General features: G+C 44.2%; 2 protein-coding genes across 2 annotated transcripts in view; both read right to left on the minus strand.

Moving 5' to 3' along the window:
• Positions 1 to 25,725: 25,725 nt before the first annotated feature.
• ppp4r2b (protein phosphatase 4, regulatory subunit 2b) lies at positions 25,726 to 48,514 on the minus strand. The gene is made up of 9 exons (XM_063215272.1): positions 48,376 to 48,514; positions 47,032 to 47,113; positions 46,562 to 46,732; positions 45,006 to 45,099; positions 43,776 to 43,813; positions 43,603 to 43,677; positions 42,893 to 43,033; positions 34,079 to 34,467; positions 25,726 to 28,654 (listed from the first exon to the last, which is right to left on the minus strand). The coding sequence occupies exons 1-9, from the start codon at positions 48,407 to 48,409 to the stop codon at positions 28,221 to 28,223; spliced, it is 1,458 nt and encodes a 485-aa protein (XP_063071342.1). The 5' UTR covers positions 48,410 to 48,514; the 3' UTR covers positions 25,726 to 28,220.
• A 12,356-nt stretch (positions 48,515 to 60,870) lies between these two features.
• Positions 60,871 to 72,089, minus strand: part of gxylt2 (glucoside xylosyltransferase 2) — a 21,205-nt gene continuing 9,986 nt past the window's right edge. Inside the window, exons 2-7 of the mRNA XM_063215273.1 lie at positions 71,763 to 71,988; positions 67,913 to 68,044; positions 66,906 to 67,157; positions 64,833 to 64,956; positions 63,367 to 63,539; positions 60,871 to 62,242 (exon numbers count right to left, since the gene is read on the minus strand). Of these exons, the coding sequence (XP_063071343.1) occupies positions 62,066 to 62,242; positions 63,367 to 63,539; positions 64,833 to 64,956; positions 66,906 to 67,157; positions 67,913 to 68,044; positions 71,763 to 71,988 (1,084 nt within the window). The 3' untranslated portion in view covers positions 60,871 to 62,065. The remainder of the gene's footprint in view (positions 62,243 to 63,366; positions 63,540 to 64,832; positions 64,957 to 66,905; positions 67,158 to 67,912; positions 68,045 to 71,762; positions 71,989 to 72,089) is intronic.

The following is a 72,089-nucleotide window of genomic DNA, read 5'->3' on the forward strand; positions in this document are numbered from 1 at the left end:
GTAAGTTTGGGTGAGTCATATTGTTCTCTAGAGTGTCGCATTAGAAGTTTAGAATCAGAATTTCAGAAACTCCAGTGGATTTGTTAAGAGCACTTAATCCCTTTATTGTGAGGGCACTCAGTATTTTCAGTTTTGGCTGCTGTGCGTCATCTTTCACGGTGCTACAAGTGTTATACAAGCTGTCCCTTATATTACCCTGCTTGAATGGTGACAAAATGATTCCAAGCAACAGCCATCCAATCTGTGTCAAAGGTAACCACACTTTTTGGGGATTTCAAACCACACCACCACTCCAAGCAAACCCTTTGAGGAGGAAAAACCCCAGACTGCTCATGTGGGTGTACTGATGTAACCGTGTAATTCAGCTGCATACAGGCTAATCCCAGAAGAATGTATTTCGAAAGCATGTCTATCCCTTCATACATTTACTCTGAATGAAAAAAGAGCACTGCCGCTAAAAAGGCATAAATGGCGGCTCAATCTTTTTCTGGTGGGTTGATTAAGGGGCATTGTGCCCACATGTCCCAGTTTTCCCTCAGCTTTTCTGAACTCCCTCGTACTTTGTAAACCTCGAGGTAGTGGTGCTGAACGCATCACACATTAGAGAGCAGCAAGGAAGCAGATTATCTCTGAGGACATTATGTAGAGCAGACACAGAAACAGCATTCACGTTTCCTCTACCATTGCCAGTCAATTGCTGGATCTCTAATGGTGCGATTGTGCACTTCAGTATTTGTGTTTCAGTGTGTATGGTGATTAATTACGCACTGAAACATAGTGCATGAAGTGCACCATCTGAGACACAGCGAATGACATCTTCCTTTCAGCTTCCAAGCAACCAAACAACCATTTAGACAGTTGTTGTTTTCATTTTGTCTCTAACCTTTGGGCCATCCACATTGTGCCCCGTTAAATTCAGTGGTGTAGTCTACGTAGAACGCGGGTATACGGAGTATACCCACTTCTAAATTTCAGGGATTTCAGTATACCCACTTAAAATTGATTGATCCATTGTTTTGAATAGCACAAATATATACAGTATACCCACTTCAAAAAATGCTCAAATATACAGTATACCCACCATAAAAAGTAGACTACACCACTGGTTAAATTCAACCCCCAACTGTTGAATTAACACCGCAAACCATACTGAATGGTGCAGTGGCAAGTCAATGCTTTGAGAGTCGAATTGAACTCTGCTCTAAACTGGTCCCTAAAAATCGATTAACTGCTAATTTTTCCTTGAAATTTAACAACCCCGGAAGTGGTTAAAGTTCATCTCTAAAACCAACAATGTTTCGTTTACACAGTAATATGGACCCCTAATTGTGACCTCTGATCTGCAGTTGGTTCATTGTCAGTGCCCAGAGAGAGCATTTAGAAGGACCTAAGGGCTGTTCCTGAGTTCATAAGCAATTAGGGTCGGAAAACGGCACCAGAGTTGCATGGACCCTGCAGGGCATAATATTTTCTTGTTTTCCGCTGCAATGTAGTTAGATTTCCTAACCGTGAGCAGGATTTGCATAATTGGCACAAACGCTGTTGGGGTTTGGGGGGGTGGTAATGCAAAATCTCTCAGAACCACAGTTTTTTAGAAGTGTGTGGTGTAAAGTCAAACTAGTCCTCGCCATGGCTGAAGGGGATGAACACGGAGAAGGCTTTACTTACTTTTTTTTGGTTCTCGCTACATCATTTTATGAATTAGATAACTAGATGCATGTGGAGGGTGAATAAGAACAAAATAGTGCTCATTTTAACTTCCTTTCCCTTTCATTCTGCCCAGTTTCTCCATTTCCTCATCTTTTGGCCCAAATTGGAAATGATTCCCATAGGGATGTGCACGAATATTCGAACCTTCGAATATTCGTTTTCCTTTCGAATTTAGAATAGTCCTGTCGAATAAAAAAAATCCATCCAGTAAAAAAAAATCTGTGTTTGCCTCCCTTGCAGTGTTAAGTGACAAATGAAAAGTACTGCAGGGTTACATTAAATTAACCTAGTAGCTCCCCTGTATTCTAATTTCTCTGGTAGGTCTAGATACGATGCTCATCTTTCATTTCCAACCATTGAGAGTAAATTCTATTTACTCTCAATGTTTCCAACACGCAAGGCGAGTGTGTCTGAAAGCGTCCCGCCCCCCCGCCGACACGACACACACAGCCAGGGAGAAGCCACGCATCTCGTGCATTTCAGGAATGGGCATTGCATTGGGCATTCATAAATACATCGCTGACACTGTAAATCTGCTATTGGTGATGTTTTTTTTAAACATGGACTGTCATCTGTAACTGTTCGGGAATAATGTCACATCAATTTGCGTCTGATTTGACCAGCATAAACTTCTGCAAGGTAAGCTACTTGTAGCTGTTAGCCAACGTCAGTGTCAACAATGGCAGGTTATCAATACAGGTATCTCTAAAACGCTAATAATGATAAGCTAACAAACGAAGTAAGCTAGCTGAGCACTCTTATCTGAGGCGATTTTATTTGGCTCACTACACTATAATCTGCAACTATTTGGGGGCCGTTTCATATGGCGTTGCTTCGGATTTGTGAAACAAACTTTGTAAAAGCCACCCCTGTAGCCGTGTTAATCGGGATACTGTCTGTCAACAATGTCAATTGCTAACTAATTGCTAACTAATGCAGCCCAACTAGCGAACAACTACTGTTCAGTGGGGTTTACTTTGCCGTGCCACGAGAATGGAAGGAGGGGAAGGGAATGATAAATATTTCTCGTCACGGACGCACAGACCTCTTCCAGTGAACGTGCTGCTGGACGTTCAGAGGTGTACAACACTCGACAGCATTTTCTAGCTATTGCTCCCCCCTGGTGCTGTAGATGGAAGGCCACTGTAAATAAGTATTGAACTCTTTATGATACGTCGGCGGAATTCAGGCTACATGTTTCAAGGGATGACGGCGGGAGTCCCTCACTCAGCAAACGCACTTTTTTTTTTTTTTTTTTTTTTTCGAATTTCGAATAACATTCGAATAGTGGCCATCGAATTTCGAATAGTGTTTTTGGCAGAAATGCACATCCCTAGATTCCCAACACTGATTTGGACCCATTCCTCCCCCGAACTTGGGCATCAATTTGAGAGAGATTGTGTGTGTGTGTGTGTGTGTGTGTGTGTGTGTGTGTGTGTGTGTGTGTGTGTGTGTGTGTGTGTGTGTGTGCATGTGTGTGTGCATGTGTATGTGCGTACGTGTGTGTCTGAAGCAAGTTGAGGTTGCTGAAGTGAGTGAGTGTGTGTGTGTGAGTCTGTCTGCGTGTATGGAGTGAGGGGGATGGGGGTGGTCACAGCTATCCACATACTCCACTAACCACTTGACCTATGAGGCCACCACTACCCGACCTCCGTAACTCTTCCACCACAAACCCCCACTGTCCCATCCCCACCCCCACCCCACCAAACGCACCCCGAATGCCAGGCATGACGGGGGTAGGTCAAAAAGGTCAGCTCTGAGCCCTTCCAGCCCAGTGGACTCTGTCTCATCAGCGAATGGCAGTTCGGCAGTGCAGCCCGTAGGAGCCAAACTCCAATCAACACGCCAGGCAGTACTGGTCTGATCTGGCATACAGGGCATTTTCCCGGTGGGCTAACAGTCTTCAGGGGCCAATGCTTTTGTTTGTTTGTTTGTTTGTTTAAAATTTTCTCTTAGAGACCGGCCCTCAATTTCGATGGTGCGGCCCTTGGTGCATCCTCAATATATAGTGGACTGAGCCCATTGCAGTATGGACGTAGGGGTGAGGGGCTGATATGCAGTATGTAGGGTATCGGTATTGGCACCCGATACTGCTCATTATACTCGTACTCGTCAAGCACTTGCCGATACCAGGAACGATACTGCTATTACACCAAACAATGCTAAATCTTGTCACGTTCTGTGGATTTGAAAGCAGCATGGGAAAAAAAGTGCATTCATACATTTACTAACATTTAAATCTACATGGAAATGGACAATGAAAAATATCATAGGTGGAAAAAAACAAGGCCATGTATTTATTTTCATCGTATTTTGGTGGTAAAAGGTATCGGTATCGGTACTCGGTATCGGCAAGTACACACATTAATGTACTCGTACTTGTATCGGTTTTCAAAAAAGTGGTATCGGTGCATCCCTAGCAGTATGCCAAACAAAATACCCAGGCTGGTTTGTGGTCCCTGCCCAGCCCTGAGTGCTGCCCAGGCCACCCCATCTGACACCAGCCACCTCGCACAGCCAGCCAGACGGCCAGTCAGGACAGGATAAGAGCCTTTTGATGTGCACCACTTAATTAGTGCTGGAGGGAAGAAGAGGAGAAAGAAGGAGGAAGAGGAGGAGGAGAAGAAGAAGAAGGAGGAGGGGGAGGAGGAGGAGTGGGAAGGGGAGAAGAGAAGAGAAAGACGAAGAAGAAGGAGTAGGAGTGGGAGGAGGAGGAGGAGTGGGAAGGGGAGAAGAGAAAGACAAAGAAGAAGGAGTAGGAGGAGGAGTGGGAAGAAGAAGGAGGAGGAGGAGTGGGAAGAGGAGGAGGAGTAGAGGGAAGCTTTTTGGTACATCGGAAAACACACGGTCTGGGCAAGGCAGAAATGAAACCTTTGGGCTCTGGCAAGAAACACCAATGGCACCAGCATGTCAGGCTTTTATAGAAGGTTGATACTGACAAGAGTTACTGCAGGAGGGAGGATGTTGGCTTGCCTTGCTGGCTTCATGGTTTTCTTGCTCCTTGCTGTGTGTTGTTAGCCTGATTATCATCGACTTTCAAATCTCTTCGAGACTTCGTCTGACCAAGAGAATAACAATTAGCATTTCCCAAACGGCATGGTTGACAAGCCTCCTTTGGTTTGCTAATGGTTGTTTGCTTCCCGACAAAATGGGAGGAGTTCCCGATTTTTCAGGAGCTCAGAAAGTACTTGCATTGCTCTTGACCTGACTAGTAGCAACGCTGAAGGCGTTGCGTCACTAGAAAGGCATGGCCTGGCTAGTGTGTTCTCTCTTCTATCCAGGCTAGTGTGCTGCCTTCCTCTTGGCCTCCCTCTGTGAATACAACTCTTTCCTTGCAGTTTTAATCAGCGGCACTTAGTGTGCTAATAATTATACCCCCTGTGGACGAGACGAGAGCACTCACTTTCACTTTCTTTGCCTCCGCCCCTCTCTCTCTCTGTTTTTTCTCTTCCCTTCCATCCTCCCTCTCGCTCCCTCCTCTCTCTCCCTTTGTCCTTTTTCTTTTTCTCTCTGTCTCTTCCTTTGCTTCGCACTCTGTCCATTAGTAGGTAATTGATTGCTTTTCACAGGCCTGTCCAAGCTCAAAGCGGCGTGATTTATGTCGGCAGTAAGCTACGTTTGCTACGCTCCCTCTCTGCAAGATAACGGCGTGCTGCCTGCCTGCAAGTCAAAGCAAGAGAAGAAGGCAGAAAAACCCAACATAAACCTCCAGCAGCAATCCATCCTGGGGTTGTCCCAGCTCAGCTCCTGATGCAAGCAGATTAGACTGATTGCAGAGCTGGCTCTGGTCTTACCCCCCTCCCCTCAGTCACCTCTCCTTCTATCGCTACTTTATTCCTGAATTGATTCTCTCCTCCTTCTCCTCTTCCTCTTCCACCCCTCTTCCCTCTCTCTCCTCAATTTGGCTTATCGTAGAAGTGAAACTGAAAACAAATGAAACAAAGGCTGGCTGGCTGGCTGTGCACCGTACTTATGGCCACTGACAGCTTTGACTGGTCCCAAAACAAAATCCAAAACTAAAAGGGCCCCTCTCTCAATGCATACGGTTATAATGGGGACCCAATTCTGGTTCCACTGTCTCCCTGGGCCCTGAACAACTTATCCGTTTGTCCCTATCTGTTGGCGGGTCTGGAGTGCTGTTATAAGCTAGTGGTCCGGGTACTCAAGGGGTCCGCAACACATTGCCACCGGAGCATCCATGAAAAAGTTTGTTGTAATTCAAAACATGAAAATTCTACAGCACCACTATGTTGCACAGGTCCCACTCTGTATTTGCATAAAAGTGACCATTTCAAAGTTGTCATAACTGTAATTTGAGGTGTATTAGAGGGTCAATGGAAGATTTTATGCTACATTATAGGACCCCGACCCAAAAAAGTTTAGGAACCAGGGGGTGAAGGAGTTGGTTAATCCAAAAAAAACGTCTGACCCGGGAGCAGGACAACAAACTGACAAGATAAGAATGAACAAACTTCGACTAGAATTTCTCCCACTTTTAAAGAAATGTATGTAGCGTTTCGGGTCAAAGCTGACTTTTTCATTCTTATCCATCCAGGGGGGGTGTGATGCTGGCCACGGAGGAGCAGGTCAGGAGCTGGCTAGCGTGGTGCTTAAGAGATGGATGCCCTGGCAGAGGGAAAGCATGCTGCTAGCGATAAAGCCTCCTGCCTGAGGCGTGCTACCAGAGAGACACGTTTGTCTGCTGAGGGGGGTTATTTTGTGCCGGGGCAGAAGCTGTTTACATCTTGGGGGGGTTGGGGTGGGGTTGCATCCTTGAAATAAATTCTGACATCATTTCTATTTATAGTTCTGTGAAATCCTTGAGGAACTGAATTAAGGATTTTCTTGTTTAAATCCCTTTGATGTGTAAATTGTAGTGACTCAACAACAAAATCGTCTTTCCTCACTGGCCCCAAGTTTGACCAAATTTCAACAGCACCTATAATAGCAATTTAAAACAAACATTCCTTATGAGTGTATCTAAGTTCATTTCCTCAAGGCAGCATGGAGAGAGTGGATATTGGGCGCGGTCCAGACACTATAGCAGACTGTAAGACATGATGAATAATGCTAATGACTAGGGGGGCAACCAAATATAGTAACTCCCCTTTACAGCAAGCTGCCAAATATCAAGGCCGGGAATTAAATGAGCCGTGACCGCAAACATCACTCCGCTAATGGAGAAATTAGCCCGATTGCTTTGCTGTAACAGCATTGAGTAATTGTGGACTTCAGTTCATTATTATGAGAGGAAACCTCACAGGGCAGGCGGGCGGGTCCCTCACATCACAGGAGACCTCTGAAGGCTGTGCACACACATAACTAACTCCCTTACATGGTCCATCACCAGCTCACAATATGATTCATGTGTGTTGTTCAAGTTGTGGGGGGGGGGTTCTGTTAATATAGAAGTATTCATTACTCTCTTTTTTGGTGGGCTTGTTTTACCTTTATTTGACAGGATAGTGAAGGTAGTGACAGGAAGTGAGTGGGCAGAAAGAGACGGGGAATGGTTGGCAAAGGACCTGGGCCGGGAGTCGAACCCGGGTTGGCCGCATAGCAAATGAGTGCCCAACCATTTGTGCCATGTTAGGGATAGTATTCATTACTCTCATAGTGTCTCACTGGCGTAAATGCACACAATCTACATTAAAATGGTACATTTCTTAATTCACCGATGCGTTTTGTGGAGTTCGCGATAAGCCCAGACATGCTATTATACATAGTTCATGCACTTTAACATGCTCCATGCAAATGTGAAAAATTGTTGTGTTAGTTTACAGCCTCAGACCTTGTGGCACTACCAGCTTCTCATTTGTTCCGCAAAACTCATTTTACTGTCAAATTAAATTCCTTGCTATGTGAGCGAAATTAAACTAATTGAGTTTTACACCTTCTACAGTCGCCTGAGGTAAACATGAGAAATAATAATAGTGATAACTAAATCATCAGCACAATTTTCTCCCATATAATTAATTTGTAGATGTTGAATGGTACTACGCGTGGTGACCTTTTATTTGTCATAAAAAAGAGATAAGCTATAAAATTCACTATACTGTAGGTGTTTCAACACACCTCCATGCCTGAAACCAGGTTGTATCTTCTGTGACCTCAAGGGTTGGGAAAAGGAATTTGTTTTTTCATGTATTTCTACAGACAATAACCACTTAGCATTGTTTTAAGGGTGCACTGTGTAATATTTTTAGCAGTTTCTTTCCAGAATTCATGCTGCCCATTCACAAGTGTTACCTTTTTCACAAACACTTACCTCCACCATCAAATTCTAAGTATTCATTATGACTGGGAATATTGCCCTTTTCATACATGAAAAGGGGTATCTTCTCCAGGTCTACCATTTTCAATTTCCAAAAGGCATCTTATGCTACAAAATTTTCTGTTCTTTGGTCATACCAGTAAATGTCAGTTTATTATTTGGTAAATATTCGTGAAAAGATGAAAAGTTTCAATGATAAGCATTGCAATACCTACTCTACCGCCATCATCCTAGTGCACCTTTAAAGAAAGTAATATGATGTTTGCGACTGGATAGAAGCCTAAAGGCGGAATGAATTTGTGAGCCGAGTCTGACTCCCCCAATCATTCCAACAGGCCTACATTTGCCAGTATGCTAAATCAGCGACTGCTTGTTTTTTCCTCATTTTGGAGAACGTGCAATCATGTAAAACAAACCAGTTCACCCATATCATGCATGGGAAATCAGCACTCACATTCGTCTCATTTCAGCCTCTAATTTCCCGGAGAGCCAGGTGATAGAGATAGGCTAGTTCTGGTGATAGTGAGAGCAATTCCAGCTGCCACCCCTGTGCAATCAAAAAGACAAACTACATCCAGGTCGTTTGCATATTCATAGTAAATCAGGATCCCTAAGCAAATGAACTGGAGCCTGATAAACAGTGGTGCAAAGCAGCGGAACATTTCTTCTCCATGCCGTTCTGCTTTTACCATAGGGCATGGTAATCCTAATCCTTCATTTTGCAGCCTTACAAATGACATGCAAGGCTTGCTTTTCAGTTTGGAAATTCAAGTTAAAAGACGCGGGCGCTGGATGATCCTCAGCAGTTTGTACGTTCAGTCTTCTTCAAAGCAAGTGTATAGAGTGGAGAAGATGAGTCAATCCTTCAGGCGTACGCAGAGGCGGACTTTCCATTAGGCAAACCTAGGCAATTGCCTCTAGGACCCCGACCAATTCTGTCCTCCATAGTTGCCTCAAGTGTCACACAAGTCACTGGAGACATGCAAAAAAGACAGGCTTGATCTTAATGTGTCACTTACGTGAAGTAGCCTAATCAAAGATCTACATGAGACAGAACACTTAAATAGCACCAAAAACGCAGAATAGTACAGTATGTCTATAATGACTTTTGAGGGCTCTGTTTATATTTCGCCTAGGGCCCCAAAATGGCTGGATCCGCCCTGGTCCTACGTCTCGGAGCCATGCATTCTTAAAACCTGTACTCCATTTTGTCGCCCCAGATTTCAAAAACATTCCCATCTGTCCTCTCGCTCTTCCCCATGCAGGCGATAAATGTTCGATGACAGGACGAGCTAATTGGTCCTTTTAAGGCCGTCGTCTTGCTAATTCAGGCTAACAGTAAATGTGATGTATGTGAATGCAGCGCCGTAAATCTGTCTCTGTGGGCATAGTCACACGCCTTCTCTCTAAATAACGTCAGCCAGCCGTCTCAAAGAAGACCGAAAACAGATGCAACTGCTAGTCTCCCTTCCCTCTCTCCTCTCTCCAATTCTACCCTCTGTTTCTCTCTCTCTTTCTCTCTTTCTCTCTTTCTCTCTCTCTCTCTCTCTCTCTCTCTCTCTCTCTCTCTCTCTCTCTCTCTCTCTCTCTCACTCACACACACACACGCGTGCACACACTCTTTCATGGGACTCCTCCATTTTAATATAGTTGTTACACATGAACAAATATTCAGCGGAGTGACAGCAGCCATCAAACATGATGGCCCCAAAGCTCTCCAACTTGATTAAACATCATGATTAAACAAAATGGCCTACAGAGGCGTATAGGGGAAGATCAAGTGGATAAGATGTAAGACGGTGTCATGTCATTCCCTTCATCACTTGTCTGTGTCGAGTCGACCCATCATTTCATTTCAAGGCCGTAAATAACGCTACAGAGTTGTTGGCATTTTCAATACGCTCAAATGATGTAGCTCATTATAACCTCAGACACTCAATGATGTTAAAAGTCGGCAGTGCTGCTGTGGAGAAAGAAACCAGGGTTGCCAGATGAGGCTGATGATTTCCAGCCCAAAAAATGATCAAACCCCGCCTGGAAGTACCAAATCCCAATTCTATTGATTTCTATGGCCAAAAATGTTTTTCTTCTAAATGCCATTTTTACCTGCAGACGGCCATCCTAAGCAACCCAACTGGGTGGGAAACCGCCCAATCTGGCAACACTAAAAGACACTAACCTGAGGGCTGGGTTGCTGCTGTCTTTCATCATAAATTGGAGTCAGCGTGCAGTTCACCAAATTTAGCAGGAAGAGTAAAATGAGAGCTGCAGGGCAGTATCAGCCCTAAAAGAGCCTTTTTTCACAATTAAAAGGTTCAGTGGTGCTGAGAGGGCTCTCTTGTTAGGGTTTTTGGTCTGTTTTTCCCCCTTTACTACTGTGCTCTCTGCTTGTTTGCAGATGGAGACTGAGGAGATATTCATTGTGATGGCCTGTTATGGCATCTCGTCACACTTCTCAATGGTGGGTATGGTGCCCCTAGCCACTTTGTAATACCAGGCATGCACAACTCCATCAATTGTGCTTACACTCCGGAGGCCAAGGCTGCAATTTATAGATGCATAATTAAATGAAGAAAAACAAAGAAGGGAAAATTGGATTTGCATTGTATGTCAGAACTTTAGACTTCAGAGCACTGGACAGACTTGACAGCCATGCCGATGGCTGTTGTTATGTGTTATGTGGCTATTTTCATGAATGGACATTAACGTAAATGGAGTGTCGTGTAGGCTAAATACATGCAGAGTAAGAGCAATAGCAAAATGTGAAAAATACCTACATACATACAAGGCCAACATTCTGCTCATCCATCACAAAACTGTGCTTGGCATGTAATAGCCATAAGAACAGTCATAAGAACATTAGTGGACAATAGCCTATATATTGTTGTAATTCAACATAAAATAGGCCTACATTTTTCAACCTTTGTTTCATAAGCGCTGCCCTGTCTTTTCTTTACAAAGTACATATGGCTACAGTACACTGACTACATTTAACCTTTGAGTTGAACTTAACATCAAAACACAAAAGCGGTAACTAACTAGCCATCTCAGATAGTCAGCATCTGTCTGTGTATGTCCTCCGAGACTGCATTAAACTGTATTAGCGTTAGCAAAGGATGACAGGAGGTCCGAGACTGCATTAAACTGTATTAGCGTTAGCAAGGGATGACAGGAGGGAGGAGCGCAGTCACGAGTGACTAACGCCGCATGATAAATACCATCATTAACCAGAGAGGTGAACCGTAGTTCAAGCCTACATTAAATTAATGAAGAATAAACATCAGCCTCTGTAGGTCTGCCAACGGAAGCAGTATTGCCTTTGAGAGTAACAGAGAGTCATCAGATTGTTGAGAGACGGCCTCTTTGAATCACAGGAAGAAACAACAAACACACAGGAGTGGAGGTTTATTCTAAACGAGGTTAACGTTGAAATGGATTTATTATGTTGTGAATACTTAAATCATATTCCTTCCTTAGCCATAATACATTCTCTGCCATATTGGACTTAATATGCCTGCCTGCACATTATGTGCAAGAATACACTTCCCAATATGTCTGAGAGAGCTACGTATAGCTACTATTATCAAAATCATTTCTAGTGTTACAAAAATCTCACCAATGGCTTGTCTACATGTCATGGCACTTGTTGGCTACTGTGTCCTCCATTGCAGTAGCTCCACACACAAGTGGAAGAGCCTTTTGCATGAAGACCACTAGGCCTACCCATTGGAATGTTATTCAATTACATCGACGCATCAGTCGCCACAGATAAAACATGCAAGTAATACCCTTAAATTAGTGACTGAATGGCCTAAAGAAGCGGTCCACCCCAAAGTGGCCCCCCGGAGATTCATAGCCCTATTCCAACGATCTGACCCTTGAACTTCACATGGACTTGTTAAGTCCGGAGGCCTGTAGAGCCGGCATACTTTACGGCCGGCGAGGGTTGTAACTCACGGAGGGCGGGCGAGTCCCCTGTCCTGGGGTCCTACCGCAGGAATTCTCCTGTTCCCACCACGGAGGTCCCAGTCAGAGAGCAAGAGCCCACTCTCTCGCTTAGAAAAACTAGCCCACCTATTCCCACCGCCGCCACCATGGCAGTCTGTCTGCCGGTCCTCTGCATTACATTGCATTACATTACATTACATTACATTACATTACATGACATTGCATTTGGCAGACGCTTTTTAACTAAAGTGACTTACAATATACAATATTGTCAATCAGTACCATACAATATTATACAATGTAATCATCGCCAACATCACTAGCAGATATGAAGTGTACAGGACATATACAGAACAAGTACAGATGCGAAGTGGGGTTAGTGTTTTATTAAAGAAAGCTTCTGTATGTTTTTTAGGTGATTTCCAGCTCTGTTTACTCTCCCTGAAAGGAAAAAAAACCAAATGACGGGATTGAATGTTGACAGAGCAGTGCTCTGCACTTTGTTGGAGCCTGTGTGCGGAGGACTGAATATTTACCTCAAAGCTTCTGAAACTTTTGGCCTACATACATTGCCTTACATACTGTGTGGTGTAAATTGGGCTGCCTAATACCTAATCATCAGTGATGCTGCTAACAATTATTAATCATAATATTCATCGGCTTCATCATTGCCATCATCACCATCATCATCACTACCACTCATTCTAATTGGTAACATACGGTGATGAATATGTTTTCCATCTGGCTAGATGTGTGGCCGCTGACATTCACCAAGGCACCAAATCCATCTGGCAGTGGACTATGTATGAGCAAACACAGAAACTGAGAGAGAGAGAGAGAGAGAGAGAGTGTGCTTTTCTCATCTGTGTTCAGCTCCTATCTCTATAGCGGAGCACCGTCATGTCGGCATGCTACACGGTGGTGGGAACAACATGGCACCTCCTTGGTTTTGTTGCCATTACGCCAATTGGATGGTTTCTCATTCAAGCATGCTCTCGAGGAATTCACACGCCTGAAAGGGAACAAGATGGGGTGGGTTTTTTATGTGCCTCCTCCTGAAGATACTATGTCGCTGCCATGTCAGGCTCTGAATGGTCCCGTTAACAATGCCACAATGGGACGATTTAACATCCTGTAAAATTTATTGCAACCCCTCTCTACCAGCTAAGGCCTCTGGGTTAAAGACATGTAGGTTCCCCTTTTGACAACGCCAAACGCAGAGGCCGGATTCACACGTTTATCTTCAAGAGTTCAACCAAAGGGTGCTCTTTCCTCCACAGGCCATGTTTATCGCTCACGCATTTTGCACATATTTTCTAGCCAAAGCGCTTCTTTTCTCCCCCTGTTTGTGTGACGTGGAATAAAGCGTGTTTCCACTTTCACAAAAAAGCACAAACGGAATCGGAGATCACAGTGAAACTTGGCGAGCACGGCTTTCGGTAAAAACACACCTCGGCCCGGGGCAGTGTAAATAAATGGCAGGAAATTGTCCTGCTCGGCTTTGCAAGAATCGTGGGGAGAATTTCACAACAGACAGTAATTGGCATGCATTTAACATGCATAAATCTTACCTTAAGATCCCATTGGGATACAGGTCAAATCCAGTGTGTGTGTGTGTGTGTGTGTGTGTGTGTGTGTGTGTGTGTGTGTGTGTGTGTGTGTGTGTGTGTGTGTGTGTGTGTGTGTGTGTGTGTGTGTGTGTGTGTGTGTGTGTGTGTGTGTGTGTGTGTGTGTGTGTGTGTGTGTGTGTGTGTGTGTGCGTGTGTGCGTGCATCCGTGTGCATCTGTGTGTGTCTGTACATGTGTGTGTGCGCATTTGTGTGTGTCTGTGTACATGTGTGTGTGTTTATATACATCATTCCAATCACCCTTTTACCTCACTTATATAAAGCAGTATTTCACCTCAAGTGGGGGCAATAAAACAGATTTGTGGTTCTCCTGCACCGGACCGGGGGTGTTTAGAGCCCGTCCAGCCAAACTTCTCATATCATACGCCCCACGGGAGAGGGAAGGATGCTGGGGTGTCAGGCAGAGAAGCCGCCGGGGAGGAGACAAAGAGGTCAGTTGTCCCAGGCCCTGGCTGGGGGTGATTGGATCCCCATTCCATTGAATGTATTTGATGGAGTACGGAGTGTGTGTGTGTGTGTGGGGGGGGGTCCAGAGAGGATGGGGAGGTGAGGGGTGGAGTGGTCCAGAGAGGATGGGGAGGTGTGGGGTGGTCCAGAGAGTGTGGGGAGGTGTGGGATGGTTCAGAGAGTGTGGGGAGGTGTGGGGTGGTCCAGAGAGTGTGGGGAGGTGTGGGGTGGTCCAGAGGGGATGGGGAGGTGTGGGGTGGTCCAGAGAGTGTGGGGAGGTGTGGGGTGGTCCAGAGGGGATGGGGAGGTGTGGGGTGGTCCAGAGGGGATGGGGAGGTGTGGGGTGGTCCAGAGAGTGTGGGGAGGTGTGGGTTGGGGTGGTCCAGAGGGGATGGGGAGGTGTGGGATGGAACAGAGAGGATGGGGAGGTGAGGGGTGGTCCAGAGGGGATGGGGAGGTGTGTGGAGGTGGTCCAGAGAGGATGGGGAATTGGACGCGCCCTGCCTGCCACGGTGGTGGTTAAAAAGTGCTGAGTAGGGAGTGGTAGACTAGAGAGAGATCTTTAAATCTGGCGGCGGCGGCTCTGTCATAATCCATCAGAGCCCATTCTATTTAGTCCTCATCGATTGACCATTTACCTCTCTTGTTCACACACATGCACGCGTGCACACACACACACACACACACACACACACACACACACACACACACACACACACACACACACACACACACACACACACACACACACACACACACGCACAAACATACACTTACACACTCAAAATCACAGACATACACAGGACAGGCACCCCCCCCCCTCCCCCCCCAACACACACACACACACACACGCATGCCTCTTTAGGAAATACGTCTATAGATATTACTAAGTGGCTACGTCTACGTCTACGTACGGCTCATACACACAAAAGTCCTCGTAATATAGGATAATGACCTACAGCATAAGATGACACACTGACTACACATATTATTTTCATAGAAAGTATATAACCTACGTTTTTTGTCAGCCATTGTCTGCTGCAGGGTCTGACAATGGAAATGGAAAAGACGAGGGTTGGCCGACGGACAGTGATTAAACCAGCCAATTTGAAATAACCAGGAATGTTTTCATTTATTGGAAATCTAATGAACGCAACTAAATTATGGTGGTCGTACTCTAGGCTCTTTCTCTTTGTGCTGAGCCCAGTGGGCAATAGCCTGTGGGTGCTATTAACCTTCCTCTCTGTGTGTGTGTGTGTGTGTGTGTGTGTGTGTGTGTGTGTGTGTGTGTGTGTGTGTGTGTGTGTGTGTGTGTGTGTGTGTGTGTGTGTGTGTGTGTGTGTGTGTGTGTGTGTTTATTGGTTGTTATTATTGCTATTTTCACCCAGCAGGATAGGCACACTTCTGATGTTTCCTGCTCTGTTTACACCTCTACTCCTCTTTTCACTGAAAGCCTTTTATTTCCAGCTCTGTCCTTTCTCTTTCTCGTTCTCTCTCTCTCTCTATCGCTCTCTCTCACTCTCTCTTACACACGCGCGCGCGCATGAACTCACGCAAGCACACACACGCGCACACACACTGCACGCACGTACAAACACAGACACACACACACACACGCACGCACACACACGCACACACGCACACACGCACACGCACACACACACACACACACACACACACACACACACACACACACACACACACACACACACACACACACACACACACACACACACACACACACACACACACACACACACACACACTAATCTCTGCTACACTTCACTCCCCTGTGTGCTGGAGGTTAAAGGGACAAAATGGGCCAAATTGTCTCTTCATTAGGGCCTCCATTTACACCTTTTACAGCCCCTGTCAGTCGCAAACAACCTCTCCGCCCACACCGCCAGCACCGCGCACCGCACCGCACCACCTGCACGCACAGCACCGCCAAAGTAGTCCCTAAAAGCCCTGGCACAGCAACAAAAGCACACTCCAGTCAGGCTCTCTCTCCAGCGCTATCTTTTTTTTCTGTTTCTTTGTCTGTTTCTCTCTCTGGTCTCCGTGTCTTTATTCCTCTGGTGCATCCCTCTTATTTCTGTCGTGGCTGCTTTTCTGTTTATTTGTCTATTTGTCTGTTTATTTTATTTTTTTATTGATGTTTGCACTCTTTTTCTTGTCCTTGTTCTTGTTTCTGTCGGTCTGTCGGTCTGTCTGTCTGTCTGTCTGTCTGTCTGTCTGTCTGTCTGTCTGTCTGTCTGTCTGTCTGTCTGTCTCTGTCTCTGTCTCTCTCTCTCTCTCTCTCTCTCTCTCTCTGTGCCATTAACCTGAGAGAGGCTGATGGAAAAGAGCATAAAGACCCCGAGTGCTGTAGTGTTTCCAGCGCGGTCAATTAAGGCCACTTCACCTCCACACCAAAGCATCCCTGCCCTGTGTGAGGACTGTGCACACCCCTATGCCACAACACGACAACCGTGCAGAGCAAACCCCCCAGAACTCCCTCTAATCAACAATACACACATCACTTTCCATTTTCTATCCACCGCCTGTGTTCCCTGTACCAGCCTCAGTGACAATTCTCATCAACAACATGACAGGTTCTCAAGTCGCTTAAACAGCATGTAGGCTACAGTTATTATGCAAGGAGCCTGAAATTATAATACTATAAAAGCGTTATTGCTCAGGAGTGTGTTTGTTTATTATTAACTAATGACTGGATGCAGAGATCTCAGAAGCGGTTTTGATTGATTCTCTGGTTGATTCTTTCCCTCTCAACTCCGTTCACATTCTGCAGCAGGCCTACTCGATGAATTAATTATTTTGCACACAGTGGGGGTATTCCTAATGAACTCCCTCCTGCTCAAAGCAGTCAACACAACTGCCAGACATGTTTTTCCTAACATGTCTTCTTTGATTATCCTCACTCTCCCTAGTAGGTGTGGAGCAGGAGCTCGGCCTGATAGCATCACAAAGTAAATCACGGCACTGTTTACCTTTTGATTTGACAGCCCCACTCCCTCCTGCAGCTACACAACCCACAATTACACCATCCCCGGGGGAGGGGGGTGAGGGGGTGGGTGTCTGCTCTAATGGGAATGCCGTCTCCTTACATCTTCCCGCGTTTTGAGAAACAGATGTGCTGCAGTGCAGACGAGACGAGAGACTAATAACTTCCAGTGAGCTCCCCACTTAAAAGAGCAAATAGCCCCGAAACAAGAAGCGCGCATGGTAGGAATGACAGGCAGCCAGCCAAATAAGGGATGGTTATAGGAATCCTTTAGGTGTGACTTAGCCTTTAGCGGTTATTGTTTTTGACCCTCCACTGCCCACAAAGTGAATGTGATATCTCATCACATTCAAACCCGATTTGATTCTCAAAGTTGTCAAGACATGAAAGAGACATATTTATGAATAACTAGTGAAGCACAGTCATTTGAATGTGCACCAGACCAAAGTATGTGCCAATAATGCAAAACCCCTTAAATCATGCGCTCATGCAGAGATGCATGCACCCATGCAGGCACGCATGTTTATCTGTCTGTATTTCTATTATTCCTACAGCACGCACCTGTGCATGCGCGTCACTGCCCACACATAGCCTGCTGGGCAATATTGTGCCTTTTTCACCGGTTTTAAGTCCCTTCATATTACCAAATTAAACAAACAAAAAAATGTCAAAAATGTTATGGCAGAACTAGGGTTTTATTATATGCAGACAAAAAAAATCCTAGCAATTTCCTCGTCAAATATCTCAGTAGAGCCTCAAAGATGGGGGTGTCACTGCACCTGCGATCCCCATGGCGATTCAGGAACACCCCTGAGCAAAGCTTCGTCTTGTGGTTATTATACTTCTGTTTTTGCCAACATCTATTATTCATCTCAGGAATGCTTCACCTACTTGGCACTGGTTCCTCTATGGAACGCATTGATGGGACTGTCTGCCATCACTGTAGGCACTAGTCTTCGCACCCTGGCATGCATTGCACTGTAAAAACTTCCGACATCTCGCAATGTCTGGAGACATTTGCCATCCCTCAGCCTAAGGCATGGTGCATCCCCCATTGTGAAATCAAAGGTGTGTGTGTGTGTGTGTGTGTGTGTGTGTGTGTGTGTGTGTGTGTGTGTGTGTGTGTGTGTGTGTGTGTGTGTGTGTGTGTGTGTGTGTGTGTGTGTGTGTGTGTGTGTGTGTGTGTGTGTGTGTGTGTGTGTGTGTGTGTGTGTGTCTGTGTGTGTGCGTGTGCGTGTGCGTGTGTGCGTGTGTGTGTGTGCGTGCATGCGTGCGTGCGTGCGTGCGTGCGTGCGTGCGTGTGTATGTGTGTGTATGTGTGTGTAAGGAATTGGGCCAATGAACCAGAGTTCCCTGGCAGTGTCCCAGCATGCGCTTGACATAGTCTTATAGCTCAGCACCAGACAGATAGGAACAGGTGTCATCTACGCAAACGGGATACAAACACTATAATTTCCCCATCGCTCAGTGCAGACACACCAAAACCATTTTGTTGTACTGTCTGTATACGTAAAAGCGTTTCAAGGAGAAGGGGAGCTCCCTTGACAGATTTATAGTGTGAACAGCCTCCCTGACGACTGTGTCGTTTTTACGCACCCCATCTCATGTGTGTGATAGACAGGGGTGCCGACATGGGGGGACAAAGCGGAGAGATGGGGCCCAGAATTAGTTCCTCATTACATTGCATCTTTTGGGCAGGGGGCCCTTTGAGATGACTTTGTCCCCGGGCCCGGCCAAAGCTGTCAGCGGCCCTGGTGATAGACACTGGTCATGGGCTTTCTCAGGTCTCCTCTCATTGGATGCCAGTCTGACAGGTAAGTGGCAGTTTAAACAACAGCTACCTGAGAATGGCGTTTTCTCCCTGGGCTCTGACTTGCGTAGGTCTAGCCTTGCCAAAGCCCCCCGCCCCCCTACACACTAAAACATGTCCACATTTACATTCACCTTCGTGAATTCTGTGTACAGCATAACCTACTATCTCAATTTCTGTGTTGTGGTTAAATAACAAATGTCTGCTAATTGCTCTCTGCTGTAGTCTTCAAAGAGCCCTTTCTGTTGCATTGAACAAAAACTGTTTGTCCTGATCTGTGGTTTCCCTGCTGTCTCGTTCCAGAGCAGGGCTGGACTGGCCATCTGGCATAGCGGATACTTCCCGGTGGGCCCTGCACCCTAGTGGGCCCCTGTTTTTAGAAATGTAAAAAAAATGTTTTTATATAGTGTTTTTATAAATAGGGGCCCGCGAGGGTGAAGGGACCACCGGTGAGTCAGTGCTGCGCTCCTTATTATAGGGGGGGGGCTTTGAGCCAAAAGTGCCCAGGCTCTATTTCTCCCCCAGTCCAGCCCTGTTCCAGAGCCTTGCTACAGAACAAGCAGCTTGGTCTTGGTCCACCCACCGCGGACGGCTGCCATTTGTTAGCCTGGTGCTAAATGTTTGACCCCCGCCATTTGCCAGACAATGGAACTTGACATTGAACCACAAACACATCAACACTTCACTTCAGTTTCAGACAACTCACTCATGACTGACACACAAACACACGCACATTCACATGCTCACACACGCATGCACACTCTCACACACACACATGCACGCACGCAAGCACACACATGCACGCACACACATGCATTGCACACACACACACACACACATACACACATACACAAACAAGACACACACACACACACACACGTATACATGCATGCACAAACACACACACACACACACGCACACACGCACACACACACACAAACCAGACTGACTGTGGTTGTTTAGCCACATGATGTAAACCAGTGCTTCTGAACAGAATACTTCAGAACTCCGGCTGCTTGAAGGGTGAAGAAATGAAATGAAATCGTCAAACTAGTTCAAAGTAGTTACTCAACTTCACACTCATTCTAATGTATTCTGCACACACTCCTAATCTATCAGGAAATGGAAATGAAAATGGTGCCAGGCAGAGAGAGGGAGCAGGGGAGTTCATTTAGAGGGCCACATTTGACATGCAGCTAAAGACTGGCAAAGAGAACCTGACATCACCCCTGGGGCAAGGAACGCTGGGGCGGACCGGACGGTCCGTCCGTCAGTCAGTCAGTCAGTCTGTCTGTAGGCTACTGTGCAGCTCATATCACCAAGGCTCCAGGCAGCCAGTCTGTCCGCATCACCCTCTCTCCTCCGACACAGTACAGGGGCCATGCCATGCACCATAATCCTGTTAGGGCCTGACTGGGGAAACTAAACACTGCCCTCTGTTGGAGGATACCAACATTGCAGACTCACTGCCGAGTCTTGACAACCTTTTTTTAAATCTCTCTCTCTCTCTATCTCTATCTCTCTCTCTGTCTCTCTCTCTCTCTGTCTCTATCTCTCATGTTTCCTCTTTATCTTTCTCCTATCTTTCTCCATCTTTCTTTCTTTCTTGTCTTTCTTGTTTTCTCTTTCGTGTTTTCTCTCTCTTTCTCCTCGTATTGATGAACTCAGTAGATGCATTAGAGAAAGTCACTCACACTCATCATAATTGAATGTCCATGGGTCACATCCTGTTATATGGAAAGGTTGTTGGCAGGGCAACTATAAAACACATTCTACTGTGTCATTGTGAGAGTTTGATCACACTCTCTCTCTCTCTCTCTCTCTCTCTCTCTCTCTCTCTCTCTCTCTCTCTCTCTCTCTCTCTCTCTCTCTCTCTCTCTCTCTCTCTCTCTCTCTCTCTCTCCCCACCCTCTCTCTCTCCCTCCCTGGGTGTCCGTCTGCTGACCTTCCAATCCTGTACGGGGAGCAGAACCACATGCAAACTGAGGCCTCTCGAACCACGTTTGATGTCGCCCACGCTCTCTCTCTCGTCTTCCGTGAGGTCCATCACCCATGCCACACACTGTCTGTGACATCTCCCATCCGGAACTAATCAGCAATCTGCGCTCTGCTCATATGTGGCATCTTCACATGGCAGCGAGGACCTATATGATTAGTGGGTTGGTGCGGAGGCAGTCAGCGGAGCGGTGAAAGAAAGAAAAGCTTTGGTGTGCATCAAAGTGAGAGTGAAATTGCACCCAGCTGCACTTTGTTAGTGGCCAAGCAAAAGAAGTGCCAGAATGTCTTTTGCTGAAATGTAATATTTCAAAACGTCTTGCTGTAGCTCCTCAATAAATCATTACGTTTTTATAAAAGTAGCCTACAGCACCTGCCTGCTGCTGTGATTGATTTCAGTAAATTACCACTGGTGAAAAAAATTAAGATCAATTAAGATTTGCTCATCAACGGGTCATTCAGTGGTAATGGCCTATCGTCTGTAAAATGTTACAAGAAATTTTACATGGCAGTCCTTCATGGAGGAGCTTGTCGTAATTAAGTCGAGAGGGGAAAGTCAAAATGTAATTAGCTCGATTGGTTATGCACAGGGCTGGACTGGGGGAGAAATACGATCCGGGCACTTTTGGCTGAAAGGGGCCCCCTCATAATTGACTGACCCCAGAACTCACTCACCGGTGGGCCCCGCACCCTTGTAGGCCCCTATTTTCAGAAATTTTCAGATTTTTTTTTTAACATTTCTGAAAATAAGGGCCCACGAGGGTGCGGGGCCCACTGTGAAGTGCCCGGTATGCCAGATGGCCAGTCCAGCCCTGGTGTCAGGCTATAGACTGAAGGGCACACCGTGGAGGCCTTATCTGAGACGTGCACATTTGCTGATGTTAGCCTACATGGAAAAATATTCCTCTAGGAAAGAAGATGACATTTCCACTTCAAAAATGTCTGTGCAATACAGCCTGAGCACACCATCACTCACTCACTCACTCAAACATCATCAAAAACGGCCTGGCTGGCAAACATTTCTGGTTGGAAGCGGAGGGCTGCATATTCCGACCACCGTGTTAATCTTATGGGGTTATTATTCCCACACAGTCCAATTTAATCTCTGTTGACTTTATCTGCTGCGAGAGTTTTCCCTCTGTTGGAAAAAAAAAATCAGCTGTAATATGTCTGTGAAGGGGCAATTATTTTTGATTTCAAGGTCAATAATGGTTGGGGTCACGGCTGTGTGTTATTACACATGAAATTATGAACCTTTCTCTCAATCAGGAGGATATTGCATTACAGGGCAGATTAAAGGGTGATTTGTTTGTAAAGGTCACATGTTCATAACACAGACGGATGCGTGACGTCAGTTTATTTTTCTGTCTGGTTCAACCCGTGCTCAACCAGTGCAATAAAAACCTTGCATGACTACCAGAACAGACACAACAAGCACTGAGAGAGAGATAGAGCGAGAGAGAGAGAGAGAGAGAGAGAGAGAGAGAGAGAGAGAGAGACACACACACACACATAGACAGAGAGAGAGAGAGAGAGAGAGAGAGAGAGAGAGAGAGAGAGAGAGAGAGAGAGAGAGAGAGAGAGAGAGAGAGAGACCACTGCATACGGTCTACTCTCTATTGCCTCTTTTCCACTGCAGGTTTTCTGGTGGGCTTACAGCTCGACACAACGTGACTCGGCAGCCACTTTTCGCTTGTCCAATATTCATGACACAGCTCAATCGTAAAGCAAAGAGTGGCGGCCAAGTTAAGCTGTGGCCAGCTGTAGGGCTACCAGAAAACCGGTAGTGGAAAAGAGGCATAAGAGTTACTTTTATCACCAACCCAGTCTGGTGTGATAAAGCCTCTCGCAAGGTGCTGAATTTCAATCAGTACACCACAGACTATCTCTGGCCATGGCTCTGCTTGTCTCTGCTTTGCTTTGCTTGTGTGTTTGACAATGGCTTGACCTTCCTCCTTATGTGTCCTCCTCTCTCCCATAACGAGACCAGAGGCTCCAGACAGCAGGGCACACATGCAGGCACCGAGGCTGCACTGAGAGAAAAAAATCAGGCCGAGCATTTCCAGCCAAGACCGGTCCGCCTGGCATTGAGAGAGAGAGAGAGAGAGAGAGAGAGAGAGAGAGAGAGAGAGAGAGAGAGAGAGAGAGAGAGAGAGAGAGAGAGAGAGAGAGAGAGAGAGAGAGAGAGAGAGAGAGAGAGAGAGACAATGAAGCCTGTGACAACATTTTTAGTCTTCTATTACGAGCTATTTTGATCACAATGAATTTAATTGTGACTCGCAGGGGTCTGCTGTAGAGGCATGGGGACTGACACAGTTCCACTACATTGAGGGGAGGACCAGGCCAAAATCATCCACCTGGAAAGTGCCAAATCCAGCCATGGCAGGCACACACTGATAATGAGCAGTTACCATATGGCTTTAAGATATGAGGTGCGATGCCTGAAGTCAGAGGTTGGACTTTTAAACTTCCAAAATGGCCCTTTGTTATACAGTAGATCTGGTGTAGATGTTACCAGAGTGGCTGTGCAATGTTGTAGCTGTGTAGTGGGCCTACTGTGGTAGTAAAATCCTCAATGATTATTACTATCATTACTTTTTGATTATTATTTCTACTGCTATTATTTAAATTATTTAACAGTTACTGGTAGATGGACATAATCAGCAGGTGTAGTATTGCCTGTCTACAACATATTACCCCGTATTTGGGTTCTCTCATAGGCCCAATGTCTACTTAATTTACATTAGTTAAATGTGTTTATGTATATTCTGTAGCATTTGTTTGACTATTCTGGACTGACACAGAGAGGAGATGAAGGCTTGATCTGTTCTGTAGCTAGATAACCATATGCTCTGCTTTTAAAAACATTTAAAGGCGTTTTGCGTTTCTTTCAGACAGGACAGTGGAGGAGAGACAGGAAATGCGTGGGGAGAGAGAGACAGGGAAGGATCTGCAAATGACCCGAGCCAGAACCGAACCCGGGTCGCCGGCATAGTAACCCAGTGCCCTACCCTTAGGCCCCGGAGAGCCACCATATGCTTTTGTCTCGACACAGTAAATAAAATGTGTGTAATAAGGACCATGTCTCATACGAAGACCAGTCATCAATAGATATAATAATAATAATAATAATAATCAGGGCACAAAATTAACACTAGCCAACCAGCCAAATGCTGGTGAAAACTGGCTGGTAGCAAGACCGACTTACAAGCCACTTTGACCCATTAGTGAGTGTGTGTTTGGCTAGTATGATCAATATCCACTAGGCATTTAGGCTGGTGATGAAAAAAGTTAATTTAGAACCCTGATAATAATAAAGTAAGCCCTGTATCTCAAAAACAAAAATGTCAGCTGCCAGTGGTGCAGACAGCTCGTCACTGGAGTTTGCTTTTCTTTATAATAATAATAACCCTTCCTTATTTATAGTCCTGGATCATATTACGGCTCATTGGCATTAAAGCGTCTCCGTGCTCCCTGGACGGGCCAGTCTTTATTTCCCCCGAGACGGACGGCTTTCACAAAGACTACAGTGAAGAGTAAAGTGCTGCCGCCTGCTGTAGGATTAAGACAATCCCTTTCTTATTTCCTTGGAGAGGGCTGGGTAAATTTCAGACTCGCATGAGACACAGGACACACACACACACACACACACGTGTGACACCCCCAACCCTAACCCCAGCACCACACAGTATCTGGCCATTTAACTAGAATATCATGAGAAAGTTGATTTATTTCCATAATTCCATCAATAATTTTTAACTTGGATAGAAGATTTTGATTTTGAACTATTCCAATCATTAATTTGTTTATTTTTAAATAGTTTGGCCTTCCAGCCCCCCGAAAAACATGAATTCACATTAGAGTACTGTAATAAATTCACAATTTTCTTAAGAAAAAAAGGAAGAAATTTGAGTCACATCGAATCAGTTGAAGTTTGGTACTTTCTACGCAACATGACAATGTTCAACACTTGGTTAGGACCGTCTTTGTCTTAATCACTGCCATGATGCGTTTAAAATTAAAGTCAATGACAGCGGCATTGCATGGGAGTTATGGTTTTTGTTTGATCTGGTGACCCACACTTCACTCTTCAATATACACTGTAGATTTCCATGCCACGTTTTGGTACTTTGGTGGTATGGACTTTCTAACTCAACAGAAATGAAACCCCATTGAAAATGAATGAGGTTTTTATTTCAGGTGAACTAGAATGTCCATACCACCAAAGCACCAAAAGGTGGCATGGAAATCTATGGGGTATATCGAAGGCACTGGTGGGAATTACAGTATTGAATTTAAGGTTTTAAGAGCCTGTAAATTAGGCCAAATTATGTAACCGTCGTAACCCTCGAGGGTTGATAGCAAAATGCGCTCTCCTTCATTACATGGTACAAAACTCGCACTGTGTGTATTGATCTGTAACAGTGGTGTAATCTATTTTGAGGTGGGTATACTGTATATTTGAGGTGGGTATACTGTGCTAATATACAAAATACTGAAATCAATCAATTTTAGGTGGGTATACTGAAATCCCTGACATTTTCAGGTGGGTATACTGCCTTCTACGTAGACTACGCCACCAGAGATTATTTAAGTATAAAGAGATATGCCAATGTAATAGGTTGCTATGGGCACCTAACATGACCAGGTTCCGGTCTGCCTAAAAGGGCGTGTCATAATACTCCTACAATGAATAGAACAGTCCTTAGGTCTGCCTAAAGAGGGATCCCCCCCCCCCCTTTCGACAGTAGAACCCGGAAACAATGGACCATAGGAACCCCTCTCTCCCTACTCTCTCTGACGCCACTGATCTGTAATGTGTATGAGGAGAACATTTCAGACACCGCTACGATCTTTTGAAGAACTGCAAAGTAGTCCATATGGAGGAAAAGGACAAACACACCAAACATTAAAACCCGTAACATTTATTGCCTCAACTGTACTGAAAATCTTTTATTTATATTGTAAAGCACACGCATTCAGGTATACACAAAAAATGTACAATTTTGTATGGATTCACAGAGGCAGTGAACACATTTGTAAATCTACAAAAAACCTCTACGGGAATTTAAAAATTCTAAATATCAAAACCAGTATACGTCTGGGGGAGAGAACTGTGCCTTTTGGGAGCCAGTTATTGCTTCAGCGTACACAGAGTAAGTGGAAAACAAAGAAACAACAAATAAACAAAAACAATTGAGTTCAACGATGGGGCATAAGAAGTGCAGACACACTGTGTGTGCCTGGAGGCAGGAAAGCGCACACACACACACACACACACACACACACATACACACGCACAAATCCTTCAGCCACTCCCTAGTCTCAGCTGCACATGGCCAGTCATCAATAACTGGCTGCCAAAATTAAACAAAAATATGAAACACAAAAAAGACCATCGTTTTGCTTGTCCAAGAATATGTAGACCTATAGGTAAATCAAACTGAAATGTCTTCATAAATTAACACGGAAAGCTGTGATTAGGAGTTTAAACATCGGGGAGAACAGGAAGTTATCAAAAAAAAAAAAAAGTCCTCTTTGGGAACAGTCAGCGAGATATTGACGTGGTGCAAGAGATGGGATGAAGAGCATGAAGACGTGTGTGTGTGTGTGTGTGTGTGTGTGGTGGGGTATGTATAGAGTTTGATGTTCGACATCATTTTCTACCCAGGTTCCCTGGCATGGCACCCTCCCCTCCCCTTCTCTGCCCTCTCTGTCCTTCTGGCCTTAAAACTCACCGGGTGGACAACGGGCCAGACGCGGCCCAGCACCTACAGCAGCTCTGCCCACGAAAGGGTTAACAGCTTTCCTACCACGCCGGCCAATAGGCAGCCAGTTATACTACTACAGACGAGGAGAGGGGAGGTGAGGAAAGAGACGAGAGGATAGCAGAGGAGTAGGGAGGAGAGGAGTCACAAGGCTACAGTATTTATTCATCAACCCCCTGGCACGGCCCTCACCCTGCATCCAAGACACCTGGCATTTCCACAAGACCCACCACCCTCTCTTTCAAACATCCAAAACAGGAGAACGAGAATGAGGAACATGGAGTACGGCACACAACTGAACCGGAAAAGCAACAGAGATGGACAAAAAAAAGCTGGCAATCTGCAGACGTCACTTAAAATCTTAGTGGATCTTTGGCGCAGCTGCGTGAACTACCTACAGCGCTGGGTTGGGTTGGGTTGGGTAAGGTTGGGTTGCCTACTCTGGAGCCGACGAATGTATGAATATGAGCCTAACAGCAATCACAGGGCAAGACGTTTGCACAACACATCCTGTGGGTCTCTGCACTAAAACACACACACACACACACACACACACACACACACACACACACACAAACACACACACACACACACACACACACACACACACACACACGTCCCTACAGACACATACACACAGTCAGTATAAATTCAAAAGAAGAAGAACAAAAAAATAAAAAATCAAGTCATTGTCTGTTAAAAATGATAAGAACGAAAGAAACAAAAAAGATAAACAAACTCATCGCACCCTCAACCGATGCTCCCCCAGGAGACTTGGCCTGTGCCACGGGGGGAGGAGGAGAGGGGGAGAATGGAGCCAGCTCAGGAGGCTACCTCACAGAATTTCATAGCCAGTGGGAGGACAAGGAGGAGGAGACATGGGGGTGAGGGGAGGTATTACGGAATAAGAAAGAAAGATTTCACTACTATCCTTCTATTTTTAAATATTAAGTCTTTTTAAAAACCTGGAAGTAGAAAAGAAAAAAGACACACAGGCAGCCGCACACTCATATATTCATCCAACACACACACACACACACTTCAGGTGCTCACACACAGTGTGGAGGGAGCTCACAGCACAAGGGGGGAGAGAGAGAGAGAGAGAGAGAGAGAGAGAGAGAGAGAGAGAGAGAGAGAGAGAGAGAGAGAGAGAGAGAGAGAGAACAGACACAGAGAGAAGGGGGGGCCTTGGGCCTGGTGAGCTCTTCCTGAGCCAACAGTGGTGTGAACGTGTGTAAAAGACAAGAGAGAGAGAAGGACATTAAAGAGAGAGAGAGAGAGAGAGAGAGAGAGAGACGGCAGAGAGAGTTTAAAGAGCTAAGAGGGGGGGGGCACTCTGGTATAAACTCCAGTCAGTGGGCTCTGTAAAGTCTCCTGGCGAGAGCTTGGGTGTCCATCATCATCATCATCATCATCATCATCGGGCAGCCCTCCTCAGCCCTGAGGAAAGGATGGGTGGACACGCAGGGCAGGGCAGGGCAGAGCAGCCAGGGGTGAGGTGGGGGCCGGTTGGTAGGCTGGGATAATGTAAGAGGTGGTGGTGGTGATGGTGGTTCTGCTGCAGCTGCTGCTGGTGGTGGTGTTATTGTTGTGGTGCTGTTGACGGCTGATGATGCAGATGGCTCTCCACTCCAGTCTAGTCCACCTCCATGGGCTCTTCTGCTGTGGCCGAGTCCTGAGCCGCCGAGGAGGCAGACTCGGGGGTGCCCTCTGTGGGGGGCTCTGTGGTACTGTCAGAGGGGGTGGCAGCAGGGGCAGCGCTGGACTCTTCGCTCTCTTCACTGCAGCTGCTACTACTACTACTGCTACTGCTGCTGCTGCTGCTGACGTGTTCATTGCTCTCCTCTCCTGCCTCCCGGCTCTCGGGACTGGCCGCCGTGCCGGAGGGCGCGCTCTGTTCCGATTGGTCCATGTCGGTGGGCTCGCTGTTGGGGCTGTCGTTGGAGCCACTGGGCAGCTCACGCTCTTCCGAGTCGGCCTCCCTCTTCGCAGCGGCACCCTTCTTCTTTTCCTTTTTCTCTCCCGCTTTGCTCTCCTCTGAACTGGCCTCCGACTGGGTGCTTGAAGGCTCTGAGAGAGAGACAGAGAGAGAGAGAGAGAGAGAGAGAGAGAGAGAGAGAGAGAGAGAGAGAGAGAGAGAGAGAGAGAGAGAGAGAGAGAGAGAGAGAGAGAGAGAATTAATATGAGTGGCATTTTGTGCATATAATAATTAGCAATTACAGTATTACGAAGGTTAACTCTCTCCCTGTTAACTCTCCTAACATTATGTGTGCATTAAAACGTGTTAGTCAGCATGTACGATTCTAAATGCATGGATGTGGTGAAAAGGGGTGACCAAATATACCTGAGCTCCAGGGCAAACGCAAGCATGGACGTCTGCGTCGTACAGCTCAGTCTCCAGAGCCTTTCTCCAGCTAGCTCTCCTCCAGCATTCCCAGTTTGCGAGGAAAACCTCACGACGATAAATAAAACTCCACAGTGTCACCATATCTCCACATGGGCAAAGAAACTTCCTTGTCCATACATTTGCACACCAGTCTGAGCAGGGTAGCTCCGATGCTGGCCAAACCAGCTCCAGCATGCGAGCAGGTGCTCACCAGTTCACCAGCCAACCTCTCAGGTGTTCTCCCACTCCTCTTTCAAAATGGCTTCCACTGTTTTTAAAGGCACAGAGCCTCAAAAGGTAGCCGGTGCCCCCATGTGGTGTGGATGTGGTAGTGTGCTGACTAGTCTACATGCAACTACAATATCCCTCCGTAACAGTCCTTCCCCCCTCAAACCATGTTTTTTATTTAAAAAACATTTTTATCTTTTATACTTTTTTTTTTTAAACTCTACACATTTTCCTATTTTCTTTCATATTTACAAATTATATACACTGTTCTCTAAAACAGAACTAAAAACGACAAGAATAGTTCCCTTGGACATCCAACAGTAACGTATGGGAAACCTTGAGAAAACAGCAAAACCCATCAATCCATCCGTGTCCAATCATAACTATGCTCAGGTTATTGCTATGACCCACCAAAGCACTCCTGTGCCACCCCTAACTGGAGGTTTGGGTATAATTTGCCATGACTGCGAAACAGACCACATGCATTCATGAGAACCCACAGGCAGTGTCCAATAAACCTCATGATGATACACACGTAGCAATAGTTTAGGATCCTCCAGGAGATTAATTTTCAATCCATCAGATGCTAAGGTACATTGTGGCTCCTCTCCCACAGGCAGGTCAGAGCTCTCACAGTTCAGGATTTCATTGTACATCACACTGCCCTCAGCAGCTTCACAAGTATCCACATGGGCATCCCTGTCACAAACAGCATTCTCTTCAATCTTTTCGGCAGTAGGACGCAAAGGCAAACTAATAACATCAGACACTTCATTCTCAGAAACGGGGTCAGCTTCTTGTCCATTCTCACCCAAGCTATGCATTTCAAGACTTTGCACTACCACCTCACACATGTCAGTACTGCCCAGAGCTACAGCGTCATTCTCAGGTTCAAAGGCAACACCATCAACAGTCTCCTTGCACACAGACAAATCACGGGCATTTTCAGATGGTCCCTCACATGTGCTGACATCAATAGCATTAGCTTCACTACAGTAGAGTTCCTCCCAATCCACAAAGAATGTCTCAGTTAGGTCCACTGTTTCCTCCTCACTTCCAACATTCTCCTCCCCATCAGTGACCTCGTCATCACAAAGCTCATTCATTTCTTCAAACAACGTATCTGTTACCTCCACAATACCACTTTCAGTTTTCTCAATTCCCTCTTTCAAGCACGAGCAGGGCACCAGCTGTTCGAAAGAGCCTGCAGAAGACAGAGGGTATTTCTGAGGGAGTGTAACCCCGTCATTATCCCGTTGTTCAATCTCTCTCTGTATCATTTCAATTTCCTGTCTCATCTTCCCTATGTCTTCTCGCAGGACTGCCATTTCCTCTTCATGTAGTTTTAAAGCCTCTGCCTTTTCATCACTTGCCCCTAGCCACATTAACAGTACATCAATGAGTTCCGGTTTCCTTGCATCAGCCGATACCTTCGCCCCACAAAAGTCCACCACTGCGCGCACATCTTGCTTAGGAAGTCTCAGCAACCGAAGTCGCGTCACCTCCTCTGCCAAAAAGTCTTCCACCACAAAGACAGACATTTTCACAATTCACACAATCAAGCTACTCAATGCAAACCAGACAACACCAGGGAGGACACCAATTGCAACAAACTGTAATCACTGACTTCCATTTCAATTGACTCGAGCCCCCATTTACAGAAATAGCATAGACATTACCCCAAAGGCTTACCTGACTAGCTAGCAAACAAATCAAACGCACATAGGACCTTGGCACAATACATAGCAACCAAGTAAGCAGCTGATACCACACAGCTCTCACTCCAAATCCAAACTGTAAACATAGCAAAAACACAGTAAGCAGTTGATACCTCACAACCCTTACAACAAAGAAAAGAATGCAAAGCAAAAACAAAACAAAAGAAACCAAGTCCTATCACAAAGTCATTAGCCTAGCCACCTAGCTACCCAAACACATGGTTAGCTCCCATGCTACAAACATTTATGCTAATTCACAAACCCAAGCTCATTGTCTAATGTTCAATCCCGGACGAAGCCTCCACTTATTACGAAGGTTAACTCTCTCCCTGTTAACTCTCCTAACATTATGTGTGCATTAAAACGTGTTAGTCAGCATGTACGATTCTAAATGCATGGATGTGGTGAAAAGGGGTGACCAAATATACCTGAGCTCCAGGGCAAACGCAAGCATGGACGTCTGCGTCGTACAGCTCAGTCTCCAGAGCCTTTCTCCAGCTAGCTCTCCTCCAGCATTCCCAGTTTGCGAGGAAAACCTCACGACGATAAATAAAACTCCTCAGTGTCACCATATCTCCACATCGGCAAAGAACCCTCCTTGTCCATACATTTGTGCACCAGTCTGAGCAGGGTAGCTCCGATGCTGGCCAAACCAGCTCCAGCATGCGAGCAGGTGCTCACCAGTTCACCAGCCAACCTCTCAGGTGTTCTCCCACTCCTCTTTCAAAATGGCTTCCACTGTTTTTAAAGGCACAGAGCCTCAAAAGGTAGCCGGTGCCCCCATGTGGTGTGGATGTGGTAGTGTGCTGTCTAGTCTACATGCAACTACAATATCCCTCCGTAACAAGCTGCTTACATAACTAAACTGTCTGGAGCAGTAGATTATAAAGACTTTGACTGGATGACAGAGTCAGAGGTAGGCCTCAATGCTGTTGGCGATGTAGACCAGGAAATAGCTGCTGTAACATTCTGGGGCCAATCAGCTTTGAAGCAACTCCCCAATGTTTAGTTTCATTTTTGCTGATGAGGTCATTTACACTTCAAGTTCCTGGTTAAAGTCTACTACGCTACGAATGTGTTCTTCCTGTGCAACAAACTCTTTTACGTTCACTTATCTCTAGAATTGATCACGATGTATAACTCTCAAATGTGTCGAGATTATGTACATACACACAGAAAAACACACATCACAGTCTACAGTTTGTCCCGGCCCTTGGAGGAGTGTTCCCAAATGTGTAAAAATAGTAGGTGTTATTTACACGACACTACCCAGTAGTTACTCCCAGTACAAGCTGGGTGGTCATCACTCAGCACAGCGGGACATGCAAACATACATCTGTCTAAACTCTACCCAAATTTTGAAAAAAATCACTGTCTTTTCACGCGCTGCTTTGACATTGTCTGAACTTCTTAGTTTCTGGAAAGCGAAATGGGATAAAGTAAACAACATCTGTATTTAACAGGTTAACATTGCTTGAAAATGAAATGGAGGGGGGGGGGGGCTTCGTGCGACTGCAGATGGATGGATTAAGGGGGGTGAGCTTAAAAAAAAAAAAAAAGTATTCTGAAGTATTGATGATCTCTGGCAGCAGCTGGCTATCTGGGCTCCCCACAGCTGGACTGTAAATCACAAATCATCTCTAACTGTTAGGCCGGGGAGATATGCTTACTGCTGAATACGTATGCAGGGGCACTTTCCGTGCATGAGTGCATTGCCATGCGAATTTGACATTTTTGTGCACGGTAAGCACCGGTCAATACACGCTTACGCAGACACAGTACATGTTCAGTGCAGTATTGACAAAATCGTGAGAGGTGATCTTCAAAACGGACAATAGTGGACAACAATGAGAAGCCCGTACTGCCCCCCTAGATGATACCTTCAGTATCGTGGGAAGTGCTCCAATCGTCCTAAAGGAGGTATGTGCAATCGGATGCATGCGAAATGTAAGGCACACAGCATGCGTGCATCTCAACAGGCACCAGACTCTACTGCTGTACTTTAAAAAAAAAAGAAGCTCTCCCACTATGGGAATATGATTCCTACCGCTTCACACCAGCTATCTGCCAAAAGCGCTCACTTAACCACATGCCCACTGGGAATCCACAATCCATTTACAGCTCTAGATTCTTACTGGAGAGGGGGGATTTAAGTATGAATATTCTGAGCCACAGGAAAACACCAGTGTGATGTGAGCAGACCATAATTCTATGATCCAGTTTTTTTATTGTTAGTATGCCAATCCACTGTTAAGTATGTCCAATGTCAAATATCATCCGTAGAGACTCTACTGTCCCACGCTTGACTTCAGATACCATGTCATGGTGTGCCACTGGAATGACTAAGTACCGGTATGTAAAATATACTTTTTATAGCACATGTGCAAACCAAAAATGCTTCACAGTTACAGCATAAAGTAAAAAAGAAATAGAAAATAAAGCCCAAATCCAGCCCAAAAAGGGGCAGGCGTGGCCTAACGGTTAGGGAGGTGGCCTTGAGATCAGAGGGTTGCAGGATCAATATCCAATACTTGCCAGCAGAATGAATGTCTGTCCCAATACCTCCATCCATGGCTGCAGCGCCCTTGAGCAAGGCTCCTAACCCCACACATTGCCCCAGACTGTAACTAGTACCCTGAAATAACCGCATGTAACGCTGGGGTTATACTGGGTGCGCTACATTATGTTAAAGTGATCGTGATACTGTGCCATTTTTGGAAATAAGCTCACATTACCTCTCCCATTGTGATAAATGATTCAGTTGTACCTTTCTGCTGTACTTCCAGCCGTTGTCTGAGTGTTGCAGTGCAAATTTTACGTTACATTAACGTTGGGTCCTATGAGACCAGCTAGCCGCCAGCTGGTCTCATAGGATTCCATGTTCATTGCTAGCATGGAGGTAAAATTTGCACTGCCATACATGGAGAATGATTGAAAGTATACAAGAGAAAGGTAAAACTCATATCATTTAACTCAAGGAGAGGTGTACAATAGGCTTATTTCCAAAAATGGCACAGTATCACTTTGCTGCACCGCTGTGTCTGGTGCACCAGTTCCACTCAATATAGTGGGCTCTAATCATTACGGCAGTGTAGCTCCAGCATAAGTTGCTCTGGGGTAAAAGTGTTAGCTTAATGCAATGTAATGTAATCGAGACCATACCTTGGTCCTGGCAGGCGGCCGTGGAGCTGGCTGGCCCCGAGTCCTCCTCTTCCTCCTCCAGCTCTTCGTCCCTCTTGTCCGACGGCGAGCCAGAGGACTGGGCGAGGGCCTGCTTGGCGTCCGTGGAGCTCTCGGGAGCAAGCGCAGCAGGCCGGTGGCTCTCGGCCTCCGCCGGGGGTGCGGGGTCCACCTCGGCCTCCTCTTCCTCGTCCTCTTCCTCCTCATCGTCCTCCTCCTCTTCCTCTGCGCCTCCCTCCTCCCCGTCCTTCAGGAACTTGAGCCTCTTCACCTCCGGCTGCTCCTCCTCCAGGCTCTCCTCCTCCTCCTCGTCCTTCACCGAGTGCTTGCTCCTCGTCAGCACCCGGCTGGGGCCTGACGGAGACGCTTCGCTGCAGAGGCAAATAATAGAACAAAAATGTATCATGTGAACCAACATGAAGTGAAGTGCTCAGGGTACCTCAGTCATGGAGGAAGATGGGGGAGAGCACTGGTTAATTTCTTCCCCCCCACCAACCTGGCGGGTGAGGAGTCGAACTGGCAACCTTTCTGGCGCAATAACCACTAACCCATGACTACCCTAACCTGAATGCATTTATGAAGGAGTCAGTGAGTAAATGCACCCATGACTGACATGGTGTGTGAGCTGTCGGCTAGGGCCCCGACAAGAGACGCCGCGCTGCAGGGAGGCGAATGGAACACAATATAGGCTAGTGACAATGGCCTCAAAATTTTGAGACACCCCAACCGGAGGTAGAACAAAACCCAATAATGTTTTTCCTCATCTCTAAGGTGTCCCATACATGAAAATGATTCTTGGCCAAAGTGATTTTAATGCTAAGCCTAAACATTTTACACATTTCCATATGCACCTCCAAACAAAAAAAGCACCAAAAATATGACTTCTCCGTATGGGAGTAGATATATAAAAAATCATGCAGAAAATTACCAGAAGCTCTGAGAGCTTTGAGAATTGGTATGCTTGTGCCCAGGGGCTACCTGCATCTGATAGAAGTGGTTGAATTTGACCATCTTGATGTATGAGGGAGATATAGGCATTTAATCACACACCTAAAATAGGCGGAAAATGAAAAAAAGTGATATTTATACAGAATGTCATCATTTACATTGTAATTGCTTTGTCAGGGAATGTCCTATGCACACATATGACAGCTTGGTGGAAAGAGGAGATTGTGCTGAATCCAGCAATACCTCATATGTATATATTTACTGAATATTAAAGATGCCATATCGTTCAATGTATGAGGTGCCCAGAATGAAAAAAAATCGAAAAGGAGTTACAGGACCTATTTCAATGCACTTTAGTGGTGACAGGAATGCTCACAATTGTATTACAGTATATTACTTCAAATAAACTTATTATTAGTGTGTGGTGCTATAGATTATGCTTGAATGAAGAATCAGATTAGGGTGAAAATATATTCATCACTAGTGTGTATATATATATATCATTTCTTATACATTGTTAAGCTGGAAAATGCAGTGACTCCACCTACTTCCAATGCCTTGCAATTAGCTCATCAGAGTATTGCATCACTCCTTTCAGGTAGATATGATAGAGGAAGGTGAAATAGAGTGGATGTTATTCAGTTTGTTCAGAGATCTTTTATCTTCCACGAAGTGAAGCTCTCCAGTTCTCCCATGAAAGAGCCAGCTTTATATATAGGCCTATATAAATATACAGTGCCGCCAGTTACTATTGGCACCCTTGAAGTTTAAGTACATTATGGGACATATCTCCAGACAACAAATAATAAGGTCAACCATGATTTTTCTATAGATAGCTTGTGGTTGATACTAATGTAAAAATAATCAACAGCATTAAATATTTAACTATGAGAGGGAAAAAATTGAAGACGGCAAAGCTCCCTGGATCACTGGTATTGGCACCCTTTACTGGATACCATTGTGGAAACCTAATTTGACTCAATTATGGTAAATCGCAAATGGGAATCACCTTTGACTACTTGCTTTTGACCATAGAACATGAATTAGGCACAAAGTAGTGCCTTTTGGTTGGAGACCAAGGCAGACCACATTGCTTAATAAAAGTCATAACAGGGAACACCTGACGGCTGTATGAGAAAATACAGGCATAGCACAGCCCTTTTAATAATGTTTTAAGGTCAGATGAAGCAATAGCACAGTTTTTCAGTGACTTACACAAACAGCATGTTTGCATACTCTGCAAGAAAGTCTTTAAGGAAAAGGACACCCTACCAAAAATCAATCATGGTGTCCGATCCATAATATTATGCCACCCCATTGTTGCACCAGGTATTGGAGGCTTTGACCGTATCACAGGTATCATGACAGGCATCATGACATGACAGGTATCATCATTTACAGGAAAATGTGTAACCATGGCAAGAACACTTGGTTTGAGTTGAACATCATGTGCACTCCAGCAAGACAAAACCCCAAAGAACACATCCAAATGCACAGTGGATTGGTTGTAAAATGAAAGAACACAGTCATTGATGAAAACCAAAACCTTCGGAGGCTGCCATTGCTGTCTAATAACCCTTGAAGGAGGGGTGCCAATATTCCTGGACATGCCCTTTTTCGTGTTTTTGCTTGAAATTACAAAATGCATTTGGAAATAAATTCTTGGCAATTCTAAATATCTTATAATGTTCAATTAAAAGATCCTGATGTTAAAAGTTGTGTATATTTCAATGTATTTCTGGATATATTGCACACTTTGTAAATAAAATTAAAGGGTGCCAATACTAACTGGCGGCGCTGTATATATTGCATCTGTAGGCTATAATAAAGCTGGAAAAGGTGAGATTGTGCTGAATCTAACATTACCTCATATGTATATATATTCTCAACATTGATGATGGTACATCGTTCAATATATGATGTGTCCAAAAAAGAAAGAAAATGAACCAGTCCATTCCATAGATATAAAAGTTCAAAGGCTGGTTAATTATTAACCGTAGTGGTGCTCTGTAGCCTAGTATATATTTAAGTATAATATTATTAACCAATACAACACAGTGAGGGAACTATATGGTATAAGGATATTTGTTCTTAAAACTTCCTTACAATAATATAGCGTACCAGAGATACACTGCACCAACATACCATTAATGTGTGCAGGTATCGTAATGGCATTGATAAACCTAAATCAATAAAATCGATGAATCAATCAAAGTACATCATGATACAAAATTGTCATTCAATGTCCTAACGATTAGAGAAAGAGAAAAGAGAAGAAAGAATGCATTGTGTACTGTACTGTATCACTAAAGGCAGATGAGAATAAAGCTTTTCACATTTATTTTTAAAACAAGATAAGAAAGAAGAAAGAAAGAAAGCCCATTGGGAAACTCCAAGTCCCATTGTCATTGTGACACAGCACTCCACAGCACACAAGTGAACACTGCACACTGCACACAACGAAATTGCATTTATGCCTCACCCGTGCAAGGGGGCAGCCCTCAGTGGCGCCCCATGGGGAGCAGTGCGGTGGGACGGTACCATGCTCAGGGTACCTCAGTCATGGAGGAGGATGGGGGAGAGCACTGGTTGATTACTCCCCCCACCAACCTGGCGGGTCGGGAGTCGAACCGGCAACCTCTGGGATGCAAGTCTGACGCCCTAACCGCTCACCCATGACTGCCCGTAACTATCGGGACAGTTCTAATTTGGACAGGAAGCTGGTTCCAGCATTTTGCAGAATGACTAAATGCCATCTCACCCTGTCTAGATCTAGCCAGTAGCCTACAGGGAATTTAAGTTCATTACATTTCCCTGACTCTTTTATCCAATGGCTACATTCAGTGTGTGTGGAAAATACAGAGTGCAGGCTTATACTGTATATAGGGTTATAAGAGTTGAGCATGAAGATAAATACTCTTAGAAGATATGTGTATTCACAAGCTTCTTAAAAATTGAGGGGGATGACCAAACTCTTGTATCAGCTGGTAACTTGTCAGACCATTGGGATTACCTTGTCAGAGGCCAAGGCCAGACTGTTGGTGTTACAGTATTGCGAAGCAACATTACATTTTAGTGCAGCCTCAGATAAAATGAAACAGTTCCTTCCAGGAGAGAATTGCACTAGTCAAGGTACAGAACCTGAGTGGCATATTGGGTCAGGTACAGTCTGATTTCCTGTATATTGAACAGTGCAAAAGAGCATCAGTAATTTGGCAGTGTATTCAGAAAAGATGGGCAGTCATAAATAATACCACCCAGGTTTATGTAGCGTTTTCTGGGGTAACAGTGGTTGACCTCATGTCCTGCTTGATATAATGGCAGATGATGGTGGTGTTGCTTCATCCATGTGGCCAGGTCTGAGAGACAGGCAGATAGACACATAGACATTGCAAAAAGGTGGAACTAAGACAATGCATTAGAGCAGGGATGTCAAACTCAGGCCCAGGGGCCAAATTTGGCCAGCAGAGCCATTTTATTCAGCCCGCGAGATCATTTCAAATGTGTATTACAGTTGGCACATACACCATTAATGTATAGCGTAACACTACTTGAACATGAAATTTGTTGTATCACAGGATGTGCAGACACATTTGAAAAGACAAATATGATGGGAAAGAGTGTATGTGAAATTTAACTATGAGTATAAAGTGCATGTATGCACAATTTTAGTCCATTTTTCAAAATAATTGTTGAGTTCGGCCCGCGAACTTGGTTCCAGATTTTGATTTTGGCCCTCAGTCAATTTGAGTTTGACTCCCCTGCATTAGAGCATTAGAACACCCTAATTTTCCCAGTTATTTATTGTTATTCAAGTTGTAGACATTGAATGCATAGCTTGAGATGGTACAACGGTAATTAGACATCTAGAGGTGAAAGAGACGTTCTGAAACGTTTGATCAGTAGTGTACACGCAGAAACTATGGAGTATTTCGCTGGACAGACAGGTGTTTATCATCAACATAGCAGGGAGCAGGGTGAGTGGACAACATTGCCCAGTGAGATGAGATAAAGATGGCAAAGAGAGGGGGGCCTAGCACAGAACCCCTGAGAGGATTTGAGTTGAGGGGTCTTGACCATGGCACATTAAAGGAATGCACAGTGTGGTCTGTACCGCCGATGCCTTGTTCCCAATTAATTGTATTAAGCCTACATTTAGCAAATGCACCAGGATAGATAACGTCATTACTCTTCTGACTTGCACTTTGGTTGGCCCTTTCTTCCAGGTCCAGCCAAACCATTTGCTTAGCTGTAGAATATGATGTGGTTGCTGGATTGAAGTCTAGTGTATTTGACACACTGTTATTTCCCTTAGTTTAACAAACATACCATAGCCTTAACTTTCCTCCTATTTGCCAAAAATGATTTGCCAAAATTATATTATAAAAAATAAAACGATCTGTAACCGGATGAAGAAAAGTGTGAGACATCATAGTTCTTTACTTGGTAAATCCAGCCATAGGGATTAGTCATCAGATGACATGTGAAATGTCACCAGTAGGCTACAGATATGGTGCTTTATAACTTCACTAACATTTAATGGCAGAAAGTGGGTTAATCAATTTTTAAATTAAAGCTATGAACAAATAAGTCACTGAATTCAATTCACTAACATGTGACATGATGGTATCAAGCCACACCTGAGTGATGTCAGGTAATGCCTGAGTGAACTTGATGAAGAAGCTATGCATGGATCTATGAACTTTTGAATTCACTATTCAATATGTTTGCTATTCCCCTCCCTGTTTATTACAGTAGGCTCATGAAATAAAAGGCCTTTGCTTCCTGCTGTCAGGCTTTGGTAATACACATAACATTTGTATGTAAACATAAACTCATTGCTCCTTCCAGGAGCAGTCTTTATTGGAGTCACACTACCACCACCCAGCACCTCCTCCCTCCCTCTATAACCACAGCAGGCCTGGTTAAAGCCCATTAACTGGATAGGGCATCACCAAGACTGCTAAAGACCTGTGCTGTTGAAGTGGCTGAGCTACTGGAATAGTTATTCAGCCCGAGTGAACATCTTAGTAAGGCACCAACTCTGAACACATTATGCCTTATCCCGGTCCCCAAAAAGCCACATCCAAAAGAGATAAACGACTTAAATCGAGTGGCCCTCCCTTCCCACAACAGGAAGACAATGCTGTGACATACACACAGACCGCAGTAAGTCATGTACTGGATCTAGTACCGTTTTCATACCAGGAGAAGGATGGAGTGGATGATGTCATCACATACCTATTGCACAGGACATAGAGTCATGTTCCTTTACTTTTCCAGCGCTTTCTAGAACATCCAAAACTCAATTGGGAGAGAGGCTCCTGGGTCTGGATGCCCTCGTAGTGTACTTGATCAGGGACTACCTAACAGAGTGGCCACAGTTTGTCAAACTGAAAGATTGCCTCTTGGACACTGTAGTATGTGGTACTAAAGCAGCCTAGGGAACTGTGCTCCCTCCTCTCCTGTTCACTTTGTACACATCGGACTTAACGTATTTACAACACAGGCACATGCCACAGATGTTCTTGGATGATAATGCAATTGTATGCTGTATTAAGGCAGGAGGGGAAGGGGGCTTTGTGCAGTGGTGTAATGCACCTACAACTCAACACTAAGACCAAGCAGATGAAGGTGAACTTTTGGAGGTCTAAGCCCGCTCTGCAACCAGTCTCCATTGAGGTTGATGAAGTGGAGATTGTAAGCATATCTAAGTATTTCAGGGTATAACAAGACAACAAACTGGACCGGTCAGCCACAGATGCAGTTTACAAAAAAATACAGTGTTGGCTATACTTGTCTGCTATAAACTCCTTAATATGTTCTATGAGACTGTGGAAGCCAGTATGTGTCCTTTTCTATGCAGTGGTGTGCTGGGGAGGGAGCACAATGAAGAGGGGCTATTAGGTGTCTTGAAAGACTGACAAGGAAAGCTGGCTCTTTCATAGGAGAAGAACTGGAGAGCTTCACTTCGTGGAAGATAAAAGATCACTGAACAAACTGATTAACATCAACTCTATTTCCCCTTCCTCTATCATATCTACCTGAAAGGAGTGATGCAATATTCTGATGAGCTAGTTGCAAGGCATTGGAAGTAGGTGGAGTCACTGCATTTTACAGCTTAACAATACCTACAGATGTGCAAGAAATTATATATGTATACGTATATATATACACACACACTAGTGATAAATATATTTTCACCCTAATCTGATTCTTCATTCAAGCATAATCTATAGCACCACACACTAATAATAAGTTTATTTGAAGTAATATACTGTAATACAATTTTGAGCATTCCTGTCACCACTAAAGTGCATTGAAATAGGTCCTGTAACTCCTTTTCGATTTTTTTCATTCTGGGCACCTCATACATTGGACGATATACCATCTTTAATATTCATAAAATATATACATATGAGGTATTGCTGGATTCAGCACAATCTCACCTTTCCATCAAGATATCATATGTGTGCATATGACATACCCTGACAAAGCAATTACAATGTAAATGATGACATTCTGTATAAATATCACTTTTTTTCATTTTCCGCCTATTTTAGGTGTGTGATTAAATGCCTATATCTCCTTCATACATCAAGATGGTCAAATTCAACCACTTCTATCTGGTGCGGGTACCCCCTGGACACAAGCATACTAATTTTCAAAGCTCTCAGAGCTTCTGGTAATTTTCTGCATGATTTTTTATACATCTACTCCCATACGGAGAAGTCATATTTTTGGTGCTTTTTTTGTTTGGAGGTGCATATGGAAATGTGTAAAATTTTTAGGCTTAGCATTAAAATCACTTTGGCCAAGAGTCATTTTCGTGTATGGGACACCTTAGAGATGAGGAAAAACATTATTGGGTTTTGTTCTACCTCCGGTTGGGGTAGAACGAAAACGAAGGCCTTTTTGGGCCCATTGTCACTAGCCTAATATGTGAACGAATCTTACCAGTCTGCAAGTGCCTAAAAAGAATTTGTAATGCAAATGAATGCATCGGTGAGTGTATGAGCCCATGACTGAGACAGTGTGGGAGGGAGCACCGTACTGTAGGCCCTGCGGAGACGATGCGCTGCGCTGCAGAGGCAAACAGAACAAACTACCATGTGAACAAATCAAGCACCTAAAATGAAATTGTGAATGGCCTTAGCCGTGGCTAAGGCACCGTAGTATTATGCCGGGGGTCATTTCCTGATCCTCCCCTAGATCTCTCTCCCACTCACTTCCTGTCAACATCTCACACTGTTCTATAAAAGCCCCTAATGTTCTTTTTTTTCAACGAATTTGTAAATGAGTCAGTGAATAAATGCATCCATGACTTTAGATAGTGTGTGAGCAACCGACTAGGGCCCAACAAACATCCACTGGACCAATTCAAGAGTTGAAGATTCATCATCAAGAAAATTTGCCCTGGACATGCACACAAGTCGCCACAAATTATGGCAAATGTAACAAATAAGTGAACGTATCTAGTGAGTGTGTTAGTGCATGAAATTAATTTGTGAATGAGTCAGTGCGTACTGTATATGCATCCATGACAGAGATAGTGGGTGAAACCGCTGAGGTCAATGATCAAGTCAGCGAGAAAATAAATTAATCAATTCGCCTGTGAATCACTCCGAGAGAACAAATCTGATTAATTAGCTGAATCCTTCTTTGTGTCATTCAGCCAGACATTGAAAAAATGTGTAGAGCAGCGTAAATAAGGTGTTATGAATTATTGCATGCGATTGAGAAAGTCTTTGAGTGTGTAAATTCAATGAACGATGAATGATTCATCAATGAACAAAGACTGGTAGTAATGAGTTTCTTGTGGATCGTTTTAACACCCGTGGTCTTTACCTGTGTGTTTTGCTGTGTCCACTCCCCGTGTTGGGGTCCTTATTCTCTGTGCTGTCGGGAAGGCCGTTGGTGGCAAGCGAACTAGCCAGCGAGACCTTCTGCCTGTTCAATGGTCTGGGTGTCCCCGGGCCATTCACTTTCCTGTTGGGGGGGGGGGGGGGGGGGGGGGGGAGTGGGAACGGAGGATAAAATGGGGACGGGGGTGGATGAAAAAAAGTCAGTCCCATTATAACGCAACATGGCTTTAGGACAAGACATACAAACTTTGACACACAACATATGTTTGAAGACAAAAAAACTGAAAAATCAGGAAGCGTACTCAACATTGTGAGCTGTAGACTTTTGAAAACAAATGGTTAAGGTGATTTTAGAGTTGCACATGCCCATAGACGGCCATTCTAATGCTGGTAGAGATAAAATCCAAATTAGTCAATTAACAGAGACTGCGGCAAACATGAAATAAACAGTGAGGGGGACTCGAAAACATTGTAGACCACTCAGAAAAGGGGCTTAATGTTCAAAAAAGTGAAGTTCTCCTTTAACTTTGTTGATGAATTAACTCAAACTTCAAAAAATAAATGAATAAAGAAATCGCCATTTCACACAGAGGAAGGGTATAAGCCCGAAACATCTGTGAGGCGATTAAAATTTAAAAAAAATAAAATAAAATAAAAAAGAAATCAAAGAGAAATGTGCACAGCCACTCTTACCTCTCCGCAAATGCAGAAGTATTGCCAGGCAACATCACACCATTCATTCTGCTCACGCCACTGCACCCGTTCTTCCTAGAAATAATACGCCACAAAACATCAGTGCCCTTTTACTGACATTTGGAGTGATAATGTTAATCGGCTCCGAAATGTCAAACATTACAGTCACTTACTCTGATGTGGGGTGCACACAACTGACCACCATTACATTCTGCAAAAGAGAAAAACAAAACAGAGTTCCTAAGTATTTAACAAACTGCCTGTAGAAGTGACGGCACGAGTATAAAAACGCTAGCCTGGGAAATCCCATGATGCTTTGCATAACCGTTCCGATCTGAAAGACAGCATGGCAGCTGCCGTACACTAAGCAAGGGAGCCAATGAGAGAGCAGGCAGGGGTGGAAAGGCTTGACAAAAGGAAACCTGCAGTTTGTTTGAATTAGGGATGCACCGATACCGATACTGGTATCGGTATCGGCACCCGATACTGCTCATTATACTCGTACTCGTAAAGCACTTGCCGATACCAGTAACGATACTGCTATTACACAAAACAATGCAAGATCTGGTCACGTTCTGTGGACTTGAAAGCAGCATGTAAAAAATGTGCCACCTCATACATTTACTAACATTTAAATCTACATGGAAATGGACAATAAAAATATCACAGGTGGGAAAAATAAGGCCATGCATTTATTTTCATTGTATTTTGGTGGTAAAAGGTATCGGTATCGGTACTCGGTATCGGCAAGTACACACATTAATGTACTCGTACTTGTATCGGTTTTCAAAAAAGTCGTATCGGTGCATCCCTAGTTTGAATAAATACAACTGTCCGATTGGCAATGGGCTACATGTATGCCAAATGACACATTCACAACACCCAATAAACGGCCATAGTAAACCTCAACTTTGAGAAATTGCGTAGGTAGCCTCAAGACTCTCACTCAGAGATAGTCTGGTGTTAAAACAGTCCGAAAAAATGCAGAGCCGGCAAAGGTATACATCTTCAAGGAATGTCGAGCGAATAAGGGTGATAAAGAACTCAGAGCACAATGTAGAATTTCATTTTATAGACTGGTCTACCCTAAAATGTAACAGGGTCATTACATGGAAGATTCATTCTAGTCTTTCTATCAGTGTATACGACTGAGATAACACCCTTCATCTAATTTCACTGTGAACGTTGACGAGGGCTTGATTTAGTAGCCAATCCTTATAAAGTGGCATTAACAACATTCGGGAATAAAATCTGAGCTGACCGCTAACTGGATAACTACTGTTGCTCTATGCCAGCTGCCCTATTAAAAGTGATTTATTTTAACATCACATATCACTTCCTCCTTACCAAAGCAGGGGTGCATTTCTCGAAAGCATAGTTGCTAACTACGCCTACATACTCACCTTCTCCACTCCCCGTAGGAACTTCTCTGTGCCGGTGTAGTTCCTCTTTGGCTCAGTCAGCAGCTCACACAGCCTCTGGATGGTGAAAGGGATTCTGAGGGAAATAATGTAAACGAGTTCAGATTGGCGTCATCACGTCAGATCACATTACATTAAGCAGACGCTTTAAAGCACGTCACCATCCCAGTGACCCTCTGATGAAGACGGAAGTAATACCGTCGAAAAACATGTCAGGTAAAAGATAAAAAACTTTGACATGTCTTAAGCAAAAGAAAATCTTAAGTGTTGAGTTAAACAGTAGACAAAATGAACGTAATGCATAGCAACTGGCAGCTTATTCCACCATTGAGGGACAATGACAGCAAACTGTTCGGACTGGGATAGCCTTATCTGATGTTGATGACTCTGCATGTAAACATCTGACTAATAACTATGCCTTACGGCCCATATAGCAAAATAAATAATGGTACAGGCCGCACTGAGTAAAAATAAACAAATGTCATCATAATACAGAATTGCAATCTTGCAATGAACTGCATAGCTCTACAAACAGCAAATGGGTTCATTGAGTTGTCTGAAGTACATTAAGCATTCTTTATTATATGGTTGTGACGTCATCTGTCGAATGCTCCATTCATTTCAACGGGGCTCCCCAACGTTCGGACGTCTGTTATTTTTCGATAACGGACGGGTTGGTCTATAACAGACCGCTGTCAAGGGCAACAAGACTTTTCACTGCTAAAGCGACTTTTCAACAAGACTCTAATCAGCTGCTGTGATAGACAGCACCCGTTGTCCTGGCTACCGCTGTCAATGGCAACAAGACGTTCACTGCTAAAGCCACTGGCTTGTATACAAGTCAGTGGCTAAAGCGAATGTTTCATATCACTCCGCAGGGGGTCCGGTCTTTTGTCACTCTAATCAGCTGCTGCGATAGACAACACCTGTTGTCCTGGCTAGCCTACCTAGCTGTTGCCTAGCGGTGTTCCACAACGGCACTGTTTTGTTTTGCGCAGCAACAATCTTAACATTAAATAGGTCTAAAGAAATGTCCCCGCATGTGTGAATCATTTAAGTATATCCATATAATAAGCGGGTTAACTTTCGGCGAGTCGGTCGCTTTGTGGAATAGCAGCACTTCAGAGAGAACAAGACCCCTCCGCTCCGCGTCGGGGTCTAAAGATTCTCTCTGTCGTGCTGCTATTCCACGGTAGCGACCTTCTCGCCGAACGTTAACCCTTACTTATTTTCCTTCGGAGCAGCACTACTAGGTCAAATTCAGTGAGTCGGTTTCAGGTGCTACCCACAGCTGGGATACCCTGCTTACATCAATCACTTCGTTTACATGATGTTTTCAATTCCGAATTAATAACTCCGAATTAAACACTTCTGCCTGCCGAGTTTAATTTCATCTTTCCTTTAATTCCGAATTAAGAGGTAGTGTTTACATGACATTTTCAACGTGGATTTAAGCTTCAATCAGAATTCAAGTCAGTTAATTCCGAATTAAATGTCTCATGTGAACATAGAAAATGTGGAGCTGTCCAGTCTCATACCCTGTGTATCCATTGACGATCTTCAGTATCCGGGCCTTCATCTCCTCGAAGGGAATGCACTCCACGTTTGGATTAGAGGGTCCCCGCTGCTCCGGGGCTGTGGCCTTGAAGTCATCCATCACCTTCTCCAGCTTGAAGATGAAGTAACTCTTGAACTGGGACCATGGCACCCTAGAGAGGAATGCATTCATGAAGATGTTAAATGCCATTTCATTTAGTTGCGTAAGCACCTGTTCAACAACAACTACAAGGCAGCAACCCTAGAAGTTAGAGATTCCATCATTCACTTAAGAATGTAAAGTACACTTTTCAAGATAAGGTGTGATGGCAAGCTGACAATGACAGACATACATGAGTAACCAAGACCACCACGAGTAACATCACAACAGTAACGTTGTGGCCGAAGACATGTTTATCTGCAATTTGTTCATTACAACATAAATGACAACAATCATCTAGTGGTTCCTTACAGAGTTTCTCCAGTTTTGGAAACGTGGCATAGAAACTGCTCCAACACAGGAGTGGGTTCTTTCTTCGCTTTCTTCTCGAAGTCTGCAGAGAGAAAACAATTGATACATTTTTCATCGGTGGAAAACCTTGCTCGGCTGACCTTTTCATTGTGTAAACTATGGCAACAGTGGGGTGGGAAAGTTAACACTTTGGCGAACCTTGGCTTGGTTATAAACAAACGTAACCAGATTGTAACGTCACTCACTTCAACTAATGTGTGCGCATCAATGATACAGTAAGGTGTGCACCCATCAAAAGATTAGGACGGTATATTTCTCCAATTGTTATGTCATTGCGATCCGTCATGTTAGCACAGGTTTAGCTGTCGTAAGAGACCTTATTGTAAACTGTTACACTAGACGTAGAGAGTCAGACTTACAATCAGCTTAAGTCAATTCATTGGTCAGAGTCACTTGGCCTATTTCGGTCTTGTGGCCTAATTTATTGAGAATGCACCTGATGTCAACGCCGAGTATGTTACACAACTGTAAACAATAGCATGACACCATACTTTCATCTCATACACTGTGTGGTGACAATTAAGAGGACTGGCAGGAATAGCAGAAATGGAGACCTGATTGTAGTTACACACCCAAGACATAACACTCGTAACGTCGTGTTTCTTGGCTGGCAAACGATGAAAACTACTAGCATGCCAAGCTACTGTTAGCAGGAAAAAAGGTACTGTTAGCAGGAAAAAAGGTACTGCTGCCATCACTAGTTCTACCATGCAGAGCTGAAGAAAATGTTAAGACACAATAGGAGAGAACAAGACAACCGCGGACAATTAGCCAACATTACACTCAAAAAGCCAGGTCAAAAAAGTGTCAATTTGTCAACAATCGTAACGACTACTTGGCAAACTCGAACTAGGTTAGCTTGCCAATCAGCTAGTCAAATTTACCGGCAATGTATGATAATGACGCTGGTTTTATTTAGTACATGGTTTCTGTAAATGGCATTCGTTGAGGAAATGCATATATTACAACCATAGCCGTTAACATAACCACAGTGACAGGGGAATTTAGTACAGAAAGGTAAATACAGGCTAGCAAGCAAGTTAGCTCAGAGAGCTGTGGGGGTATCTTCAGCTAGCGTGGATGCCCGAGCTTGCCAATGTCACAAATAGCTTACCAAGCTAGCAAGCTAGAGCTAGACAACATAGCTAATGCTAGCTGCGTCCATTACTTATCGCTAGCAAGGTAAGTTAGATAGCATAGATGGCTAAGTTCAAAACCCAAACAACATCTCGAATTTACACGTCGCCTTGTCAAGGAGTACAAACAAAACGGAAACGTATTAACCTTTAAGTGCCTCCAGAAGAGTGTCGATTTCCATGTTCGAGGTGATCTCGAGGAAAAGTCCGAATTCAGGAGATAGAGCGCTGATGGCCGCCTGGAGACAAGACAAAAAATGGGAAAGGAAAAATGTTTCAATATGGCGCTCGTGATGTCACCGCCCGTGGTGGTAAAGTGAAGCTCTGGTCCTGTAAATTTATCGAATTACGCAACGAGAATGTGTGCTGCTGTGTAGGACCTGTGGGCAGGCCTATTGTAACTGTATGTATAGTTTTGTAAGATGATGCCTAATGTTGTTAACTGTTACCCAGGATGCAACGTGAATTTCATGTCATCAAAAATGTGTGTCTCGATATTTTGACAATTTCAGAATATTGAAATTTCATTACAGTATAGACCTACGTCTAGATGTAGGCAGAGCCGTATATAAAAATACTTATATACGGCTCTGGATGTAGGCCTATCCTGCCCCCCCCTTGGAGAGGTTTGTTTGGTCGGTTAAAAAGTAGGCTAGAAGAAAGGGGAGCATGTTTCACAACGTGTACATTTTCCAATAATGCTCACTCCCGTCCTCCACTTGTGCTTGTGGCCTCACCCCCGTGGAGAAAACAATGAGGTTTCCCAACTGTCAGTCAGCCTAGCCACAACAACTTTTGAGGGACTGTTTTTCAGCCACCATCCCAATTGAAAATGAGAAACTGACATTAGAATTGAGTTTTTGCAAGAGAATTAATTTTCTGTCGTCAGTGACATCATCATGAGGTCACAAGCAGGCAAGGGAGGATTGAAGTCTGCATATTGGAACTCTGGAAGCACACAAGTGCACGCAACAAAATTGCATTTATGCCTCACCTGTGCAAGGAGGCAGCCCCCAATGATGTCCGAAAGGGAGCAGTGCAGTGGGACGGTAGGCCTACAATGCTCAGGGTACCGCAGTCATGGTGGAGGATGGGGGAGAGCACTGGTCCCCCCACCAACCTGGCGGGTCGGGAGTCGAACTGGCAACCTTTGGGCTACAAGTCTGATGCCCTAACCGCTTGACTGCCCTGTAGCCTGGTTCCTACCAGACCTCTGTGTGTCTGTAGTTCTGGAGCCCCCTGGTGGCGCTCCAACACACACAGAGGTATTGGAGACTGTAGCAGGATTTCAATTCCCCACTCAAAAAATAATCACATAAAGTAATATAAATGGCAGCTCGCATTGAGGAGTCACAGGACATATTCTGGGATTTGTACAGGAAGATGTTATGTCCTGCTGGGCATTGCTGCCTGTCGCACCTCCTCCGGTGCCCATGGTCAGCTGCAGGGTCATCAGTCGGGAACCACCATTCACTAACGTTTCGCCCCTTTAATCCCGAAATGTTTTGTGGTGGCGGGGCAGTGACAGGGACGTCTCCCTGTCACCCCCTGCAGCTGATGGGTGTTTTCCCCTGCGGCTGTTGTCTGGGGTTAGGTGTTCTTCCCCCACGTTTTGTCCTTCCTCCTGAGCCAGAGGCAAAAGCTCGCCTTTTCAGCCTCCTCTGTCAGGGCCTTTGTTACCTTCCTGAGCCTTCCTCCGGTGAGTCCCACGTCCCTCAGGAGGCATGTGGTTCACAAACCTATGAAGCCTCGACAGCCGACCTCTACTGGATAGATGGTGGTATATAGCGGCCCTGTGAAAGCGCGATCTTACAGCCTGACGAGATGTGCTGGAGGCTTGCGTTGGGGGCATTGCAGAGTGCACAACATTCTTCACTTCCGAACCACTGGTGGAGGTTCCAAGGGCAGGGAAGCGTGTCGTAAGTTGAGTGGATGAGGAAGCTTAGTCTTGCCTGTGGGATCTTCCACACATCTGCCCAGCTGATGTTCCTATTTGTAATTCCCTCCCAGGTCGTCCAGCCTCCTTGCCATCCCTGTGACACTGCTTTGATTTTGTAGCGGTCTTCCTCCATCCTCGTCACCTCCGCCACCACCATCTCCTTCCTTTCCTTTCGGTTGGCCTTGGACCAGAAGCGTGGTGCATCTCCCCATCCTAGGCCTGCCCTCCCTACCTGGACTCTGCCCATGATCTCTTGATGTTGGAGCCGGCTGATGGCTTGGTTGACCTCGGACTGGGCCTTCCACTTGCGGCCTGTCGACACCTTGGCGTTGGCATTCCTTACAGACTTGTCTGTGGACTCCCTAAGTTCGAGGACCAACCTAGCTTTCTCCTGCATGTAGCCTAGCTGAAGTGACTTGAGAGGTAGCCGCATCGCATTTTTTCTAAAAAGGCCGGCTTCAGACAGGCACCGTGGCAGCCCCAACCACTTTAGGATGAACGAGTTGGCTTTCCCATCCATCTTACTCACAGTTGATGAGGGGATCTCACTCATTTTCAGGGGCCACATTACCCTCTGGTAGAGCGTAAATTGGTAGCACCAGACCTTGTATTTCCCAGGGAGTTGGCTTTGTTCGATCCTTGCCAGCCCATCACAGAGCTGTTTCATGACGGTTTTCCCCATCTGCTTATCAGACAGCTCTGCAGTGTACTGCCTCCCCAGGCTTTTAGACTATATTGATGCTTTAGAGTTAAACAGAAAACGTTTTTGAAGGAATTTGTTAAGCAATAAATGCTCTGATTATTTTTTGATTGGAGAAATGGAATCCTGCTACATCTTCCAGACCTAGTGGAGCTCACAAAGCAGCACGGAACTACAAGTCGGGCAAGAGCCGAATGCACTACGGTTGCCCAAGCCTGTATATGAATGAAAGTTGGGCTACTGGTTAGGCCTACTTCAAGAGTAACTTGGTCACGTGCAGAGTAACTTCTTGAGTAACCCATAGCCTACGACTAAGTGGATATGTTTGAAAAGGTTGAAAATGCTGCCGTGGCAATTAACATACATCTAAAATCTTAACAGTACTATGTTCTTGGTTAAGTTCAGGTTTAACTGCTCTCTGTCTGAAATCTCGAAACAAATAGGTCCAGAGAGTGAGGATGTAACAAACAAGACATTACCTGAAGTAATAACACTGCATTATGTAAAAGCGTTGCGTTGCCTAATAAATTGTTACATGATGCGGTGACAATTTATGCATTTCATTGTAATTTATGTACATTTTTAGTTTAGTAAAAAAAGCTGCTCTCTCGGGTGTAATTCTTGCAGTTTTAATCTTCTGGGTTAGCATGACAGACGTTTCGCTGAAGAAGGCTTAGGCTGAAACGTCTGTCTGTCATGCTAACCCAGTAGATTTAGCTAGGCAGATAGGTGACCCGATTCTTCAGTTTGTGATACAATCGCCAGAATCGGTACAGAGACTCCTTAGACTTCGTATACTCCTTAAGGGCCGCATCTGGCCCCAGCGGCTAAATATCATGTCACTGATGCAGGAGAGTGCAATAACATTTTGAAAATTCAGGACATTAATTATTGCTATATTTATGATTTCAGAGCCCAATATTCACATTATGTAAAGTAAATACACAATCGATACACTACTACACAGAGATTCGGTTCCGCCAAGTTTAGGCCTACATGTTATCACAGAGCTCGGAGAGCATAGCATGCTGCTTACAAAAATGCACTCCAACTATAGCGTGCAGATTAATATTTAGATTGCTTGATTGATGCACTTTTGTGCACTAGGCCTAGGTTTTTACACACATACTATGTTTGCATACAGGTAGAGATGACACAAAGACACCAGTAAGAATGTACAAAAGTATATGTTATTTATTGTGGGGTTATTTTTTGTTATTAATGAAAGAATATTAGTAATATTATTAATATAATATTATTAATACACTATTAGTAATAATAGGAATATTATTACTAATAACTAATAACTAATAATACCAAAAACATAGTTTAGCTAAACTTAAATGGTAATCACAAACAGTCCTCCGGGACCCCTGTAAAGTACCTCTGACCCACAGTTTGGGAACCACTGCACTACCAGGGGATCTAAACACCCAGGCTAGTATACTATTGTCTGTGTTGTTACTCCATCAAATTAAATATGCTGTATATTCTGTATGATATATGCTGAACATGCAGATATGTCATTGTCCATCTTTCTTTATGATGAAGCTCATTCTGATCCATCATTCCACATATTTTAAAGGAACCTTTACCATATCGTTTTCCGTGATGAGTGCTTTACTCAGAATAGTACTACACATTGTGAATATGTGATTGACTGTAACTTTTGACATCAACTGTTTTTCTCAAAATTACATCTAAGTCCACTTTTCACAATACTTAATGGACCAGTATAACAAGTTACACTGATTGTTGACATTAAACATTTTTTAAGCAAAAGGCTCAAAAGGTGTCAAAACATTTACCGTATGCAAGAGATAGAAATGTGCCTTCAATCAACACACATACACTCTTTTAACTTGGTGTCAAAAGTGCCTGTTTTTGCAAAGACCCGGAGCATCAGAATACTTTGATGCATTTTTTGTTGAGACATGTGATACGCAGCTTGCAATCTGCTGAGATACTGTAATGATGGTGAGAAGTGAGAATTAATTTTCAGAAAAAGGTAAAGGTCTGAGTTGAGTGTGCCGCGCATAGTCATGTGTGTGTGTCCATTTCTCTTTTATCTTCTCTTGTATGGATGGTGGGTTGCCGTGGTTCTTATTTATTCCGGCTCTTCAACTCCCTGGACATCTGGCACCACACACAACCGTAGCAACAGAGTGTCATCCATATATCATTACACACAGAGCCCTGAGAGAGAGAGAGAGCGAGAGAGAGAGAGAGAGAGAGAGAGAGGGAGAGAGAGAGAGTAAAATGGGTTGAGACAAGACTTCAAAACTGTTTCACATAAATAAAGCAATACTGTTTAAGCGTCCGAAAATTGACATATTCCTTTTCAGACTGAAAGAAGTAGACCAGTGTAAAGGGGGGGGGGTGGTGGTGGTGGTGGGGTGTGTGTGTGGGGGGGTGTTTTGTTAATTTGCACTGTAATCTTGATAGGGCTACTTTTACCAGTCAACCAATCAACCAGCATGAGACCAACAACACAAGGTAGTCTTGAGCCACTTCATCTGCCCTCCTTTGGTAGGCTACGATTCCTCTGTTATGAAACCAAACCAATGTTTGTCCATAACTCAAAGCAAATTAATACCTTCTGAAATTGTAAAATGGACCTATTGTATGTGTAAGTAAACTTGTTTGGACTGTATGTAAATGTTTGTTTGTGTTTGCTTGTTTTTTGCCTTTCTTTCTTAAGAAAGAATGCATGCCTAAATGGCAAGAGGATATGTCAACACACCTGTTTTTCCGACCAATCACTCGGACAGGTGCATTAGGCCCAGAGCTATGGAAGTAAGAGTTACGCTAATCCCATTGACCTGGTGGCCTCAGTGCTCCACTTTTACAAAGGTGCACTATGGGCCTATGAAATATGCTTTGTTGCTCAAGGCTCATAACAAGATGGACTGTATGTAAAAGCTCAAAACACAAAGCAAGCTCAAACACAAAACTATATACTAGTATATGTTTGTTGGCTCAGTCCTCTGGTCAGAAGGGACTGCAGGTCGCCGAACACACACACACGTGTAGGCTATGGTCTGCTCATAACAGCCATTCCAAAACATTCCCCTAGTTGTCATCAGGCCATTGTGGTATGCTTTGGGTCACTTTCTATTGAGAAGTACGTATGTTGCCAAGCTGGCTAAGGTTAAGGTGAATGTTGAACTTTCAACAGAACGGAAACGGCATGTGTGTAGGGCGGCTAACAGTTATAACAGTTCTGTCAGAAGGAATGAACCAACATAATGTGCTTAGGTGACTGATTCATACGTTTTAACTAGGACACAGGGATACCGGGGTCGGGGAAGTCAACTGGACACACACACACACACACACACAATTATGTCTTTCTCTCATGTTTCTCTCTTTGTCATACACACACACAACACACACACGGCATCAATCTCCTCATTTGGTAGCCGTACACAGTACCTCAATGTCGTATTTGTGGCGGACAGACTTGCGCATGCAGCAGGTGACTGCCAAACAGGACGGGGGGTCCAGCAGCGGCATTCCGCCGCACCAGCCGTGCGCTGAGGCCGTCATGCACTGCAGACACGGGAAGCACCAAAACCCGAAACAGCCTAGAAGGACATCAATTGATCTGTTAACCGCATGGGTGGGGAACCATTTTCATTCAAGGGACCACTTCACATTCATCCGAGGGTCGTAAAAGTCATCCCAGGGCCGCACTATGAACACAAACCAGAATTTCCCCCTGCACTTAAGGCCTGTATTGAAGGCAGACACTTTTAAAACAGACCCCACCTTCTATAGGTCTCCTGAATATAACTTGCAAATGTGTTTTCTGAGTTTCCATTACAAAATATGTCATATTTCATGTGACGCTGCATAATATTAAAATTACATCGGGGGCTGGATAAAACAGCCTTAAGGGCCGCAAACGGCCCACAAGACATAGGTTCCCCACCCATGTGTTAAGGAGTCAGTGACGTTTCAGCAGTAGTACACGTCTGGACGGCGCAACGACAGCCAGTGCCACTATTATGTGGATTTTGTATTTATATTATATTTGTATTTAGTGGACTATCAAATTGCAGCATATCAACCACCAATTATATATGTATATACAATTGTTTGTAGATTTGTGACTAACTACAAAACTAACCAAGAAAAAGTTAAAACTATGCCCAACAAACCAATTACTAACCCTGACTTGTCAGTAAAGGCGTATTTTTGCATATTTTTGCATATTTTTGTCTGAAAAGACGCGCCCAAACTAATGTCCAAAGTTTTCTTGATTACTGATACTGATTATCCAATGTGACTGTTAGGGTAAATGTTTAAAAGTATAAAACACCCCAATTTCTTAGTAATGATAATAATAATATCGTAATGTAAAAAACAAGGTTGTATTGTATTATTGTATTAATATTAAATGCACAAAGCAAAAAAGATTTGCATCTGTGTGTGTGTGTGTGTGTGTGTGTGTGTGTGTGTGTGTGTGTGTGTGTGTGTGTGTGTGTGTGTGTGTGTGTGTGTGTGTGTAGCTAGACAATGACTAAACAATCAGCTCTGATGTGATAGTTTGTCAGGTATGATTGTCAGGTATGATGGACCAGATACTGTACATATAACTTACAAGATGACATGTCCGCACAGCAGTCAAACAGGCCAGTGGTCCAGCTGCGAGAGACGGGGGCGGTCGTCACCGTGGTGGTTATCTGAGTTTGCACTGCCATGGTTCTGACAGCGAGAAAAACAGAAAGATTTTGGTGCTTTTTAAATTGATATTTTTTAATGCATTTACTGTAGGTGTAAACACAACATGTGACTAAAAATAAAAACTCCAATATACTCCTAGTTCATTTAATTCGCTTGCATCGATGGTCTATTTTGGCCAGGGCCTGAGTAACGCACTGGCTAGATATGGCTGCAGCCTAGGGGCCCCCACCACGGACAAGATATGGCTGCAGCCTACGGGCATCTTAATCCGGCCCTTTTGGCAGTAGGTAATAAAAATTAGCTGTATGGAATTGAAAATTAAGTAGGTTATATTTGTAATTTGTAAAATAGATATGAAGTCTAACAACAGCAGCAACAATTTGAATAATGATAATTATGATAATAATGATAATAATAATAAAAATAATAATGATAATTATGATAATAATGATAATAATAATAAAAACAAACAAAAAACTCGGGACACAGATCTAACCAAATCTGACAATGGGAAAAGGGAGGGGAGGGCTAGTTTTACTGCAAAATTAAGATCAACCTCTACGACAAGCGTAATAACAATGAACTCATAACCTTACCAGTTGTATCCGTTGATGGAGTCTCTGTTCCTATCGCAATTACTGCAACGGCTAAACCGTGTTCAGAACACTGGTGTCAGAATGATGTGAGTGTTGGGAGGAGACCTCTCAAGCTAGATCGCTTTGCATTCTGATCGGGCTATGTATGCATGCTGTGGGCAGGGACTTGCACAGGAATCTTGAAGATCAGTTGCTCTGACCTTAAGAAAGGGCAATCTCCACCCCCAACCCTCCCCACCCCCCTAAAAAAAAACAGCAGGAGCAACAACAACAAAACAACCTCACAGGCTTTACACTACACACACTCACTATTTCACAATGTCAAGTGTATGCGCCTTAGAAGTGTGTCAGCCTAATTAGTCACACCCAGTGATTGGATATGCCGCAGAGTTCCCCAACAGAGTATCCAATCACTGGGCGTGATTACGAAGGCTGATACACTTAGAAGGATGCACACTAGACTTTGGGAAATGCCCACTGTGTTCATTGGGATTAGTCAGCCTCACTAACAAATCGAAATCTGTAGATATTGTCAACCTCTCCTCCACATCATCCCTTGCTGTGCCTCTTTTGCTGCAATTTCCATTGACACACTGATTGCCCTGGTTGGAGTTAATTTGTCCCCAGTTGATAGTTGCCTCGCTGCACTGTCCATAGACCAGGCGGTCAAGAATTGCATCATTAAGCGAGTCCTCTTAAAATTCACAGATCTCCGCTAACATCCTGAGCACCGCAACAAACTTTTTCAAACACAAACTTCAACAAACAACGAGCCTATGAATTTGGGGCGATTGCAAAGTGACTGTTAACCCAACCTTGTGAAAATGAACAATAGGCCTACCCGTTTTTTTGTCCTCGGAGAGATGGAGGCTTTCCTCAAAATGAATGTAATTCAAAAGATTAAGTCAGCACCTTACCACCCATTCATCAATTGAGATTTATGTGAAGGCTGCCTCTCTATTCCTTGTTTTCACCTTAGGAATTACCGGCATGTTCTTCTCTGTTGACCTTAAGCCGTTTTACTGCTACCACTGGTCTTTCTACATAGTTCTGCAATTTCTGACAGTCCCTGAAGAATTGCCCAGCAATTCCTCTTCCTGCGCAAACTGAAGCACGCTAGTGCCCCACCATCCATCATGACCACGTTCCACAGAGGGACCATTGAGAGCATCCTCTCCAGCTGCTTCACCACATGGGGTGGGAGCTACACTGCCCTGCAGCGCATAGTGAACTCAGCTAAGAGAAGATCATCAATGCACTTCTCCCTGTCAAGGCAAAATTGTGAGAGATGCGACTCACCCGGCCAGCACACAACCTGTTCAACCTCTTGCCCTCTGGAAAGAGGTCCAGGAGCCCCCGGCTGCATCAAGGCTGTCATGCTGACAAGGCTGTCATCGGTTTTGACAGAGGGGAACCTGAAGCGTGGATCAGATTGAAGTAGGTGGAATTCCGAGTGGAAAGTGGGCACTGACTAACAAAATAGATTCAGCCTTCCTCAGTGAGCGTGACTTTCTTGTACAGCAGTGTTTCTCAAACCTGTTCAGACCGAGGACCACTTTGTCCCCCACAAAAATGATCCGGGACCACCTGTCAACTGAATTGGCAGTTGATGGGTGCTAATTTGACACTGTTAATTTTGATGCAGATCACTTACTTTTTATTCACATTATAAGCCTGTCTTATTGTGTTGAAAACATGAAAATGTTACAAATATAGCCTACTGCTAGCTTATCTAGGAAAAGTAGAAATCCCCTCGCGGACCACCTGAGCTCTGTCGCGGACCACAGTGGTCCCCGGACCACACTTTGAGAATCACTGTTGTACGGGTCAGTGGGGCTGCTTTGCTGGGCACCTATGATTTAGCCACTGACCTTCGCAATTTTGGCGAGGCAGTTTTTTTGGCAATACTGCATGCTGCTGCCCCCATTTGCCCAGGACGGTGCTGTGCTGTTGTACACTAGCTGTTGTCTTATTCATGTCGTAGCCTAGATTTTTTCCCTAAATGTACATCTACATTTACATACATTTACAATCTACATTCTTTTCAAATGTTAAATGTTTCAATTGTTATTTCTTTCTTTATAACTCCATTATTATTACTTAACTCCCGCCTCATCCCTCAACCAGTATGGTGTTCTCTACTGCAGGGTTTCCCAACCAGGGGTACGTGTACCACTAGGGGTACGCGAGCACACTGCAGGGGGTACTTGGGAAAATAAAAAAATGTATGGAGCATAGTCACATTCAGGGGCGCTGCCAGAAATGATGGGCCCCATGAAAGATTCAAATGTTGGGCCCCCTTAAGGGCCCCTCTCAGTGCTTGATCCCCCTTAAGGGCCCCTCTCAGTGCTTGGGCCCTTAGAATCTGTACCACTTTCCCCCCCCCTAGCGGCCCCCATGGTCACATTGTAGAGCATGAGTGAGGGGTGTACTCATGGTATGACAAAAATGCTTAGGGGGTACGCAAGACAAAAAAGGTTGTGAAACATTGCTCTACTGTACATCCCGGGTGGGGAGAGAACAGGCCAGGCTTAAGGGTCAAGAAGGAAACAGGTCCTGATGGCATCACCTCCAGGCTCCTCAAATCTGTCACTAAACACTGAGTGGGATTGTGGAGTGTCTCCTCAATATGAGCCTGAGGCAGCAGAAGGTATCACACATAGAGGTAGAACATACACTGGAGTTGACACAGCAATTCATGACAGCACTGGGAAAAGGCACATGCATGCATAATTATATAGATATTTAGCAACACACTTCAATTATTGTCCTTGTATAGTGTGTTGATGGACATTTTCACATTACTAAGCCATTTTTTTAAAACATAGGTGAGCCCCCTCCATTCATTTCCATTTCTCAGGTTTACCTCCAAAAAATGGCTGCTACGGATTGCCATGAAAATTGGGGCGGGGTTCACTCTAGTGTTATGTCCTACCTCTATGGTACCACAGCTATGTAAAACATATTGTGTGGTACTAGTGCCCAGAACATCTCGGTCCATTGACTTCAACCAATACCCACCAGTGGCCCTGCCAGCCCACCTGGCAAAGACCCTAGAGAGGCTGGTCCTTCAGCACCTGAGCCAGACCATACTCCATACCAAAATTTCTGTCAGCATGGCTCCTGGACTTCCTGACTAACAGGCCAACGTTTGTGAGGACAAGAGGACAAGAGACTGCGTGTCTGACGCTGTGGTCTGCGAACGGGGGCGCCACAGGGGACAGTGCTGGCCCCTCTTCACTAAGTACACAGCTGACTTCACACACTACACAACAGTCAAAAGTTACAAAAGTTCTCAGATGACTCCGCCATTTAGGGTGGCCATCGGTCTGTTTTTACGACCTGTTTGCGACGTCCGTGTGTCCCTCTCTTTGACTTTCCTCTCCTACTTGCCTTATGCTTACTGGCCTCGAGATGCGAGGCAACGTCATTGACACAAACTAGACTGACAGTCGCTCGTGTTTCCGATATCTGCGGCCGCCATGTTACTCCAGTTACTCCAGACTTTGAACAAAAAATTGACTATATTGCTTTAGGCTAATGTCGGGGAAAACTGCACGCGATTTGTGTTATTTGCGGTCCATGTCTACGTGAAATAACTTGCTTTGACTGAGTGTATGAAAGTGAAATAAGGTTGCTATATTATTGTCTCCTACTGTTTGTTTCCCCCATTTTTTTCCCTGCACTGGCAACGCATGGTGCAAGTAAGTTTGTCCGTTGAATGCATTTACAACGAGGCCTCTCACAACTTTGCAAACAGGACTTTTAAGTGTAGCATGGTGCAACAAAACCACCCCCAGATTAATGCTGGGATGAACTGGCGGTGGACTTCCGCCGGCGCGAAGCAAAAAACTAAAAAGTCACTTTTTTAGTATTTCATAAAGATTGGAGCACTGTAACTGGGGTTTATCACGCACTTAGGGCTCAGACCTGCGAGCTTCCAGGTCACAATCCAGTTCAAGCATGGGAGGCACAGTGCGATACTGCTGAAGGGGTAAGCATAAGCCTACTATTGTTATTCAACGGTTTGTAGATATTAAAAAATGGCCTATTAAAAAGAACACAAAGGGGATTTAAGTGTGCAGACATTTTTCTTTCAATTTTACACAGTTTTTGTTTATGTTTGGCACCTTTTAATCGAGAGTGCGGTGTGATCCGGCTAAACATAGATATTAAAATCTACAATGTATTACATAAGCCAGAAATATTTGAGATAGAGAGAGCCTGATCCAATGCCTAAACGTTCAGCTCGGGCCATAGTCGTGAACTTGTAGGCCTACTTTGTTTAAGGGTACCTCGAAATCTCTGGTGCCACAAACAGGAAAAGTGTTGTAACTTTTGAGGTCCGATTTTCAAAAACTTGGTATCCCCAGAGTCCTTGAGCCAAAACAATGCCAAAGAAGGTTTAATTACACCACATTCCAAATTATTATGCAAATTACATTTTTCACTGATTTCAACTACTTCTGGTTGCCCTGGTTTATTTCTGTGCTTTATATCTCGATGCCAGATCTCAGCACCATTTCAAGTAGCTAACATAGTCAGCAACTACAGTTTTGAGAAATGCATCCTTCAAATCTGTGAGAAAATCTTCCATGCCACAACACACACAGTGTCATAGTGTTGGTCATTGACGCCATGTACATTTTTCTCCAAACTGTCTAGTGCTTTCAACAAAGTTAAATAATTATATATACAATAATAAAGACTAAAACCCTGTGTGCGTGGATGAATTCTTTTTATTACAAAACAGAGGGATTTTTTATATGCAACACAGGCCAAGCACAGCCCTTTCCCATTTAAAAAAACACAAATAAAAAAATGGATTGACCTCACTGGCCCCATTGCAGAATATAGAAATTCATTTTCCAGATGTACAGTCCTCTGCCCCATATTCTTCCATTTACAACACTGACACTATGTACATACATAGAAACAAAATACTTTCAGCTCCCGCCTCCCACACAGCTATCTGAAAGCTTCTAATATTGGACATTTACTACTGACAATTCCATATTATTCTCCACTTAACTTCATTTCCAGTCAAAAGTGCACTTGAAAGGCCTAGATCCCACTAGACCTTGAGTCTGTGTAACTAAAAATACTGTGTGTGCATTTTAATTGTAAACGGTACAGTTTTGTGAATTTGGCAAAATTCAGCATGTGCTGAAATTTGAACATTCAAAGACAGATGAAATAAAGAGTCAGTTCACATTGTTGCATTACTTTCTGAGTAGGAAATGCATGTATATGAGATGTATGTAGTGATTCACATTTTTAACGTCTGACTGAGGGGGTACCAATTATTTTTTCATTGCAACTTTAAATAAAAACACAACATTTAAAACACAGCTACGGATATCTCAGTGGCTGCTCACAATATGATATGCATTGCTCTCCTCCCACCAGTTCCATTCATTAAAAAACATTGCAAACTGAGAAGTAACTGTATTCTTGTCTTCTAGTCTGTTATTCTTTCCAGCTTCAGACAGAAGATATAGCATACACACAAAATGAACCTTGAAAAGTACACATTCATACACATCGCTTCAGTTCATTGATGAGTAGAATTCATTGGAGATGTGTGTTGGATTGGGGAGTGTAGGTGCTCGAGTCGTTGACTGTATAGGAGTGGAAACCTCTGCACGCAGGCCAAGAACATCACGTTCTCATGAAGGTCCATGTGGGGAGTCTTCCTTCTTCAGCAACCCCAATGTTTACCATGGCTCACTTTGACTGAGAAGAAATAACTCCTATTATGCAATGAGGGTTTTTTTGTTAGTGCGCCTCATAACATCTTTCACAGAAAGACATCCTGTATTTTTACAGTAGACTGGACGAGGCTCATCTTAATTGTCTCTTGACGGTACCAAGTGCTTAGTACCAATAGCGATACCGAAGTGGCTGAAGGACACTACGCAGCTCGTTTAACATGTCGGACCACTTTCTTCTCGTACACGGCCCTCATGGTCTTCTCCACCTGCTTCAGAAACACCTGGGGGATGCGGCCACACAGCGTGTTCACCGTGTCCAAAAACTTGGTCTGAAGAGGGAAAAATAGGGACTGGAAAAGATTCTCTCCGAAAGGATACTGAAAGACAAGCAAGCAGAAAAAACAGAGACAATGTAGCGAATGAGCACATGAAGGTACTAAACATCTCATAGAAGTGCAGACATTATCTGAAGGGACTTCTTTTTTTAGGTACAGGGACAACTTGTCCAGGAGTAATGTGGGGTTAGATGACTTGATCAAGGTCCAAAGGTTTAATCAGTGGATAGGGGTGAAGGCAGGGGAGTATTTGGCTATTTCAGACCCACCTACCCACATTTGGTTCCGAGACCAACTCCCTAACCATTACTCCACAACTTGTCCACTATTCCACAAAGAGCGCTATAAAATGAGAAAAAAAATCCCATCTTTCATCAGATTTTATCAGAATGGAAGTTAAATTATATGCCAATCTCAACATGTAATGAACATTTATGAGGATTGGAATTGTGTTTCCCCTCAAAACCCTAAGGGAACTGGACACTAAAAAGGTTGGCGCCTGCATCTGCTCACAAAAAGTAGCGATACTAAAAATAACAGAAGAAAAAAAAAACAGCCAGAGAGTGGACATTGAAAAAGGACTAGGTCCAAAACCTCCGTATCTCCAGTTTTATCCACAAACTTCTTTTGTTACTTTTCAGCTACAATAGCCTTGTGTGCGCCTTATTTTCTGTTGTTTTTAGTATTCCCCCAAAATTCCAAATTTGTGATCTAAAAACATTTTAAAGATTTAAAGATCTGAACAGCAGAGGGGGCTGGTGCTGCTACAAAGGACCTCAGTGGAGAACGCAATGTGCTGCCTGAGCAGTGATGGTGAATATAAAGCATGACAAGAATTGGCCAGTGGGGAACTTTTTTCTTGGCATCTGGGTTCCTCCTCCTTCCAGCCCAATTTACCAACCATTTACCACAGACGAACAAAGAAAACCAAGTGACAGGGATAATGTACAATTTTCCTTAAAAAAAAAGTCATTTTCACATATCACTTCCATTTAATACAGCATCGATAACATTTTATTGTAGTATTTAATATGGAAAGTTTATGTTAAATATGTATCATATACAATATAATATATTACATAATGTGAAACACAACTATTTGTCATGTAATTTTAAGAGATATACTTTTATTGTGTAAGGGTCCCTGAAGTCTGATGATAACTCACGTCGTGTATGGCATCGTACACCACTTTGAAGGCAGGCTGCTTGTCGTCATGGTAGACCCCTCGGTTGCCGTGGAGAATAGACACCCCCTCGTCCTCCGCTCCCTTGCAGTTACTGCCATACATGCAGTGGTCCGGCCTATAGTTCCATTGGCATGGAAACGTGTACAAACACTCTGCCGAAAGAGACAGAAAGACAGACAGACAGACAACACACACACGCACACGCACACACACACGCACACGCACACGACTGAATCACTAAACCACCCCAACCCCACTGACTGCAGACATGTTCATTTAACCAAACGAAAGGCTTGAGGGAAGAAAAATAAACAAACAAGCCTGAGCACAGATGCAGGAGAAATCTGCACAGCTCTGGTCCGTTTAAATGGCTAACTGCTGACATGTGCCTCTTTCCATATGTCCCTCTTTTTCCGTTTGCAAGTGCCTCTGGCAGGACTTGGGGGAGAACTGGCGGGAAAGAAAACGTGCTGTTAATGTTATCACACCGACCCTGCCGCTGCTGCCCAGGTTCCTGTCGATTCGCAGCAGTTGAGTTGAGCTTTTCCAGGCTGTGACTGTGCTGCGACCGATGCAGTCTGCACCTTGGCTTCGGTTTCCCATGACACCATCATTTGAGTGCAATAACCAATTAAATTGCCTCTCTCTCTCGCCAAAGGCACCAACATGTTGGCTGACTGACTGGATGGCTGGCTGGCTGGGTGTTGTTTATGTCTGTCTGCAAACCACTCGGGCTGTCAGTCTGACTCCCAAGGGAAATGGCCAGAGATGCAGTGAACTCTGGGTTCAATTCAGTGCAAAAATAAACCAAGAGCACAGCTAGATGATCATGTAGACGCTATATTACATTATATTATAGAGCACAGTAGAGAACCCAACAATATGGGTGGGATGGGAATGGATAAAGAGTCTGGAATTCTATCTTAAATCTTCAAAGTCTCCAAAGAAACAATGTTCGCTTGCAACCCAACTGTTTACAAAAAAAAAACATTTGTAACATCAAAGCAGCACTGCAAGGTTGCGTGCCGCTTACAAAATTAGTTTTTCATTCAAGACAATATATAATAGTCCTTGTGTGATATATCAAAACAACACGTTTCCTTCCTATACCTCATTCCCTGTGAAGCAAGTCTCACACGAGACAGGACAGGGGGGTATACTAAGAAGCTGGTTCAGGAGTAAACCAGGTTAAGTTAAGAGGTAAATCATCTAATAGAAGAGACTGGAGTCTCTGGAGACTTGAGTAAGAAAATGAGAACTCTTGGCTCTTCTATTAGATGATTTACCTCTTCACTTAACCTGGTTTACTCCAGGTTCTAAGTATACATGGTTTTTTTTTGTTTATAAACACAGTGTTGTGAGGAGGGGCAAGACACTGGCAGCCAACCACATGAGCTAATTATTTGACCGACATCGCTTTCCAACAATCAGAGGTTGAGTTGTACCTGGGTTGTAGTGGAATATGATGTTGAGGAGATCCTGGTCGCCCCAGGTGATGTGGTTCTTGTATTTCTGGTAGAGGGGGTGCAGCATGTCCTCCCACGATAGACCGCTAGCAATCATGCTGTTCTGTTGGAGTCAAATAGGGCATGATTGGATCAGATAATCAAATAAGGACACACACGGACAGACGGAAAGAAAGACAAGACGAGACAGACCTTCATGTGACTCTTTGACTTTATACTTTGATAGCTTTTTTTTTTAAACCAAAAACATTTACAAAAGACTAAATATCTAGGAAGAACACTGAGTGTTGATTGAATGTGGCACAGTGTTTTCTATTTGATCAAAAGCAAATACATGCATCCTGGTCTTCACATCCTGGTTTTCCATTTACAAATCTCCATTTCTAAAGAGCAGTTTTGATGTTGAATGAAGCCCCGTGTCTCTTAAATGTGTCACTGATTAACTCACTGAACTAAAAACGAATACACAGTAGACACATTTTGGAAAATGTGAAATACAGACAACATGCAGCGCACAAGAGAAGAAGAAAGAGCCTTTGAATTCCCAAATAATAAAAAAAACCCTTAATGAGCACAACATGTCTTTCATTGGAGCCGTGCATAATCAGAAAGACCTCCATCTAAATGTGCTTTTAGAGGCTGCCTGCCTCAGAACAAGCCAGCGAGTGATCATGTTCTCCAAACTTAAGTCCAAGGACAAGTAGGTTACATGAGTAGTTATTCAGCTCACTACATCAGATAAGCAGCTGGAGACGAGGCATACATACAACAGAAGACAGGGCACCTCGGCCTGCATGACAATGAACGTGGAACAAAGACAAAAAAAAATACAAGACACAAGGTTTCTAAAAGGATTCAAGTAGAAAAAAGCAAGGGCGATGGGGAAAAGAGGAGAGGGAAAAGAGGAGAGGGAAAGGGGTGAGTCACCGAACTAGCATACACACTTCCACATCTTGTAAAAGTGCCAGTAAACAAGCCGACTCACTGCTGGCAATAATTCTTTTGGTGTGATGTTCCCTACATGATGTCCTGAACTTCAAAACCTCATCTGGAACACAATGTACTGTACCTGCCTAGCATGCTGCTAGAGGGTTCTGAGTGCTGTCTGCATGTTCATAATTACAAACCTCAATGATTGGGTGCTGAGGAGGATACACAATCAGAATAGCCATGGATTTCCACACTATCATCTGGAAGTAGAACAGCACCTTTGTAGTAAAGTACAGTATGGGCAGACATTGCGGTTCCACCAGACAATGCAGCCAGACTAATATGAACAGGAAGCAAGCATAGCTCTGTGTGTAGTATATTGTGCCAATTGAGAAGCTATGGCCATTTGATGGCCAACATTTATGAAATGTATGAAATAAGTATAAAAAAGCAATCAAATACAGATAAATAAATTAATCCTAAACATCAATACATTTACAAGAAACATTAAAAGATACAGTACATTCACCAGCTTGATAGTAGAGGAAAATCCTAGGCTGAGCCTTTGAATAGTAAAAACTTAATTAATATATTTTATTCTTGCAAACAAACTCTGTCAAGCCTGAAATCATCCAGCTGAATACCATCAGCCCTCCATTCATCTAATACATTAAAAAGAGGAAACCAGGCCCCGGCAGTGACTCAAACAACTAGGGCATTGACTGGTACACTGGTACAACTAGGACTGGTACACTGGGCACCCAGGTTCCATTCCAGCCCAAGGTCATTTCCCAATCGCTCTCTCTCCCTCTTGCTTCCTGTCTCATCTCAAACTATCCTACCCAATAAAAGCATAAAAATGCCCTAAAATATATATTTCTTTAAAAAATATAGTCCTTTTCAAAAAGTGTGCTCAACTCCAAACTGTTTTTTTGTTGTTGTTTTTTTTGCAAAGTTTTCGGGTGCGAGTGAACATAGTACGCTCAAGAAGGCGTAAGCCGAAACATCTGTCCGTCATGCTAACCCACTAAAATAAAATACAAGAATAACACTTGAGAGTGCAGGTTTTCTACAAGAAAATTAAAAAAAAGTTACAACAAGTGACTACTTCAGCTGTCTCACCTTGAAGCGGCTGCTACGAATCCTGGTCAGGTTCATGAGCATGACCCCGGAGTTGACGCCGGTCACGCCGTAGAAGGGGTGCCGGGCGAAGCGGCTGTACCAGCCGATCTTGGGGATCTCGTGCTCGGGGGCCATGGCCGCCAGCTGGCTGCTGTTGAAGGCCTTGAAGAAGCTCCAGATGTCGTCCATGGGCCTCAGGAACAGCACGTCCGTGTCCACGTACAGCAGCGCGTCCACGTCCTTCAGGATCACCTGGGGAGGGATGGCCAAACAGATACACGCAGAAGGCATGCGCATGCACACACACACACGCACACAGACACACACACACACATAATCCATCATTTTACAGCACTGTGTTTAGGCTGCATTTACAGAAATAGGTAGAACAACACACTGGACAGACAGATGGTCCTTTTTTAAGAGAACACAAGAGAAGAAAAACAAGGGGAGGTATTTTGTCATTTATTCTTCTCGTGCTGTCATTTGTCATGTTTATACACTATTCAGTGTAACATGTGCCTTACAATCTGAACGACTTACTGAATTCATGGCCTGTGGATTGAGGACATTATAAAGTCCAAATGGGATAGGGCTGCACAATTAATGGAAATTATTCGAAAATCTCGATTTGTGCCGCAGCAATAAAAAAAAAGATTAAAATCACAATTTAATCGTCATCACACAGGGGGCAATGTAGTGACCTGCCCTCGGGCGTTCTTCAAGCCAGAACATGTTGACAGGCTGGTGTTTCTAGCTAAAAATCTGAAGGCCCACCTGAGCTTCATGCTATTCATGATATTTTACATAATCATAACAATTCAGTTTTATTTTGTTCCTCACTTACATAAATACATCCTTGGTTAGATTTCATTTTGTGATTTTTTTGTGATTATGGTTGTTGAATAATCGTGACTTCAATTTTGATCCAAATAATTCTGATTATCATTTTGTTTTCCAAAAAGCATGCAGCCCTAGCGTGGACTTTTTTCTTTTTTTAAACTTACGGGGAGGAAGAGCCTCTGGGCGGCGCAGGGCTTGAAGAGCTTTTTCCACTCGTCTGCGTTCCCGACGGAGAAGCTGATGGGGTAGATGCTGTAGTGGAACTTGGCAGACAGCTGACGGGGCCACTCACTCAGCTGGGGGAGAGCAAATATTTAGACAGCGTCATCGTCACTGGAAGAGCTCTAGTGTAGCGTAAGCTGCAATCTGACACTACAGTGTCAATGTATTTGGGCCAATGGCACGCAATACTCACAGATGTTTATTCTTCTAAAAACAACAATCCGTTTTCCCATCTGCTTAGCACATGTGGTGTATATAATGAAATTAAGCAACGGGAGATGAAGAGTTTATGTATCTATTCCGTCACTGACACAACGTCCTGCTGCTGAGATTACAGAGTTGGTGCAGAAATCGTAGCTCAGCACAGTAATATTGCCTTGTCAGGTTCAATGGACCGTTATGCACTGAGGCCATGAAGCAAGGAATGCCTTAAACTAACATCATTTTTTAGCAATTAATATGAACTTTTGTTTAAGAAAATGTAAAAATCAGCTTGCCGTTCCATTTCAGAAATCATATCAGATACCTTAGTTACAATTTTTTTTTTTTTCCACTGTGGCGTCAGAAAATATCTGTTTTGAATCAAAGCAAGGATATGATTATATTATTGCTTGAGGTAGACAACAGTGGTGTCTGATATACTGTACGTATCCACATTACCATGTGCAACATACCTGTTTATTTAACCGTGTGCGTATACCTGCATTGAATTGTTTGGTTTGGACTTTGGATTTATGCATTGCTGTAATGTGAGCTCGCTCTTGATGGAGTGGTTAGGTACAACATAGACATTGCTATCACAAAGGGCAGGATGTATGGCTGCACCCAGTGTGGGCTAGCAGAAAATATCATCACTGTTTAACGAGGCGCCAAGTAAAGGGTGCAGAAATGTCCCCCTCAGGCATCGATAGGCACACAGAACACTGTGAGAGGCTGAGAATGCAGTCAGGGGATCTTGGATGCCTGGGCACAACCCTCTTTCCCAATGCCATGACCCTTCAACAACAATTTTCTGCTCTGCCACCAGCTCTGCCCCTGGGTGATGAGAGAGCATTACCAGAACAATCCGTATCGAAGCCAAAGGGTGACCTTGTGAGTGGCAGAGAAAAGCCTTTTGAGAAAAGTGAAAGCCATACTACAGTCTACACACGGCAATATTCTTGCTTCACTTTCCTGTAGGTTACAAGCCTCACTATTGCATGTACTGAGATGAATGTAGCCCTACCGCTTCCAAAGGTTTCTGTGTGGGTCGTGAGACTCATTGCATGGCATGCCTAGACCACTTACCCTTGAGGGATCATATAAGAGCATGAAGCCTTTTACTAACGGTAATGGCACAAAGCTTTATGACTGTCCATTAAGTGTCATGTGTCCATAGTTACACGGCATGTAATGTCAACATATCTTGTTGCTTTAAGGCACATTAAGATGGAATGTTAACATGTTGTACAGTACAGTAAATGCTCCCTTCAAAGTAAGAGTCCCCTACATGTAAGGATAATTCTCAGAGGGCTGGGCCTCTTAACCAACACTTGTCACCAAGCTCACCAGACTGCCCAAACAAAGCAAATGACATCAGGGATTTACAGACTGACAGTTGAGACCAACGTGACAAAGCAAAGAAAAAAATGCCAGATGTGCCCCCCACCCCCTCCCTACTCTTTATCTGCTCGCTTGCAGAGAAGAAAAAGACAAAAAAAAAGTCCTCCAGAGCTAAAAGCTAAAGGTCGAAGAGAGTAACGCTACCCGGCTGAGAGATGATAAATGGTGCGGTGACCCAGCTCTTTTCTGAGGTAAAATATGCCCTGATCTGGCTCCAGATTAAAGACACAGTGGGGAGGAGGCACGGGGCAGTTCAAAGCCAACCGCACGGACCGGAATATTTTTATTAGGGCTTACTGAAAGCACTGTGAAAGCATTCTGCCTTTGGTGGAGTCCTTCCTTCCTACTATGCGAGGATTACGGAGATACTGTGGCAAGGCAAGCAACCCAGACCTGCACAATATAACCAAAAACCTTACTCTGGGCTAAAATGGTCCTGAGCGTCATGGGCTGCAATACTTCATTTAATGAGAAACGTGGCCCTGGAGAAATGAGGTTACTCTTTATCTTACCATCCACTTTTACAGTGATTAGGTACAGCATCACAAATCATGTAATAACATGTAACATTATGTAATTTAGATGTACCTCTAGGTTGGGTTTAATGCTAGGTTTAGGTATGTCCAGTGTAAGTACATAATATTACATGCTGGTACTAGGGTTGGTTACACTAAAAAGACACCATAAAATAAAGTATTACCCAAAATAATGTCTAATTCTTTTAGTATAATTTCAACAATAGGCATCTCTCGACGTCCTTCAACAGTTGGGTTAGGGTGGCATTTGTTGCAGCACCTCAACAGCTTGCTCCGCAGACTTGCCCCCCAGCCCTGAGATTAATTAACTCATGTAGCTATTACAAAAAGGTGCCAAAAAAGGGTCAGCGTATGTTCTAACAGCCAGATTTATATTCAGTCCTTGGCTTCATTACCTCATGCTGCTGACGGCGCACATTGAGTCGAGAGCATAGTGCTGACTGTCTTGAAATGAACATGTGTGGATTTGCAGAATATTACAATAGAACTCAGCCGAGGTGAACTTGTGAAAATACCCTAATGTGAAACATTTAGAGGAAAGGTTACACCGTCAAACCACAGCACTTGTGTTCTTGTAAAACAGTATTCCCCTTAAAGACAAAGACACTTTATGTTGCCAACACCCACGCACACCCACACACACACCCACACGCACGCGCACACACGAAAAGAAATCCCAATTTTCCACAATATGTCAAATTTTGCAATGCAGGTCTTCAAATACGCAAAACTCAGCAGTTGTAAAAAACGTATTCAGCTTGCAGATAGACACTTTCAGTTTGTCAGTACCACAGTGGCCCTTCATGGTCAACCTGGATTCAGAAGCTACTGTGTAGCCCCTTAACACACACCATTCCACCACTGGAACATTGTCACTGAAATTACTTCACTACCATGGTACTACACCACTGTGACGTGCACAGGGCCTTTAGGCCGGCCGCACATAGGCTCCGACAGCACTGCGGCGCACTTTCGCTTCCGACATAATTCGGTCCTCCAAACCCAATTTCACCCCAACATTGCATTGATAGTCAACGGGCGGCGCCGACAAAATAGAACTCGTCTCTAATTGCTATCCGACATCGGCGAATGTCCGCGGACATCAGCGCCACCAGTGTGCGTGGTTCTATTGAAAACAATGGAATCGAATTTTAGCTGAGCAGTGCTCAAAACTTTGTCGGAGCCCTTAGTAATACATTACGACTTGGTCATTGCCATTCTGGTAGCAGCTAATTTATACCATACCATACTGTAGTCCAGTGCCGCACATTCCAAAAGACCTGGTTTTACCCTGTCCAATAAGTGGCACTGGATTGTAGTATCCATCTTCTAAATTCAGGTTGCCCATCACCATCACAGTCTCTTACCACTAAATATTCATCCAGTACAAACAGAAAAGGTTGACTGAGCGCTCTTGTTCTCCAACTTAGTAAACTCCAAACTATGGGTGCTCTTGAAGTAAGAAGACTAAAGTCCTTTCATTTAGAGCGTGTTGGCACTAGGGCCGACTTCAGGCAACTCCACAGCCAACAAGGATTGTCCTTAGTATAAAAACCCTTTATTAATCCATGGGCATCGTTACAAAGATAAAACCGCCAAGCGGTTTCAACCCGCACTGGGTCTTCATCAGGGCGTAAAAACATCCAGTACATACCCCTTTCTCAAACTCCTGAGACAGCCCCTCCTCGGCAAAGATGTGGAACTTGATCTTCTTGACGCTGAAGATCAGGGCCGACTTGACCATGGTGAGCGTCTCCTCCAGCCGGTTCCCACAGGCCACCACGGCCAGGTGCATGAGGCCGTCCCGCGTACCCGTCGCGGCGCGGACGCTACCAGCGCTCCCGCTCTTCGCCCCGGGGCGACCCGCAACGCTCTTCTGCCTGTTTGGAGAAGCATCAGACCAGCGGAGATTTGGGAGATCAACATGGGAGTTTTTTATTTCTTTAATCTATATACATATCAAGTCAAGTCAAGTCCAGTG

This window comes from Engraulis encrasicolus, chromosome 14 (genome assembly GCF_034702125.1).
Source record: "Engraulis encrasicolus isolate BLACKSEA-1 chromosome 14, IST_EnEncr_1.0, whole genome shotgun sequence".
Taxonomy (NCBI): Eukaryota; Metazoa; Chordata; class Actinopteri; order Clupeiformes; family Engraulidae; genus Engraulis; species Engraulis encrasicolus.

What these genes read in the sequence shown, in the direction of transcription:
- ppp4r2b (XM_063215272.1), bottom strand. Translation starts at nt 48,409, where the DNA reads ATGGAAATCGACACTCTTCTGGAGGCACTTAAAG. An exon ending in TCTTCTGGAGGCACTTAAAG is followed by an intron (nt 47,114 to 48,375) that starts GTTAATACGTTT and finishes TTCTCTCTGCAG; the next exon opens with ACTTCGAGAAGAAAGCGAAG. An exon ending in GGCCGCCTGCCAGGACCAAG is followed by an intron (nt 28,655 to 34,078) that starts GTATGGTCTCGA and finishes TCTCTCTCTCAG; the next exon opens with AGCCTTCAAGCACCCAGTCG.